General features: G+C 37.0%; 2 protein-coding genes across 2 annotated transcripts; one reads left to right on the top strand and one right to left on the bottom strand.

Annotated features, from left to right (window-relative positions):
• Nucleotides 1-25,653: 25,653 nt before the first annotated feature.
• Nucleotides 25,654-55,559, bottom strand: LOC149783319 (dnaJ homolog subfamily C member 9-like). The gene is made up of 5 exons (XM_089931543.1): nt 55,360-55,559; nt 46,565-46,717; nt 45,577-45,693; nt 40,875-41,086; nt 25,654-27,394 (listed from the first exon to the last, which is right to left on the bottom strand). Exons 1-5 carry the CDS (start codon nt 55,451-55,453, stop codon nt 27,176-27,178), a joined length of 795 nt encoding a protein of 264 aa, XP_089787669.1. The 5' UTR covers nt 55,454-55,559; the 3' UTR covers nt 25,654-27,175.
• LOC149783320 (uncharacterized) lies at nt 33,861-38,269 on the top strand. The gene has a single exon (XM_089931542.1). It carries the CDS (start codon nt 36,728-36,730, stop codon nt 37,592-37,594), a length of 867 nt encoding a protein of 288 aa, XP_089787668.1. The 5' UTR covers nt 33,861-36,727; the 3' UTR covers nt 37,595-38,269.
• Nucleotides 55,560-72,089: the final 16,530 nt, after the last annotated feature.

Here is a 72,089-nt window from a genome sequence, read left to right on the forward strand (position 1 = left end):
CTGGTACACATTGGGTCGCCTACGCGATTAATCCTCGCGAAATTGTTTATTTTGACTCGTACGGACTAGCGCCACCAAAAGAATTTATCGATTACGTGTCAAAGTTAAATATTCCAATTTGGTATTCGACACTTCCGACGCAGACGTTAATGGATCCACCGATATGCGGCCCTGAATCAATTAACGTCCTTGATGCAATTTCAAAATCATCCGGTCCATATCATAGAATCGTATTTGAATATGCCGTAGATAAGTATCATGGTTGATATTTACGGAAGATTCCTCTACAGGAAGAAGGAAGTAGCCGACGTCGATCTATCAAAGTTCGCCACGAGGGATGATATTAATAATCTTCTGTCGCTGTCAGAGATAGATCCTGGCGAAGTTACCATTTTTCAGAATAAAGAAGGAAGATTACAAACAAGCAACGTGAGAATAACCGATATAATCAGGCGGGACGAATATAACGATCGTATTGATCAATTTACTCGCCTATCAGAGTCGGTATCAAAATCCATCGCTGATATCGCCGATTTTGTAGCGAAGTTACCCTTTAAGGCTGATATCGCGGATGTGGAATGAAGAGACAACGAATTATCAGCAACGTTGCTTCTGAAGGCCGATAAAACATCACACGACGATCTTCAGGACAGAGTGACAAAAAGACTTAACAGGCTAAATAACGATCTTAAAAAACTCGACGATGCCTTAGCTAAATTTAGTAAAAAAATTGACGAGGACATAAAAACATCCGGCGATAATTCCTCCGCCGCACACGAGCTAGCAAAGAAAAAAGCTGATCAAGCATCGCACGATGATCTCAGCGAAAAGGTAGGAAAAATCAACAAAGACATCACTAACATTTTCGCCGATATTACCGAAATAAAAACCGTAATGAGTCAGAAAAACGATAAAACATCGCACCATTACCTTGACGAGAAAACAAGAAAAATCAACGAGGATATTATCAAAATTAACGAGGAAATTAACGCGGTACGTGATTTGGCGCGTCAAAAGGTCGATGTATCGTTGTACGACGGAGAAATTCGAGATTTGAACGCGAAACTTCTCGACGCAGCTACAAAAATTAACGATATTAACACAAAAATATCGTCAGTGAATCTTGGAAGATTAGCGCGTATTAATATACCATCCGAGGTAGAAACAGGAAAAATTCCCTGTTATGTACCATTTGTGTTAAAAACACACAAAGGTACATGGACACCCGAGAATAACACATTTAGTTTTACCACGCCAATTACTGGCATATATCGAATATATTTTATCTCCGTGATAAGATTCAAGATAATAACCAAATATTATAGTATCTACGACGAATTTTTAAATATTTTGATACTTGCAAATGACACGGAAACATTTACGCTAGAACCACCAGATAGAACCACGACAGAACCAACCATTTATTTTGCAATTTTCGAATATTTATCCGGAACACACACAATTGGTTAGATAAATTAACTAATAAATGACCGCATCGGATTACCGATACAATCAGGCGCGTTCGTGGCAGGATTCGTTAAAAAAACTCCTCAACGAATATCAGATAAAAATAAAAAAATATCAGCGCAGATTAGTTACCATCGATGTTGCTGTATACGCGGTAAGCGCAATAATCGCCGGCGCAGGGATAATCTTATCCGCGGTAACAACAATCGCGCCAATCGTCTCAACGATAATAATCTCGTCGACAACGACAATTGCGTGTGTTCTCAATATTATCGCAAAAAAATATCCTCATGCACGAGTGAAAAATTATTCCTGTACACGAGTAAACTATCCCAGGTCAACGAAGCGTATTCGAAATTATCATCGCTGCTTTCTGAAAGTCTCAACGATGGAGTTATATCCGATCTAGAATTTTCCATGATGATAAATATCTACTCTGAGATTGAACAAATAAATATCAATAATGTCCGAACTAACTCAAATCGTGACAAACACAACACCACCGATAACAACGCTGATATCGGCAAGCTCAACTAGGCCAGAATTTAGTATCGATTTCCCAATACCAATTAGCGTCAAGGAAATTGCGCTGTCACAGTTACGTGTTTATAACAGCTGGCCCAATGTTAGATCGAAATCATTTGGTAGATTATCATCGAACAATTCGCTTGTTTTTGCCAATAAAAACCGCCCCGATGGAACTCCCGATTGGATCGTCGTTGGCATACCAACAGGCAGTTACGAAATTGAGCAAATCGATAAGGAACTTACTGGTAGGATATCAAACATAACCGGCGATGCTACGTCAGGAATAAAAATATCTGCGCATGAACCAACGCTGTCATCGATAATCGAGGTAAAATCGCCATATGTCGTTGATATTTACCAATCATCGATTAGGACAGTTCTAGGTTGGCCCGAAATCGCACCTCTGGCAAAACCAGAAAAACCAGATTTTATTATTCCAGGTTGGCACGAAGAAGCTCCTCCAGAACTACCGGAGCCAAAAAATCAGATTTTATTACCGATGAAGGATGGTACGGAGATATCAGACATAAACCTATAATCAACAATGCCATCAATCTCATGAACAGCTACAAATTTAACCTGGTAATGTTCGCTTTTACTTTCAGGGACGAAAGAATTCTCTCGTGGTTACCTCTTCCTAAAATTCCCCCAAATGTCGAAATCTTCGATGCTACCAACATTAACAGGATAATAGCCCCCATAGACGGCATCTTGATAAGAAGAACCATCGACGAATTTAATCAAGAACATAAATTACAATTAAATTTATTGCGGGGATCCTTTCATGAATGTATCTTAAATAAATCAGGTTCATGCAGCGAAATTATCGAACGTGTGAAGATTTTAAATCAACTCGCGAATGATATTGAATTTTATCACGATATGTTCATTCGGGCGATAATTGATGATATATCAATTGCCGATTACGTTCTTCCTATTAGCAGCTTCAAGTTGATCAGAAATTCGGGAGAAAAACAAAAATTCATGACAGTATTCGAATTAACCGAGGAAACGCTACCAAATTTCAAATTTCCTGATTATGACGTTGATGAAATGAGAAAATCCGTCACTGATACCATCGATGATTTATTTCCGAAATTACATGCCGCGTGGACTAAAAAAATACAATCAGAATCGATTCTCAAGCACAATAATGATCCAACCGGGCAGGGACGACATATCTCGCCGGGTATCGTTAATATAACGGAGGTTATCGCGATTAATCTTCACGCGGACGTTGTTGAAGGTAGTTATAATGTGGATTCATCTACGTCAGAACAGGCACAGCAGGGATTCATCTTGTATTCGTTTTCACCTAGCGCATCTCCGGGATTTTTGATAATAAAAGAGCCAGTAAATCCGTTTTATCTGCGATGTCACAATCGATTATTGTCGAGGATAAATTTCAAACTGACGGATCAGAATGGAAATTTACTTGATATACGCGAAGAAACGCTGAGTATCAACTTGCTGGTGAGATCGTAAAAATCTGCCCGCCAGAAAAAAATGGCCAAAAAAAATAAATAAAAATCAGGGAAATTTTTCAAAATTAGTAAAATTTTTAATTTTTGTTTTTTTTCTGGCGGGCAGAATCTTCGATTTTTAATTTTTACTTTCATCTACTAGCTTTTTTAGCTGCCTGACGCGTGAGCTAGTAATTTTTCTTGACTCGTACTCGTCTGATAAACTCGACCTTACTTTTTCTACCAGCGTCGATAATTTAACAAAATCCTCGATTTGATCATCGCTGACAATCGCGAGTGATTGATACATCGCAATCTGGATTTTCTTTATGAATTTATATTCGGATGGCAGCGTGTACCTGTATTCGAGTTTTCCTTGGACGATCGTCTCAAATTCGGACCGGATTTTATCTGCGTCCAAATCCGAAGATAAATTTATATTTCTATTTTTCAAATCCTCGATGGCTTCGATGATGTTGTTTACGTTTTCCTCGTTCATTATACAAATTTGTAATATTTAATTAAATTTAGAAAAATCTTGAGATTTTTAATCTGAAATTATCGGAATATAATAAAACTCGATCCACTCGCCAATTTTATAGGAAAACGTCGCGTTGATTATTTTTTCTGTCGCACGTTGCACCGATGCTGGATTAATACTAAAATATCTTGCAGCGGCACTCATCGACGTGAATACAATTTCCTCGCTTGTTTCTCGATTTATCGATTTGACTGCCTTAGCTGATCGTCCGCCGCCGTTACCAAATTTAGAATTTTCCTTCTGAGTCACCGCTCGAAGATTGGACAGTTTGTTGTTAAGTTTATTTCCATCGATGTGGTCAATAACAAGACCGACTTTGATAGTTCCGTGGAAACATTCGTATACGAACCTGTGGCTGAGATAACTCGTGCATCTTCGTTTTTTGTTTTTGTTGATGGTAAACCTAAGATATCCAAATTTATCAACTCTACCGACTTGATTTCTTGTTTTGATATGCCTAACGATACCATCCGATGACGCCTCGTATCCGGTAATCGTAGGATGAGATTTAAACTCGTATGTCATTTTCTCCGGAATTATTCATTCCAGAATCGCTGATTTTTGATTCATATAGAATATTCCTTTTGTCTAAATCGTTATTAGCTTGAAATCGATTAATATAATCTTCTTCGCAGGTTATCACGGTCGAGGATTTTTTTTCATAATATCGCCGCAATTCCCGGTAATTCTTTCCTCCACACGCCAGACACAATCGAGTTTTCCCTCGCGTGCCAACATGACAAACTAGGCATCGTTGTGGTCCTTTACTACCACGCCGAATCGCATGTATGTGAGCGCCGCAATAATCACCTCTGCAGGATTTATCACAGAAATTTGTTGAACCGATTAATAGCCATTTGCAATGCATATTATTTAGATATTTGTCTAAAATATAATCATGGACGCATTTGATCTTGATGAGGCAGAATATATTATTCCTGAGGTTGATCGAGCTAAGAAAGAATTCTTCGACGATGGAGCAGTTCACACTTGGTCGGCCTGGAAAACAAATTCCATCAATGCTACGATGAATCTGGAGCGAGCTAAGAAAATAATCGAGCATATAAAAACCGAACATCCCGGGGAGCGATTTATTTTTGGAATAAAATTTATCGCTCAAATGCCTGACGATACTTGGATTATTCGCGATAAACGAGATCCTGTGCGTGGCGGCAAGAAAAACGTTATTCTCGATAAAAATTCTAAACCAGGATTGTTACTTGGAATCGATGGCCCTTATTATGCTAGATCATATCCATCCAGCGCTGTTGTTTATGGAATTTGTCGGCTAAATAACAATCCGGACATAAAAAACCTACCTGCGATGAAAGAATCGCCGATGATAAACTGCGTGGCTGAGCGCGTAATCGAGCATATGAAAAACGCTCGACGTGGATCTGGTTTGACTCAATCAAGGTTGGATAAAATTAACGCATGGGCTAGGACCGTCGCTGATGGTGCATCGGTGGACGACGTGGCTGCGTTGAGTAAAAAACTAAAATTTCCTATCACGGTAAAAACATTATCGGGAGAAATATTATACTCGTCGCCGTATAGATCCCGAGGAGCACCAATCGAGATCATTGATCATAATTCTCACGCGTGGTCGCATTCGGTAATGATATTTCCGCGGGATCGTATAGTTAAATTTTATCCCACGGATGCTGCGAAGGATAATTCCGATGACATGTTCAGATTTATTAAAAAATTAAGCGCATCTGATCCAATATCGATATGGTTATTCTCGAGCGAGGAAAGATACGATCAGTTTATTCTGCCATGTGGCGATATTTACAGAAATGAAATACTAGACGAGTCGATGAGAAAACTCGCGGTGAAATATTCGTCGAATCCCGATCAGTTACTAACGAATTGTTTTACAATTTCGTCTGTGGCCGCTCATGCCGCTAGAGAGAAAAACTCATGGAGGCCAACAAGAAACGAATATCTTGCTGATATTCAACGTAGCTGTATCGAATATGGCCATGGCGGATTGTGGAATACCAGATACGATTTCGAAGATATGATTTCCATTGACATGAGCGCGTGTTATCCTGGAAGTTTTCTTGGATATGGCGATTGTGCTGAATATTTTGATAAATTCGGCCATCCTACCAGCGAGATGACAAGAGTAGCAATTAATGGACCGTTGCCTGATTTTGTCATGACAGGATTCGCTTGTGTCACGTCGTTCGAATTTGTTGAAAATTTGCATAAAATTTGCTATATTTGGTTTGGCAGGCATTTCTCTCAGCGTCGTTGGGTTCCTACGGTGTTGTTGAGATATATGCTAGATTCGTCGATGTTAGTGTCGTTGACGGTGAGTGAGGCTATTATATCGTATAGGAAACAGACCGATGTGTGGTTGCCGACGGACTGTGATAACGCGAAAGATATCGGAAGAAAGATAATCGGCAAATTTACTCAGGGCGGATCTGTTGATCACAAGCATCGTCACGCTAGATTGTTTATCAATGATGCTGAGATGGATTTTATAATCGCCGATACGGTATCACGAGGAATATTTTGTAGCAGGGAGAATATTATCATTGATGGAGCAAAGTTAGGTACCGTGATTAGCTATCTTGATGGAGAATCAGCGCAATATACGCATTTGCGATCATCGATGCTCGCCTATGTGTGTATAAATTTGCTCTCGATGATAAACAAATTTTCCGATATCGCAGTAAGGGTCGCGACAGATTCGTTCTATATCGATAAAAAATACCAAGATAAGTTGGAAAATTGAATTACCGATGGTAGCTCATGGGGAACTTGGAGAATAAAAAACGAGGATATTCTAGATTATTGTGAAAACGCCGACGTTGAAGATTGCGATGAATTTCACCGAGGTAGATTTGAAGAATTTTTGATTCTGGAAATATCGACAGCCGCATCTGCATTCGACCCAATTTCACGCAGCAAATTCGTTTACCTGAATGGACCTGGCGGTAGCGGTAAAACAACGCGAGTAATAAATTTATTTGCAAATTCTGACATGATCGTGTTGACTCCGACACATAGATTAGCGCGAGAAATAAAGCAGCGCGGCGTTAATTCTTGCACGTATCATAGCTATTTCAAGTACAGCGGTGGATCATGGGACCCGGTGCGTATGGGCGATAAATATATCAATAAGATTATAATCTTCGATGAGATTTGCACGGTGAATTTAGATATATTAAAATCGTTCCTGTCTTGGCTAGGGGGAAAAAATACCGCCGTGATAATGTGCGGCGATCATGGCCAACCTAATCCGATTGATGGTGAATCACCTCACGAATGGTTTAGAAACTTCGTTGATTATTACGAGGAAATTGACGCTGATCATAGATCGACGGATATTTTGTTGACCGAATTCAAAAAATTGATTCGATTGCAACCGAATAAGATTCAATGTGACGTCATGAGGAAAATAATCGATGAGACTCCGATGAGCGATTTTCTAAATTTGTGGCGTCCTGATCATTTGATCGTCGCTAGCAGGAAAATTATTCGTGATATTATCCAGGAAATGTTATTCAAGCTGCATTGTGAGAAATTTCCAACGTTGCAGGTACCATTATGCTATAGGCCCGCTAATACTCGACGACAAAATATTAATGTTACTTTGCCATGCGGAGAGGAAAAAGACTTGGTCTTGAATGATATTATCCTCGTTGATATTAATCTTGTTAATGACGCGCTAAATGCAGAAAAATCGCCATGGAAATTAGGTTACGCAACAACGATACATTCATCACAGGGATTATCCGTAGATGGTCAAGTTTGGATCGTCGATGATAGAATATCCTGGTCAAATTTGGTATATTTGGCCGTGTCAAGAGTAAGAAAATTATCTCAGCTAGGAAGAATTCGAGTAAACTACATTAGTGACGCTGGTGGTAGTTGAGTATCTTCGGGGACTATTTGTAATTCTTCTTTGGTAAATCCGCGTTGTGGCGCTAACGAATCTAGGATATAAATTGCCGGTCTTCCTGATGATCTTGTTACGGCGGATATTTTGTGTGTTGTAACGCTCCAGGTTGGGTCGGTTGCTCTTTTTCTTCCTCCTTCGGCCTCGCCTTCCTTATATAAATATCTAACTGTGACGCTACCTAGTACAGGCTGAATTGTGGAATCTCGCTTTAGTGGTATATTCGATTTTGTGATAGCAATTGCAGGTTTCATCGATATTGTTCGAGTCGTCTCGTTATTTAGCGCGCTGATTACATGAGGCAATCTCGATGCCCAATCGTGAGATCGATTATCCTGAATAAATTCACGCGCGTATTGGTATCCGAATAATCGTTCTGCGAGCGTTTTATTGAATCTTTCGACGATAGCTTGATTGCGATGAACACCTACAATACCGCGACGGATTTTCACATTATTCTTTTTCATCAATGAAGTAACCGCGCCGAGGAATTCTCGACCTGGATCAACCTGGAGAAGATTTGGCCATGTTAATGGGGATCGGGAATAAATTTCGTTAAATGCCTTAGCAATTTCCGTTGCTGTTTTATTCGATAATTGTTCTGCTTCTTTGTACCTGCTAGCGATATCGACGATGGTCAGAACGTACTTGTATGTGACTCTGTCGACGGTATCGTGAGGAAGAAACATCAGATCCGCTTGATGGACCTCATTGGGGACGCTGACGGTGAAACTCGCGTATGGTATTTTTTTAGGCGGAGGGAGATATATTTGCCAAATTGCCTGTTTTGATAGCCACGATTCAGCGATGGATTGTTTTACCGATGCGATCTTGGCGAGTTTGGCAATTGCTGATTTTCCTCGCCAGAATCCTCGCGGAGAATAATATATCTGTTCCATATTATTTACCAGCGCCGAATACTAATTTGCCTTTCATCGCGCCTTTTATCAGCCAGGATGCCAATTGTTCTTTAAAATTTTTGTTGGGAATTGCGTTCAACGCGTGAATTAGCTTTATATCAGCAAGATGCCTTTGTTGTAGATCTCCACTGTAATACGCGAGATCGTGATCGTAGCAAGCTTCATCGATGGCGTTTATCGGATTTTCACCTTGTTTTGGTCGTTTATTTTTATCGAGTCTGATATCGAGTCTCGTTCCAGGTCCGCAGTAATTGTATCCAGGTAGATGCTTCTCTCCGGGATATTTTGCCCAGGGTAAACCAGGTAAATTTTTTAAGGAGGCTGCGATATCTCCTCCGGTTCTACTTTTTTTTTGTAAATCTAAACTTGCGTGTCTTGCAAACTTCGCATTCTCCTGCGATTGCATTCCTGTTGTTACGTGTAACAATTTCGGTTGGATTTATCGTAGCTGTGTGTGTGCGACACTTAACACAATATAGATCCATGTATTTTATTAACATGAATGTAATTGATTTTTCAGCCACGAAACAACGCGAACATGTGAAGCATCATGCGGCATTACCAAATTCGATCAGAATGATAATCATTGGTCCATCGGGATCAGGTAAAACACAATTATTGCTGAATTTGATTATGAGATGGCTGAAATGGGACAGGTTGTACTTGGTTGCACCATCCGTGGACGATCAGCGTTGTTATCAAATTTTAAAGGAATTTAGCGACAATACCGATGAGGGCACAATCGAATTCATCACGGATATCAACGAAGCTCCTTCCGTAGATAATTTGGACGGTGATACTAATAATCTTGTTTTATACGACGATGTTATGCTGGAAAAGCAAACTAACCCGGCTAGAATATTCTCGCGTGGCAGACACAAGAATACCGATGTTATTTACGTGACACAGAGATATACGCAAATTCCAAAGATGATAAGGGACAATTGTAATATTTTATCTGTGTTTAACGGCGTAGATACACACACGTTGAGAAATATCCATCAGACCTGGTGCAACGGTGACATGGATATGAATAAATTTAAAAATCTATTCAGCCGCGCTCAGTCAACGCCGCATGGTTTCATCACGATAAATCTTCATGATCCACGTAGTCGGTATCGTATCGGTCTTGATCAAATTTATTCATGAAAAAAACAGCCCAGCGTGGCAACAAAAAATAATAACACAAAAAAATTATTCCGCCTCGTTTATTCCTGCATTGGGTATCATATTTTTATGACACACTTGGCATACACACCTGATGCACCGAGTCTGGAATGCATGAAAATTAGTTCTCGTGGAAGGCTTTATTTTTGAATTCCGAGGTTTCCACGGAGAAAGTTCGCGTAGGAGCGTTTATTTTGCTTGGAAAAAATGGTCTGTTAATCTTCCCTGCTGCTGTCTGGCATATGCATGCGTACAGATGACTCTTGTATAAGTGATTTTCTGCGCCCCAGGTAAGAAAATTGCATCCAAATACGCATGATTAAGAATTTCCGAGTCCTCTGTTGATAGAGTTGAGAAGGTTCAACACCAGGCAGCAAAATTTATATTTGGTGACTACATAAACCAGAGAAGCAAGATGTGTCACCATAATGTTAACTGACCTGGGTCTACCAACACTCCAAGACAGACGCATTAGGATTCATTTGACATATCTCTATAGAGTAGTCAAGGCGTTAGTGCCAACACTCTCACCATATATATATATTTAAATCCATTAGGACAAAAAACACCAGATTAAAGCAGAATCTGTTCCAAAATGTTGTTAGTATAAGCATTGTTGAAAAAGTAGTATCAAATAATAGATGTTTTGTAGTTGAGAAATGTAGAACAGAACAGTTTAGGAATTCTTTCTTTGTAAAAACAATTGTGGACTGGAATCGTCTGAGTGACAATGTTGTGTTCATGCAATCAGTGAAGGCCTTGAAGACAGCTCTTGGCAAATACTAATAAGTTTCTAGTTGGCTCTCGCTTCCAGTGCAAATTGATGCTGTAACTGGCCCTGCACTGTATATATTCAGTTCAGATTCAGAAATCACATTAAACTGCATAGTGGACAAATACTATTTAAATGCCATGTTTGCCATAGAATGTTTGGCCAGGGGACTGTAGATTTACCCAAACAAACCAAAACAAAGGGAATTACTGGAATAAAAATGAAATTACCGGATCAAAGGAAAACTGATAATAAAAGTTGCAGAATTAAAATGTTTCATAAATGTAATGAAACAAGTTTTGACTTAGAACAAATTGTTGACATTTGTATGGGTTTCTGGGAACACCGAAATACACTTAAAGACATTGAACTGCACTCAGTGTATATATTACTGTACATGCAGAAATTGTGATTTGTAGTTGTTTGAATAATATTTAAAAACAAAATAAATGTTGATTTGATTTTGATAAGAAATCATTACTTTTATCCAATTATAGCATAATGAATGTAATATCACTTGATTGTACTTGATTAGAAAGAACTGATAAAATAGTGTTAAAAAAGCAGTGTATAAAAACATGTTTCACTATTGTTAAATATTTGTAAAGCTCTTAAACAAAACTGAAATTAAATCCGATGAATTATTTTTGTAATTAAATTTGTGTTGCATTAATTCTCTTTGTACCGGTATATCTAGGGACTGCTTAGCCAGTGTTCTAGCTAGAATGTACAATATGAAATAGAATGAGTGAATTTTGAAATGTTTGTGAGCAGGTAGGCTTCTAAATCAGTAGAATTTTTTATTGACATTAAATGTATGCATTTAGGGGGACTGAACAAAACATGAGTACAATTTTTGCCATAATATGCATTCACTTTATAATAAAATAGCAAGTTTTAACAGGAATCAAACTGATGGCAGGGTTAACATAATAATTATTATGAGTCAGAGTATAGCGAGTTAAATGAAGATGTAGTTGTTTGTCAACATTTACTGCAAAGCTTCATGAAATCCACAAGAACTTTTACATTCCATCACATGTATTCACTGATGTTCCATTCATTATCATTTTGAAGTTAAAAACTCAACATGCTCTCAGTAGATTTCTGGTCCAGATTTCAACTGTGTAATATGTGTTGTGCATAAAGAGGTCTCGCTAGGATTTTAAAAATTATTCCCATTTTGGTAAAAATAGGAGTCCCACCATCAAAAGTTGCAGTCCCTTCTTTCCTACAGAATAAACACAGACGTGAGTACATATATTTTTAGATGGAGAGGTTTTCATAATGTAATCACTCACTTTAATATAGCTTCATTACAACAGTCAATTGACAGGATTGCAAAGTTATGGTTTATATATTTGTCTACGTCCTTGTAGTAATTTTAGGCAATTGTTAAATAGTATCTGATTTGCTGTTTTTCCAGTATTTTCGCAAATACGTGTGAAGTCGGAAAACAGCTTAGACCTTAAAGAACATCTCGCAAATTCCACAACATAGCACTGTCCCATACATTTCTGACCTACATAATTTTCATTTTAAAGTTAAATCTTTAATAAAATAATACTTTGACTTTGCTTTCAATGATTTGTATATTTTTTCTGAAAATATTTGCCGGATTTATGAAAACAGACAATCTAATAAACTAGTACATCCCCGACTTAGCGAAGTCCGCCATTATTTCCCGTTCGGCCTACTGGTAGTTGATAGTTGCTACCTTAATCGGAAAAGGGTTAATGGTCAATCAGCTATCAAAACAGATGCTTGTGAATGGGCAAGAGTTTGTTTGTCAACGTAATTGATATCAAAACTAGGCCTAACTACTGATGTCTTGATGAATACATTTCGCTACAACACTACAACTGACTGGGCTAAGGCGAGGGGCATTTTAAAAAAGTATGGTCAGTCAATGTACCTCTTAAATAGCTCTTGTTCGTCCATCAGAGTGATACTGAATTTTGTTAATCCAGGTAAGGACTTATTCCAAACACTAAGCTAGGCATCACACACTTTCTTACACTTAGCTACTGTCCTATCCGAACTATCAATTATAGCAGTTTTAGCACTCTTCTGCATATCGATACAATCTTCGCAAGTTTGCCGTTTAACCCAAAAACACTTCTCCAAATTTACGAATGGCATTTTGCCTAAGTCTCAACATGTCTTGATTCTGAGGTCACGTGCACTACTTATTCCGATACATTCGGAAATGAACACAATAACGAAAGCTAAGGTTGTTTATTTGATTTACATTTATAAATGACCGCATTTACATCTCTGGGTCTTTCTGATTCAATCACTGTAAATATAAGTACATTTTCTCACCCGGCCGCCAGTCAAAGCCTTTGAACTTGCCGACCAGCTATTGCATCATGTTCTTTTTTATGTACTCTTATAAAGGCAAGATGTATGTACATCATGGCGTCTTTCGGTCACTGAATTTTGTCATTGTAAATATCAGCACAGCTAATTAAACAACACATTTTCCCACAGAGCAGGTGGCCGAAGCAGGACTGGCAAGTCTTTGAATTTTTCTGCACACCTATTACATGCATACGGAGGACTCCTGCCTCAGTGATTTTCTGCGTCCCAGATAAAAAATATTGGCGTCCAAATACGCGTAGTTAAGCGTTTCCGATATCTCTGTCAGCATATGTTCTGTAATATTGTATATTTTAAATCCACTATGCATGAAACATAAATGTAAATTGCAGACCTTTGCTACTCACCTGCAAAGATTTAAACTCTGTTTTCTGAGCATCTTTGAACTTGTAATATTTTTTGCTTCATGGATTTTAGCAATGGGAGAACAGTATGCTTTTCAGCATTTTGGCATAAATCTACCTTAGAGAAATAAAAGCTTCTGTAAAACCTTTTATCTCATATAAGCACTATTGCATGCCTCCTCTACATTGCATTATAAGGACTTCTTGATGTCTCCATCTAATTCACATGCATACACATCTGGACAGCTGTGTACCATATGCATAGAAGTGTGTTTAAACAATTACAGTAAAACATCTGCTATTCTAAGCTGGTTTTCCTAGCACCATCTTTGGGAAATACCGCCGTTCCCTCCTCCCCTTTTGCAGGCCTTATATATTTCAATACATGTAGTAGTTTATGTGGAGTTTATGATGAGAATGATGACTGAATTCAGTTGGATAACGACTCCAGTGTCGATGTAGGCAACATTGAATTTGTTAGATCATCCAGTTCAAATGATTCCGGTGATATTGACATGAACAAGAGGTCAAGGAAGGCCATGTTTAGTTAAAATGATTCAGGTGATATTGACATGAAGAAGAGGTCAAGGGAGTTCATGTTTAGTTCAAATGATTCTGGTGATATTGACATGAACAAGAGGTCAACGAACGCCATGTTTAGTTAAAATGATTTAGGTGATATTGACATAAACAAGAGATCAAGGAAGGCCATGTTTCGTTGAGCAGTTTTAATGACATGATGGAGAATGAATTCAAACTTGTACCAGGGACAAAACTGCCAAAGGATTTTGATGTTAATAAAGCATCACTTTTTGATTATGCCACTTTATAATTAAAACCTGATACATTTACAAATATTTCAACATGCACTAACAACTATGCATGTTGAAAAATGGGGCAACATAGGGTAAATCAAACATTATGGGTGGAAACCAAACCTGTGCGAATTGGGGCCTACTTCAGCATAAATGTTTTAATGATAATTTATTACTTGCGTAAGATAACTATGTATCAGTCTGCAAACAATTTGATTAACAATGTAAGCATTTAAAATGTACATACATTTACTTTTAACTGGTTTTAAAAGTGAACCATTTAATGTGTGTGATAAAGAATGAGCCACCCACCCACCCCAGAGATTATCCAGTCTTTGACTGGCCTGTATAGAGTTCAGCTGACCCATGAACACGTCAGCGAGACATTCCCTTACAAATGCAATCTATCCAGAGACGTATTTAATGAAACTATGATAAAGTACTCAGACTGCTCGTCTTTCATTAATATATGCCTGCAAAGTCAGTAAAGAGAGGTATAAAAATTTTGGTGCATTTCAAATCCTAGAAAGTTTTCCCCATCATGCTTTGATGTTTATCTTAGCAAGCACGGTAATAATAACAAAAGTAGACCAACAACTTGCATGACTATAACCATCAGATCTACTTCTTGACTGCATTAATTTGGAAGATCTGCATGCAGGTTATTCGTTGTATGCATGTGACATAGTAATGTTAAATGGCGATGACTTTCCTGAATCTTTACATAAAAAACTCACAGGCAAAAAAGAGATTGCAAAATGTTGTAATAGAAGAGGATGCACATCTAACTGCATCAGTACGGACACAAGAAAAATGTATCCACACCCTGAGCTGACCCAAGAGTAGTTGGCTTAAGGACTGGTTGGCCTCAACATTTTAGACCTACCTCAACTGCATGCAATTTACAACCATGACACATACATGGTAGGGGTGTGTCTTCACGACCAACTCTAGATAAAATTTGTTGTGTGGAGAAATTCTAAAAGATGGTGGAAATACTTCTTTTGGATCATCTTGAATAGAGCAGCCTCCAGGCGCCAAATCAAAGATTGATACTCCCATGTTGACTTCAGATTAGAGTTAGTAATTTGATAGGGGGATAGAGTAAGCAGAAAAGATTAGGGGTAGAAATGGATCGGCTAAGGCTAGTGGTAGTTGAAACCATTATGGATCATATGAATATCTGCATCTCTTGACCTAAATGCTGCTGCCACTATAATCTATAGCAGCGCTAAGAGTGGAGAGAAACTGTATGGGAGCTCATTGTGTAGTATACATGTATCTCAGTGCCGTGATGGATGTCAGCACAGATTTTTTAATAGGAGAACGGTGTGTTTTAAATTTGTGTAAATAACTTTAGCTTTCATGGTGATGAAATCAAAGTTGTTTTGCAGTTTGTTGATATTTACAATTTTAAGACTATGGACTTTTCTGACAATTTCCAACTATGGACTTTCTGAAACTTTCAGACTATGGACTTTTCTGACAAAGCAAACACATGTAAAACAAGCGATCCAGGATAATTTATTTATTACAGCTGGAAAACTAGCTATTTCCTTAAATTCTGCTTAAATAATTTTACTTGTGAAAGATAAAATTGAATAGTGCTCTTTCAACATAGATTCGAAATCTGATTCTCTACTTACAACATGATTGATTTTTTGTGTCGTATATTATTGATGAATAAATTGTAATTCTGTTTGTATAATTTATATTATATCTTTGTCCTCATCTGTTATATATTAGCCATTAATAAAATATGTCTAATTTCTATGTTATCTTTGTCCTCATCTGTTATTTATATTAGCCATTAATAAATTTAAATTCTGCCTGTCTGATATATTTTACAGACATTATTTTTCTGTTTTAAAGCGGAATTACACTTTTCTCCAGACTTGAATCAGATATTTCTTGATACAGTCCATTTTTTATATTATCTAAGATCCGGTTTTTAAAAAACGGTCTGTCTGGTCCTATTCTGCAAGGACCCTTGTAAATTATTTGTTCCATATATTAGTTAGCACATGACTCATGAAGAGTATTCTGAATGGTCAAAGGTTTAAATTCATCCAATGAATCTTCGTGTAATGGAAACTGATGACAATGGAAAGAAGAAGCACACTTGCAAAACATGGCATCCCAAGTTGTTGAGAGAGCGTATGACATGAAAAGTTTAGATAAAGGTTTGAAATACATATGAAAATGGGAATGGCTGGAGCAAAAAGTGACAGAAATTTAGTTGGTCAGTTTATAAGAACACTGAATGCTAGATGACTGACATTTTGTGACCTCTGCAAGAAAGATCTGAATTACAGTAATCACTGTTAGAAGAGTCTGGAACAGCACCTACAAAAGAAGCTGCATGTGGAAAAATCTAAGCTCAGAAGACACCTGGAAAAAGTGCAGTTAGTTACTATAAGAAGAAAGATTTCTTGCATGAGAGAACAGATGTAGCCCTCTGTCAGATTATGCGCACTGTATGTCGCCAATACAAGCACCAGCTTGAAAGGAAAACGGCTTTCATTGAGAAGGAAAAGAAACGATTGCACACTGAGCCAAAAAGGACAGTGTTAACAAAAATTAAGGCTTAAGAAATATTTGCCAAAGCCGTAAAAAGAGCTCATCTGGTATATCAACAGGTTGTGTCCATTGGAGAAAAATACAAGTGAATGTATGGGATTATTTGTGTATTGTTGACGTACTTGGATGTTTATTTGATAGATTTTTTATGAAAAGAGAAGTATAATATATTTGCTACAAAAATTTATAAATTATTGTGACTTAATTACGATGCGAACACTGGCATGTACATGAAATAAATAATATTGGAGAACAAATTCATGTGACTATAAATATTGTGAAATTATGGAAGTAAAGTTGGACATTTTTGGTAAATTTATTAGTTTTTCAAATGATTATGTGGTTTATTTTATCATTACAAATTGCACCAGGGGCAGTTTTTTATGAGTTTAAAATGCATTCAAGGATCATAACATCCAAAACGGAATTAACAAGACAAAAGCCATATACAGTTCTATGAGACAATATTCACACCAAAATTCATCAGTAGTTTTTAAATTTCAGGTCCTATAAGGCTTTCAGTGTGGAATGGAAAAATGAAAATATGACAAAACCTGTTTTTTAATGGTATTTGTTTTCATTCCTGCACTATGCCAACGTGTGTGTGTGATTTGGATTTTTAATGGAGCTTTTAAAAAAATTCAGTCATATTGCAATGTCTGCAGTGTGGCAGTTTATAGTGATGTCAAGCACCGAGGCATTATGTCGCAGACTTGTAGTATCATGTTCCACGAACACTAACCTCTTAATGCGTGTCCTTAGTCATTGACATAGCTGTTTAATGCATGAAATCCTAATATATTCAAGGAAATCAAAATTAGTGTCAGAAGCAATGGTTTAAAACTGTCAATTTAGGAGTGATTTCCCTTGTACCCACTTAGCCGTAGTCTTTATTTGCATGAGGAAAGTGTCACTTTAAGAATTAATGTGTATGCGTGAAATAAACTGCTAAGTACACCAATAGATGGACTTTTTAATTAATGATGTACATACCTCTTAATCTTAGAATGGTTGTTGTTGTTGTTGTGTGTAGCGCCAGTTTTCAGCTGCCAGTACAAACGGTGGAGGAGGAACCCTTGAAAACCCAGGAAAGAAACACCAACCCACTAGAAGCTACTAACAAGCCTTCTCACATACCCATATAGGCCGAATTCGAGACTCGAACCCACGCAGACAGAGGTGAGATGACAGTGATCTGTAACGGTGTGCGCTTCAGACCATTTAGCCACTCAGAGCCCAGATCTAGAATGGTAGCATCTACCTACAAGCCATTTATATCATTAACATATATTTTGTTTTAAGGATAAGTAAACAAATCAAGAGCTAGAGAGGCTGTGTGTGTGATTTGGATTTTTAACGTAGCTTTAACAATATTCCAGTCATATATCTAAGATTTCTGTAGTGTAACAGTTTATAGTGATGTCTAGCACTGGGGCATCGTGCCACAGACATGTAGCATGATGTCCACCCCAGTCACTTTATCCTAACACCAGGCCCACTAGTCCTAACATTAACCTCTTAATGCTGAGCGCCAGGCAAGACAGCTGCTAGTACCATTGTTTCAAGTCTTTGGTATGACTCCACCGAAGTCGACCTCCCACATCTGAGGCAATGCTCCAACCACTTAGGGCACTGGAGTGGTACTGCTAGGCCAGTCTCCAACCACATCGCGTATGAAGATATGAGGTGTACTTTCAGTGACTATAATTTTATCTGCACCGAAGTTCAGACAAAGCCCATAAAAGGCACATGTAAGTTTCCAAGACAATGTCCACACCAAATTGCATCAGAATATGTTAAAGGGTTCCTGAGCTATGTGAATTGAACAATCTGCTTTAGTGGATATTTAAAATTATTGAAAATTTAGCAATACAGTCATTAAAATGGGACTTGAACGGACACAAACTTTAAAAGTCATATCTATGTGTAATAAGAAATTCACCTGCCAAATGGCAACCAATTAGGCACAAGGGTTGCATAATAGGGCCTAACCGGAAATCGCCTCGGACATTCGCCTTGGCCGAATATCCCGTTTTTCGGTACTATTCGGAAGTATTCGCCTCGGCAAATAATACGGCGGCACAAACGGTTAGAAGTAAAATAATTCAATAAATATCGAACTTTTAAAATAAATTATAATTACACAAACAGTTAACATTCCATTGGACTTCATGAATCATGATTGATGATAATTTATTTAACTCAATTTCCTTTAGTAATTTCACTAGCATTCTCGAGGTGGCGTAACTTTTCTGTTCCGGTAAATATTTGAGTGTAGAGACGCCATTTGTAAAAAAATCTTAACAAAATTTAATTATCACGTATTCAAAATAAAATTAATAAATAATAAATATATATATATTAAAATACTCATCGAAAAATGTCTACTCCGAAATTAAGTAGCAAGATTTGGAACTTTTTCACTATAAATGCTGTGGACGAATCGAAGGCAAATTGTGATGTCTGCAATGAAAGGCTAACACGAGGCGGCAAAAATGCTCGTTCGTATGGAACTTCAGCTCTAATAAATCACCTTCGATCCTTCCATCACTTTGAGCATGACGAATACACCAGATCCACAAAAGAAAGAGAGATGATGCAGAAGACTTAAAAAGGAAGCACTCAAAGCAAGGTAACCTCGATCACTTTATAGAGAAAATAACACTATTCGGACAAAATGATCCACGCAAGCATGCAATAACTAAATCAATAGGAGAAATGATAGCAGTTTATATGCAACCGTTTTATTTGGTTGAAGATACTGGCTTCACTCGACTCATGAAGGTGCTGGAACCACGATATAAGCTCCCTTCGGCCATGCACTTTTCTCGTACTATAATACCCGACATGTACTTTAAAGTGAAAGCCATCATTCAAGAAAGGGTTGACAAAGCATTATATGTAAGCTTCACAAGCGATGCATGGACTAGTAATAATAATTTACATGCATTTTTAAGTCTAACTGCTCACTGGATAGACAGCAAATGGGAGAGACAATATGCATTTTTGCAGCTTCGTTTGTTAGAAGGGTCGCATACAGGAGAAATGCTTGCTGATGAACTTTTGTCCATTATGGAAGAGTGGAAAGTAGTTTGCACGTGGCATTGTCGGTCATTTTAGACACTCTAGTAAAGCAACAGACCATTTGAAAAGAATTCAGGAATTATTAAATTCCAATAGGACCGATAACGCACTTCACGTTACAGATCAACTTCTTCCTGCTCATCGACTCGTACAGGACGTATCGACCAGGTGAAATAGTACCCACTATATGCTAGAGAGGTTGCTGGAACAAAAGCGCACGATTGGTGTATACAGCCAGGAAGCAGACATCAAATCTTTAACCGTCAATCAGTGGAGCCTTGTGGAGAAGGTTTTAGACACTCTCAAACCATTTGAAGAGCAGACTAAGCAAGCCAGTTAGGCTTCATCGCATGCCAGAACGATTATTCCAGGTGTTCGCCTACTGGAACGATATCTACAAAGAACAAAAATTCCTGGCGATGATACTGGGATTCAAACTATGCGTACGGAGATATACACTGATCTGCATGCTCGATTCCAGCACCTTATGACCAGTAAAACTTGTGTTGTTGCCACAGTGCTGGATGCAACTTACAAACTGAGATTTTTTTGACAATGATGAGAAAGCAAAAGTCAGGCAGATTCTGCTCGAAGTAGTTCTGAAAGAGATTCGCACATGCCGATCTGCAACTGCAACAGTGACTTAAGCAACACAATGTACTTCAGAGCAGTCGGATTCTGAGGTAGTTGCTGCTGATTCGGATATGAAACATGGTGCTTCTTCCGTTATCGATGATTATTGGGAAGATTTTGATGACAAGCAGCAAAAGCACACTGCAGGTTTTGATTCGACAACGGATGAAGCTGTCTGCCTCAAGGAGCTGTATGCTTATTTGGCTGAACCAGTTCAGCCACGCGTTACTCCTCCGTTATGGAAAAGTTTAAGCTTCGCATACGATAATGAAACAAAATTACTCTCCGGAGTCGCAACTACTACTTGGTTCGTGCCTGGATCTGGCAAATAGTACATCCAAATACTCGGATTCGGTACTCGGTGAAAATTATCTACTCGGTTAGGCCCTATTGCATAATTTGTGACTAGATGTACAGACAGGAAAGAAGACTCTTATTGAGCTCATTCATCACAATGTGGGACTCTAATGATCAGAAGTTATTACTTTAAAGTAAAACAGTAATGATAATGTAATGTTGGAAAAATATTCATTTTTATGGATGCAGGATGATGTTAAACAATAAAGAACCAAAATGAAGATTGTGTTCCAATGTACCACTTACCTAAGCCCTACAGTAGGAAATATAAAAAATATTTAAACTGTATGCAAATAATATTCTGTATTGTATCGATTTCATGTGCCTTTTAGTTTGTACCATTACTGCATTCATTTTATGTCTGTAATTTCAACCAGAACTCCTACATGATGTGTTTTTTTTAAAACAGCTTTATAATCATCAAAATTTCCATAGGAGTAAAAAAATATTGGTTTAGGAAAATAAATTATGCATGTACATTTAGAAAGGATATTTTTTATTAAAAAAATAAAGTGAAATAAGAAATCTCTGTTCAGTTTTAATAAGCATATGGTTGGTCATGGATTTCAGAGACACTATGGTTTCAAATAGGATATCCATAATTGGCACAGAAACACAAATACACACATCTCTGCTGAACAAGCTCTCCCGGACAGTTATCACATATATCATGTGATAAAAGTCATAGAACATTCCATGTTTTAATTTAGTGTGAAATCATTCAGAATGATTGTGACTAATCAGATTTCTGACACTAACTTCCTTATATATCGCATATCATTTTAAAACCGTTTGCAGAGATTTACAAATCCACTTGCCCAACTCCAGGAACAAGCTGAAATTTAGTTCAAGCAAGCTTAAGTTTCCAAAGTATTTGCCTGTGGGCAAGCCAAATAATTTGAGATAGAGGGACAAGAGATCATGTTCTGTTCATAATATTTCATGTTCTGCAAGTTTTATACCCTGCGATCTCACATATTACATATATCAACACCTATATTTAGTATGCATGTGTCCTGAATTCTTATATTATACAACTGGTCAATGTTTCTTTCATCAACTCTATGTCAGTTCCATATTGTAATCCATGTTAAGATCTTGCTTTTTCTGACACTAATTAAATAATCTGAATATTTATATTTCAAAGCCAGCTTTGACAAACAACACCATGTAACGATTTGTTTTTGTTCCTGGGTAGTAAGTGTTATTTTCTAATTGCTTATGCCTCAAAAGTACAGAAAATGGCTATTATTCCCAAGTTCATTCTTTGACAGGTCTTATTGGAAATAAAAGGCATTCCTCTATAGTGATTAACTGCCAGTAGAATTATGTTCAAAGCGTGATCGAAGTATCGAAAATGTAGCAACAAGTGGTGTTTCATACATGTTGAAATTAGGTAATAATTACAAGAGATATATTCTTACTTCTTAGCAAATTAAATAGATAAAAATGTGTTATCAGACTAAAAAGCTTGTCAATAATTTTGATGCATATCACCAATTTCAAGGTGACTAATTGATAATTGATAAGAAATGCAAGAAACAAGTGGTCATAACCTTCTGTTGTGAATATTAATAAATCATTATTGTTCATGTAGCTGATGAGGTGAGTCTGCTATGTTATGTTGGCAAAAAAATAAAACTTTGTGAACTTTCTAGCTCTAGAACAGGTTGTTTTTTAAATACAAGTTTTATAAGTCAAATTGCCTCAGGGCAAGACATCCAAAATTGAACTGCGTTTTTGCTCTTGCAACTTTATTTGCATTCTAACCCTTTCTTATCTAAATATTTATCTACATGTATTATTTGCATGTCAACTTTTTCATAAATTTTACTATCTGCTGGTGGTTCTAAGGTATCAACAAAGATAAAAAGCAAAGATTGAAATAAATATGTGAATTTTTGAAAATATCTAATATTTTATATATTTTACTCAGTTTGGAATATTGTTTGAAAAAAAAATTATTTTTCAAAGGCAAGTTCAATTTCTGGTCAGCTTGCACTGGGTATTCTGCCTTCTATAGTTTGTAAATACCTGCATTTGTCATGAAATTTTGACTATATACTCAAAATTAATGCTAATTTTTATAGAGATAATGTAAAATTATGAAACCACAAAAGCAAGAAAAATAGGTCATTGTGACCTAGATTTGCCTGTGATGAGTAGAATGCACCAAAATCAATTTCATTTTACATCACAGGTGAAACGGAGCTAAATGCAAAAAAACTTAACAGAATAACTTCGGGCACAAAAAGTAGGTCATCGAGCTCCATAACCAAATATAAGAATGTTGGAGTTAAATGCAAATTTAAAGTTGTTCATTACAATGGAGCATACAAATTAGATCACTGTAACTTACTTTTGCCTGTGGTAAGTAGAACCCTCCAAAATAAATACAATCTTTAAGTACATGATTGTATATATGATAGTGTCTAAATGCAAAAACGTAGCTTTGACATCTACTCAATGATGAAGATCAAGACAATGACAATATCATCAGAAAAATAATCCCTATCTTTCCCAGGTTTCACAAAGAGTAATCATTTTGTTGTGCTGTCTGTCAAACAGGATATTAACTTGCATTTAATCATGGCAGTATTAGTGGAATGTACAAGCAATCATTGCCATTCACCCAATGAATGCTCGAAAGTAGTCTTCATTCATTATGGGTGAATTTTCAAGGCATATATATATACCAATCACTGATGAAGGAAAATTAACTTTCGTCAGTAAATAAATGGAAAATAGGTACTTTATTAGTGCCAGAGTGAATTTTTATCAGTAACAAATGTAAAATAAGTATTTTATTCACTCCAGTGACACGTTTCTGAGCATTACTATCAGTTGTATTGTATTACCTCCCTTGACTCTGACATCATAGTCACGCACTGCACTTAACACTAGCTTAAGTGACAGTAGTCATGCTGAACTGGCATTATTTGAATTCTTAAGTCCCTGATGCCAAAATTTCACCTTTTAAATTTAGTCTGATCATCATGAGCAGTATGAAAGATGTTTAGTTTTTTTTTTCTTCTATTTTTAACAGCAGTGACCACATCTGATGGTGGATTGGCATAGGGATTGTGACAAGAAACTTTATAAGATTTTATCCGATTCTGCTGAGCATGAAAATACGTCAACTAAAGGATTTTTCTATTTTTAGTTACAAGTTATGCTTGAGGATGAATCAGCATTTTTTCTATAAATTTTAAAGCTTTTAATATGAGAAATGCATTCTGTCAAATTGGACAGATGAGCAGTTTTTGAAAAGGAGTCATTTAAGTTCTTTTAATATAATTTTAGTGATGGCAGCCATGCTTGGAAGTTGACCATCTGAACAAATTTGGAAAGACTTTCATGATGAGATGCTTTCAAAAGTAGTAAAATTCTGTTGAGCAGTTATTAGAGTTTATTTTTAAAATATTTTCTATTTAAAGCAAGGATAGCCATTGTGGATTACAAATCAGCATCATTTGAATAGAATAAATTCAAACAAATTCAAAAGGCCTTAATGCCAGATTGCCCTTCATGAACAATTTGGTAAAGATGCTTTTGAAAAGTTGCATGCATCTCTTATGAATTTATTACAAATGATGAAGCGCAACACAATAAGTTCAACTTATGAAATGCTTTTATATTTTTAATTTGGCAGCCACATTTGATGGCAAATTGGCATCATCTGTATAAAATTGAAAGTTCTTCAAGACAGAATGCTTTCAGTAATATTTTGTTGAATTCTCTTTAGTGGCTTTTGAGAAGTTGTTATAAGGATTCTCTGTTCTTAGTCATGGTGGTCATATCTGAGGAAGAATTGGCATCAGTTGCATACAATTGAAAGCCGCTAATACCAGAATGAATTCTGTCAAATTTAGTTAAATTCTGCTATCAATTTTGAAAAATAAAAATAAAAATTATTTCTATATTTTTAGTCATGGCAACCTTTATGCCAGGATGCTCTCAAATTTGATCAAATTATGCTGAGGTCTCTGAGAATTCATTATAGGTTTTCTATTTTTCATCAACAGTGACCATCACCAAGGTAGATCAGCTTAATTTATATAAATACTGAAATTTTGCTATAACAATATTTTCTGTTAAATTTTGTAAGCAGTTTTAAAAAAGGTAATTTAGAGGTTTTTATTTTATTTATAGTAATGGTGGCTAATTTTGATGATGCATGGAACAAATCTTAAAGACCAGGATGCTGTCAGATTTCTCAAAACTCTATTGAATCAGATTTAAGGATTTGTTTTATGTTCCTGTATCCATTAAAAAATACATGGGACCCAGGGAAGGCACTTTTAAAGTGAGGTACTCACCGAAAGATGCAATTTAAAATTTCTTATAATTTTAATATGAAATCAAAGTACCCTGTCATATATTTTTAAAAACACTGCAAATTGGTCAAGCAGTTTAGGAGATGAAGTTTGCAAATAACAAATGTGAACTTATTACAGATCAGACAAAGTATGATGCATGATGATCAAAGGATACAACATTAGCTCACCTGACGTTATAGCCAGGTGAAGTGGACATAGTATGATGCATGATGGTCAAAGGATATAACATTAGATCACCTGACCTTATAGCCAGGTGAAGTGGACATAGTATGATGCATGATGGTCAAAGGATATAACATTAACCCACCTGACCTTACAGCCAGGTGGGCTAAAAATGAGAAAGATTTATAACATTACAGTAAGAGTTTATTTGGTTCAACAAGTTTCAGTTACAACTGTAAAATAATACAGGTATGTGCCAAGGATACTTGCAATAAAATAACAGCAAAGATTTTTATGAATGCCATATTTTATATAGCAAATACGTAAATGATGAAAATGCTCAATGTAAAAATGCAACAAAAAAATAAAAATGTATTGAATTAAAGAACAATGTATTTTATTTCACCTAAAGTCTAAGAGAGAAAGGCTTGCAGACATTTGTAATTACCAAGGGATGCTTAAGGTAGATAATTTGTCAAATCAGTGCAAAATCCATGCTTTGAAATCATGTGATAATTATGTATTGATGTCATCAATCCGATATCATTTTTTACCTACCACTCAGGTGCCCTAGTGGTTAGAGCATCTGCCTCAAATACAAGAGGTTGTGGGTTCTAACCCCTGGCCAAGTCATACCAAGGCTTACAAAAATGGTACTAATAGCTGACTCGCTTGGTGCTCAGCATTAAGAGGTTAGTGTTAGGACTGCTACATGTCTGCGATATGATGCCCCAGTGCCAGGCATCACTATAAACTGCCACACTGCAGACATCATAGCAATATGCCTGAAAAATTGTGAAAGCTATGTTAAAAATCCAAATCACACACACACTCACTTTTTACCTGGATGTACCATATCACTACAAATGTTGGGAGATACAGGACGTAACATCACATGACTGTGACTTCTGTCTTATGCAATTTTAATAATCACAATAATCGACCTGTGAGAAAAGAATGACAAAGTAAACAAAAAATATACAAGATCTTACAGAATCTTCAGTAATGTAAGAAACTGCTGCAAATCGACTGCGGGCTTTCTATGAGACAAAACCAAAGTGATCTCTAAAATAGTATCACATCCAAAAGATTCACTCACCTAGATACCTTTTCTATCTGTAACTGATGCTTATTTTTAATGTGAGTTGCAATAATAAAATTAATCATAATAGTTTTTTTCAAGCTTATATATTTGTACTTATAAGCAAAATTAACATGCTACATAAAGCAGCTTTGAGAAAGAAAAGATAACACAAAATAGGAATTACAAAATCAGAACAGGTTTTGCAGATGAAGTGAAATGTGTCAATTACTTAATTATGAACAGAACAATCATCAAAGGAACAAATTTTATATCTTAGACAATTTTGTTTTACACATATATATGCACTTACTGTTACTCCACAAATACAGGAAGCCCTTTGTTTGCTTATTTATGTATATAAACTAATATAGGAAGTCCCTTCTGTGCTTACCTTCTGCATACTTTTGCAAATGCATGTTTTCTCCAGTACAAAGTATCTGATAGTTATGAGTATATTTCATTGGCTGTTATAAGTTGCACTGACATTTATATAACTCCTATTACTTTAATAATTATTGCAAGTGAAATCCTAGCAATTATTCAAAACATCCTTGGCAGAAAGACAGTTTCTGCTAACAGGTACCATCATTATTGAAAGGCATTTGGTTAAAAAATGCATTTTATTTCCTGCTTTTCTTTGCAGCTGAAGATTTTGTCTTTTTGTTGGACTTTGGTGCTTTCTGTGGTTCAGCATACTTTTTCTCCAGTGAGGCAAAGAAGGCATCTGCTTCCTTTTCACGACTCTTTTGCCGCTTTTGTATAAGTTGTTTCAGTGAGTCATTAGTTCCAATGCCAAGCTCCTTTTTCAGCTGTTCAGCCTCTACGGCCTCCTCTTCTGCCTAGATCAGAGGTAAAACAAAACATATAAGTCAGGACAAAACACACAATGAACATTTGCATTTGTCTCTGATCGTAATTCCTGTCAGAAATATCTACAGTAAAATGCTGCAAATATTCAAATATGTGATTTCATCATGTTCCATGTACATTTAATGTGGGCATAACCAAACTATATCTTGTGAGATTTCTTTCCAAAATTTTGCTAATGTTTTAAAATGGGAATATAAACATTTTGCATTGTAAGATAATGGCGGTGGTTTTAGGTATCTTGCTAGCTCTGTTGATGCAACAGTAAAACTAGAATTAATATCCTTGCATATTCAAAGACATATCTTTAAAACAGGCCTAAAGACAGCTTTAAAATAGCCCTAAAGACATATCTTTAAAACAGCCCTAAAGACATATCTTTAAAACAGGTCTAAAGACATATCTTTAAAATATGTCTAAAGATATATCTTTAAAATAGGCCTAAGAACATATCTTTAAAACAGGTCTAAAGACATATCTTTAAAATAGGCCTAAAGACATATCTTTAAAACAGGTCTAAAGACATATCTTTAGAATAGCCCTAAAGACATATCTTTAAAATAGCCCTAAAGACATATCTTTAAAATAGCCCTAAAGACATATCTTTAAAACAGGCCTAAAGACAGCTTTGAAACAGGCCTAACGACATAGGTTTAAAATAGGCTTATCTCCTCACTGCTGCAATATTATTAAGAAAATTACAAATGAGAACAGTTGATGTGTTGAAACACATAACAGTGTAGGATTGTGCCATGAATTTTATCAACAGAACTAGTAAAATTGGTAAAACCACTACTATCATGGAAAGAGGACTAACTGCCACACTGATGAAGAAATGAAAATCTGCCTGTCTGGCAGTCTGCCATGTGAAGATGGACAGTGGGTTTTTATTATCATTAAAACAGAGGAAAAACAAAATGTGTTAACAAGTCAGTTAGACATGAAGCCATGCTCCTCCCATGTACTTTTGTAAATTCTAAAAAATGGATATCTCAAACAGATATAAAGAATGTTTATAACCTTTCACAGAGTACTGGTATTTATAATATTATATTCAGTGAACATAATATCCAAATTATTCATTTGTTTTTCAGAATGTTAATGTACATACTCAATGACATTAATGTCAGAAATATTTATTTATACTCACATGTATAAAAACATTTTTGAACACTAAACAAGGCTTTGCCTCATGGGGAGACAAATAACATAACCCCATGACTGGAATTTCCTTGTCTCTGAGCAAAACCCTCTATAAATTCTATTAGTGTCACATTTCTTCCAGGGGTAGTAACATTTTATGAAGAATGTACTTCATTATAAGGTCATCTCACTATACTGTGGCATACTCTTACTCTACGGTTCCCAAAAGCAGTAATATAATTGGGGAGCACTGTACTTTTTTTGTATGCATTTTCTACTATGACTCCTAAGGTTTTAAACTAAACAACAGAAAAGTGTGTAAACCAACAAGTTTTCTAAAATTAAACAAATAATTTATTTCCCCAGAATACAAAGAATTTAAAATAACTTACAGTACTGGAAATTTTATCCCAAATAGTCCGAAAAGTTCTATTACATGTCCAGTGTATATAGTTTGGAATGAATTGCAGCTGTGTTCCAAATGGATTCCTATAGTGAATGTACTGATGTACCAATAGTTTGAACAGCTCCGGTGGCCTAGTGGTTAGAGCATCTGCCTCGGATGTAGGAGATTGCAGGTTCAAAACCTGGCTAAGCCATACCAGAAACATAAAAATGGTACTAACATCTGCCCTACTAGACACTCTACATTAAGTGGTTAATGTCAGGACTGGTCAGCCTGGTGTCAGGATAATGTGACTGGGTGGGACATCATGCTATATGTCTGCAGCATGATGCCCCAGTGCTCGACATTACTATAAGCTGCCACACTGCAGACATCATAGCGATATGACTGAAAAACTGTTAAAGCTATGTTAAAAATCCAAATCACATACACACACACCAATAGCCTGGGAGGTGGTGATGTGCTGACAATCTTAATGTATCATAATGATATGATCAAAAATGTCCTTGAATTAATTGACAGTAATACAGTCCAAGAAGTATTATTGAGCATTAGAATTTCAGTTAATAACTGAACCAAATAAATTGTTTTAACTAAAAACTGTACACAAAAAAATAAGACTGATTCCACTTTGGATGGTAAGGTAGGGATTAGTAATTCTGATGGGCTTTATATACCATTCCACTTGACCTATGTCACAAATACCATTTTCTGAAAATTCTGTCATCTTGATAGAAATTTACTCTAACCTTTAAACAAAATTAATTCCTGGAACCTTCTAGTTCAAAAGGCGACATAGGGTCATTGCAGGTTTCTTGTTGTTGTTGTTGTTGTAGGGCTTAACGCCATTTTTCAGCACACGATATGCTATACACAGCAGCCAGTATTAATGGTGGAAGAAAAACCTGGGAAAACACCGGAAAGAACCACTGACCCACAAGAAGCTACTGGCAAGCTTTCTCACATACCCACACTGGCTGAATCCAAGACTCGAACTCAAGCAGACAGAGGTGAGATAATAATAATAATAATAATAATGAGGACTTTGTATAGCGCCTAATCTTTAGAAGCTCTAAGCGCTTTACAACATTAGACAATACCTATAAGATAAGAAACATAATAATATTATTACAAAAACAAACAACATGAAATTAGAAAAACATTAAAAAATAAAAAACATGCTGAGAATATTTCAGGTAGGAAACATTATTAGGTCTTTAAGCTTGTTCTTGCTGTTGAAATAAGTGAGTTTTGAGAGCCCTCTTGAATGTGATCACTGTCTCTTTGTGTCTAAGTTCAGTGGGCAATTCATTCCACGTTGCTGGGCCCCGGTATGCAAAAGAACGCTGTCCATATGACTTTGTTTTCAAAGTGGGAATAATGAGTATACGATTGTCAGAAGAGGAGCGTAAGTATCTTGCTGGCGTGTGCGTATGGGTGAGGTCAGATAGGTATGTTGGACTAGAGTCCGACAGTGAAATGTAGCATAGAGAACAAATTTTGTGTTTGATTCTGGATCGAATGGATAGCCAGTGTAGGGTACAGAGCAGCGGTGAGGTGTGCTCTGATCGTGGTACTCTAAGTATGATCCGAGCAGCTGTGTTTTGAACTTTTTGATGTTTCTGGAGTAGATATTGAGATGAACCAGACAGAACTGAGTTACAATGGTAATGATCCATAAGAGAGCACTTTAGACCACTTGGCCACCCCAATGCAGGTTTAGAAAATTCTTTTCCGGATGTCTTGCACAGGAAGAAATGTTTAATACTGCAGATCTATTGATTAAATCTAATAACTAATTTATTTATGACATTAACTGTATACAAGACTTATGTGGGATCCTCCAGGCCCATTGTGGCCCCTCCTTGTGGTAGATCAACTGTTCTCTACAACTAAAGAGTTGCTATCAGTAAAGGAACATATTAGTGGATTAGTGTTGAAACACTTACCAAATTTTCCAATATAAGTTTCCATTTAATGAATGCAGATAGAATTCAGTGTTACTATAGCTATAAAATCTATATTTTCTTCTCAGGCACACACATATACACACACACACACACGAAGCAGCAATGAAAATACTATAAATTCAGTCATCTAAGTCTAATTAGATGACATTCTAAGGGTCTTGAATAGTCTTTTGTCTGGGAATCAGACTAACAGACCTTTAATAAATGTAGGTCTTGCTGTCCCAGTTCATTTGTTTATATTCAAATTCAGTATGAAAAGAAATTATCATTTAATGCAGTAAACTGATCAAAGGTAAGTAACTCCTCATAACATTTGTATTTAACTGCAAGAGCTATCTCCAAAACCCTTCTCTGAAGTGATTTATTTACAATGAAAATTGCACAAATTGGCATTCAGCTTAACACGACTTGAGTGCAAAACACTGAAAACAATTCTTTCACACAATCAAAGACTCAATTATTGCTTAATCTTAACATAAAAAAATCCCACTTACATTGAATTGCAAGACTGCAATTATTTAGTGCCACTGGTCACATATTCCCAATTAGTTTACATTGCTGAATGTAAGCACAGTTATCAAAAGACGATTGCTATAGTGGTCATCGTGGATTGTCCATGACGTGGCTAGTATTGGATGCATTAAGTTTTATTTGCCCTAGTTCAAACTGCACCGCTCAGGTGGCCTAGTGGTTAGAGCGTCCACCTCGGATGCTATAGGTCATGGGTTCAATCCTTGGCTGAGAAATACCAAAGACGTACAAGAATATTACTAACAGCTGCCTCACTAGGCACTCAGAATTAATAGGTTAGTGTTAGGACATGTCGACCTGGTGTCAGGATAATGTGACTGGATGGGATTTCATGCTACATGTCTGTGGCATGATGCCCCAGTGCTAGACATCACTATAAACTGTCACACTGCAGACATCGTAGCGATATGAATGAAAAATTATTAAATCTACGTTAAAAAATTCAAATCACACAACACACAAATTGCAGCAATATAATAATGTATTACCGGACATCCACTACATTGCGTGGAATAAAGTTCAATAACAGTAATTCGTATGAAAGAGAGGGCAAGATGCAAGAATTATCAAGTTTCATTCTGTTATAAAAAAATTTAAAAATGCAAGAAATCCTGACGTTTATTTTTCCATTCTCACAGTTACTTTTAAACTACTTGCTTAATATGTTCCCATGCAATGAAATATGCATAGCAATATAAAAAAAATACAACCGCTATTAATTCATCCTGTTTAGTACTTGTGACTCAAATAGACATTGCAACACATTTTCTCACAAACTAGACACGTGTTTACTTTTACCGTAGACCTACTGTCAGCCATGTAATGCAGTATTCTATAACCATTAGCATAACACATATACATAGAATTACTGGTTTGGTCGTCTTATGAGTTAACTGGGACCAAACAGACAGATGAATCTGATGAAAAAGTTTAATCACTTAAATATTCCAGTAAATGCAGATGCAATTTATTTGGCAAAGTACATTGTTTTAATCCAAATGACAAATAGTGCAAACTGTACCTGAACGTCATGCTAATACTGTTTATCAGTCTAATGACTAATTTGTAACACTTCAACCCAAGTACCCTCTTTAAGAAGTTGACATTAATACAAATAAAACATCACCAAAGAACATGGATCCAGTGTATTTACACAGAGTGGGGCCAGTTAATATTTGCAGTTAGGGAAAAATAAACTTCTCCAGTACATTCATTATATCATCTTACTAATATACAAACTTAGATGTGACATGTTTAGCTGCTGTACAATAAAAATAGCCTTAAGGATTTGTAAATTGGTTTGGTTTAAGTTTTATATAAGTGGCTTTTCTTGTTCATATTTATCACCCCATTTCCTTGCATTGTTCAACTTTGGTAATATACATCAGCTGAACACATCTATTAATAGTTCCATGTAGATCGCTCAAAATGGCTAAGCTAATATTTGCCATGGCTATAAAATCTATCTCTAATTGCACTCATTGCTATTAACATGTGACTTCATATTTTTCATGGCTTTAAAAAGTATTAGGTTTTGGCTTCAAAGGCTGTAAGTCCCTATTACAGTCCAGCCCACTTATATCAACATCACTTAGGATGACAAGCTGCCTATGTGAATGAAAATACAAATTCCCAGTCCTGTGGTATATTATTACTACCAAATCTGTCATGCTAAATACAAAACAAATCTGTCATGCTTCTGTTGATGTAGAGATAAAAAGTAACAGTAAATGTCAAAAGAGGCCCTTGGTCCAAACTTCAACAAATTCTTTGTTTTCTTATTGTTAGTGTTGACAAGTTGCCAGTGCTGACTTATACTTTGCTCTAGAATTATTTGACGTTGCTTCCTGAATTTAATGCTGCTGTTGCATTAGCAATAGGGTACATGTTTGGTCATTGGAAATTTCTTTTTGCAGAAACTTCAATAGTAAGAGCTCCCTTCCTCAAAAGAAGCCAGCTACAATCTATTATAAAATCAATGCAACCTTCATCAAATGAAGTCGTCACCAAACAATGAAATCTTAATGGTGATTGATAATTTCAACATGGCATCATCCTTGGCATTCAACCAATCAAACACCACTATCTGACTCATCTGATTAGGTGATTAACACAGTTTTTATCATATTATCCTTTGTCTTGGCAACAAAGAAAATAAACCCTTCTATCATGCTGTCTTGTTTTAAAACTATTTATAACCAATAATATCTGAAATGTATTCAAAAGAGTTTCCAAGAAACATTTAAGGGAATTTTATGTCAAAATTAGACATTTGTAAGGCAAGATGAAGGATAAGACCTGAGGTAACCAAATGGAAGCAGGCATTAAGCCTATTGTATCCCATTTATAGAAATTATCACACAGGTCGTATGTTGGAAAATTCCTGTATCAGTTATATCCAGTTAGAAAATTTATATGGTGTCTAAGCCCATCTATTAAAAAAAAAGTCTCATTTTATGTACTGTGTATTCCATTGTCAACCAACATATGTCACTAAACAACTGATATTGTGCCCAGCATGAATTGTCTGTTTAGTTGTTATTTATATTCTACGTGTACTTCATGTGGCCTAGACTTTGGGCTGACTCAGTGGGGAATGAAAACCTGCCATCAAATTTTGTATTAATGAAGCACAAATACAACTTTTAAGTTCTGTAAAAAAAAAAACTCACAATGTCCAGATTAGTGAATTTCATACTTGTCTGTTTAGTTGTTAAAGTATTTATATTCTACGTGTACTTCATGTGGCCTAGACTTTGGGCTGCCAAAGTGCCTGAGATGAAAAACATAAACTTCTTAATGAGGCTATAAAGGGAGGTTACTCATCGTGGAATGAATATCTGCAACAAAATTTTTGTATTAATGAGGCATAAGTACAACTTTATGTTTTGTAAAACACTCACCATTTCCAGAATAGGGCAATGCATATAATTAACAAGCTCTGTAAAATTCAACAAATAATTTACTTCTCTGCAACACAAAGTGAAAATGAGAAGAGAAAAGAACTTACAGTATTGCAAATTAAATCCCAAAATATCCCAAGAATTACAGACATAAGTCCTAATAATATCAAGCCCTGAATAAAATTCAGCAGATGTCCAGATTAAATCCAAAAACTGAAGGCAATGACGTGTCTATGGTAACTTGCAGAGTGTTGACTTGTCAACAGTCTTTTGTTGAACCACAGTAATATAATTCCATGTTTGAATTCACTGTAAATTCCAGTGAATGTCTCTGTCCATGATTTTTATCAGAAAATAGATTTCAGCTGGGCATAACATATAATACAACTTGAGAGTGCAAGAACCTAAAGCATGATTTAACACTCCTCTCAGGTCACAATTAGCATTTTCTAAATAAAAAACTATTACCTAATGGAAAATAACCTTCTAGAATAATCTGGATTTTTACAAAATAAAAAATAAAATAATGGTGCAACTTCTTTTCATTTGATACATTAGATGCTACAGCAGTGTATCCCCCAGGGGTGTAAGGGTTAAAAAAAAAAACCTTGGTGTCAGAACTGGGGGTCAAATAAAAAATATGGTGGTCAAAAATGTATTGACAAATTTTCATATGACTCGTACTTTTTCAGCTTGAAATAGGATATTGAAACTTGCACAACATACTCTCTCTCTCTCTTTCTTTCTCTCTCTCTCTAAACATACAAATAAATCAACATGTACAATTAAAAAACAAATGCATTGTCCATTCAAAAAAAATTGTATTAGTTCATTTTTTTTTAAAGTCTTAACAGTTTCCTTATAATCAATATGAAGCAATATTATAGCCCAACACAGTACATACAAGCCAGTACAAAAAGCCAAATAAATCTTTTTAACAAAATGGCAGTCAAATTACTGCCTTTCATAAAATGTGTACTATCATCAGTTTCATTGTACTTCGTCCTAGAACATATTTATCCAAATATCAAGGAAGATAATGATTCCTCTTTCAAATAAGTTACACTTGAACTTTAAGATCTATCTTTTATTGCAGCAACGTTAAAAACCAACAAAATATGCAATGACCCGCTGTCTTTGTAATCCAAATAACACATTTGTCTCTGCAAGTTTACTGATTTCTTTGTTGTGAATTAATGTCTTGGGTTATAATGTATTCTCCAGATATCTTGTGGCGAACAAGGGCAGATTTTTAAAAATTCTAAAACCATGTCAAGAAAGGATTATTCACATTTGCAATCTTCACAATCATGTGATCATAAGTCACACCGGTAATCCTAATGTATGAATACCGTATTCCAGTCAAGGGCATTATTTTCTCCATTGTTAATTAAAGTTAGATCCACAGTTACTCTTTTGTGTTCTGCTTCTTTCACTTTCTTCACTAATTATTTTTAGTGCATGTCGTTTTAATCTGGAGATCACTTTCTAGTGCAACAAGCAATGAGATTAAACATCTAGATGACGACTTGCTGAGCTCGATGGAAATCACGTGAGATCTCACGAGATATGGGGAAGCTACTCCGTCATAACATTGCCTATGCTAGTCTGGTTCATTGTTTCGACTGTTCCCTGCATTGTACTCTGCTATACGAATAGAGGAGCGCAAGGCAAGGAACAAACAAAGCGGGGAACCAGTCAATGCCTATTTTCAAAGTATACATGATGCCATCCATCGTCCAATGCATTGAGTATTAAATAAATCCTTACCACATTATGAAAATCCTTTGCGTAAAAAAAAAAATGCACGGCAACAAAATGTGTGCGTCAATTTTCTCCAGCGTGCATCCCTGACGCACAAATGTGCGTAAAGGGAAACACTGCTACAGTTGGAAACAGTGGTTCAAATCTTTCTGGCAAAGACTGCAAAATGCTAATCCTCTGGTATTTAGTTTACTTACAAAATTGACCCCTTGATTTTTCATTCAAGCCATTCCAATTTCCACACATATTTTTCAAACCTATATCTTTTTTATGTCTATGTGTTCAATGAAAATTCAAGATGCCATGTTTGGCAAGCATGCTTATCCCATCAGTTTCTATTGCAAAAAGGTTGATTGGTCAAGTAGAAACTAAAGCCGTCGGTCCGTCCGACATGACCGACAAATTTTTACCCGGACCGACAGTTTGTTAGTCGGCATCGGACCGACTGTCCGGCAGTTTTCTCACTCTGCACCGCTCGAGTAGTCGTTCTTGAATCTAGTTTGTTATACAGATTTTCATTGGTTACAAGCTTTTGAGCGATCCAATCGCTACGCCTGTTATAAACAGTTATGCGGCTCACCTGTCATCATGGCATCGTTGAAATATTACGACGGAGCGAAACCAGGGAAAAAAAGAAAACTATCTTATGAAGAATTGAAAGAAAAGAAAAAGGATTATGAAAAACATAGGGTTGAAAGAACCTTTAATGATAAATGGAAAGAAAACAGAGACTGGTTAATATTTGATGAAATAAAGCAAGTTATGCAGTGTGCCATGTGTCTCAGTTTCTACGGCGAGAAAGCGAGGTCTGATGAAAATTTGCGAAACACAAATGCGTTTATCGTCGGATGTACAAATTTTAGAATGTCAACAATAAATGATCATGAACTTTCCAAGTCCCACAAAAAAGCATCAGAGTTTGTTTCAGGCAGACAGAAAACTGCTCAGGAAAAACTAGGGTCAAAAGCCGGCAAAGCACTTAGGCAATTAAAGGCAGCTGAAAAAAGTAGATTAGTGCATTTGTTCAGAAATGCACACGCAGTAGCCAAAAATAATCGTCCACTATCAGATTATACATGGCTGTGTGAAATTGACAAAGCTAAACAATTAAACATAGGCAGTACATATATTAATGACAAAGCAGCTGCAGATTTCATACACAGTATAGCACAGACAGAGAAGCAAAAAACTGTCAATCTTATAGAGTATAATCTATTTTTTGCCTTTATGATGGATGGAAGTACAGATATCTCAGGAGATGAACAGGAGACCATATACATAAGAACTGCAATGAAAGGTATTGTTAAAGAAAGCTTCCTGAACATCAGCACTCCAAACTCAACAAAGTCTCTGGATCTCTTTGAGAATGTTTTGCAGGTCTTCAAGGAGAACAACATCAATGAAAGTATGATTCATTATAAAAGTTTAACAAATTCTGTAAATTTGATTAAATAAGATCAGATTTTTTTTGGAAGTTGGCCTCTGGCGGGAAGCTCAGAATTTAAAGGTCTATTTTTGCTGCAGTTGAAAATTTCTACAGTTGACAATGTCTTGCACAGTTTGTATAGCTGTTCAGATTTGTTGTTACTTGCATGTGTTTGCCTTTCTACAGTTGGCAGTGTCTTGCACAGATGGTTTATAGCTGTTCAGTTTTGTTGTTTTTTGCATGTGTTTGCCTTTGATGCTGCTTTATTGGTTGTCACCGTTGTGACAAAATTCAGTTTGTGTTTGCATTTTTGCTTGTTTTATTTTTGTTTCTGTTTCATTTTGTCACACAACTGACAGATTTAAGAACATGATCATGTTATGAAGAACTGCTCTACACTATCACAACAACATGGTTCTTTTGTGTTAACCACTTATTGAAATGGAGTGAAGGAATGTACAGGTATAAAATGTGTGGGTTCACATATGTAAGAACTGTTTTTTTGTTTTTTTCTTTTAAAGATTATGGAAATGAAGATGTGAAACTGGTTTACCACCATTTCCAAAAGAGCCTGTCACAAGTGGTTCCTGGCATTTCTGCAGACAGTTTGGTCAATGAATGGAACCTTCTAAAGAAACTGGTTAAAGTAAGTAATGCTGTTCTAAGTATAATTAAGGTTTGTAATAACAATAATTCATCCTTATCGTTTTGAATCAAGGAAGCTGAGTTAAAAGAATAAGATGGTTTTTCTCATTTATTAGTTTATCAGGCTTACATAATATTTAGATGTTGAATTTTCCACTTTATCAATCAGTGTTTATTTATCTTTTAATTACTCTTTGTATTACAGTGATAAAAGGTTTGTTTCAACTATTCCAGGTTTGGTGATATTACATCTCTTTCATGGAGTACTCTGTTCAGGCAGACTACAGATCTCAGCGAGATAATGCTGCTAATTGACCTGATGCTGACTGTACCATCAACCAGTGTAACCTGCGAGACAGCATTTTCTCAGCTGAAGCTGTTAAAAACTTGTAGACAATCTCGTTTGGGAACTTCCCTATTGAGTGACCTGATGATACTCATGTTCCTAATGGTTCTGTAAATTTCAACAATTTCAGGCAGAGTCTGTGATGGAAAGAAAACTTACATACAAGAGAAAGAACAAGAAGGAAACAGTCTCAGAACCTCAAACATCACAGGAAGTTATCACACTGTCTGACACTGAACAAGTCTCTGAGGCTACTGATGATTCCATCAGGGAACCAGTTGATACACAACCATCGATATCACATGTAACAGTTGTTGTTGAAACATCAGTTCCCTCTGGGTCTGTCATGGAAGACAAAGACTTAACCCAGCCTCAAATTGCCAAAGTGGCTGAAACGGTTTCAGCTATTGATAGTGTATATATGTCATTCGAGATGGAAATAAATAAGCTATGCGATGATGATGATATTAACTTGGACATTGAGGAAGAATGTTTAGACTATCGAGATGAACTTGACAATTTTGATAAACTGATCATGTTTACAACAGACTATCAGTGAATTTGACTTAACTTTACTTGATTAACATGTGTTATTTACACTCAGAAAATAGAAAACAAAACACGTTACAAAATACCTCAATTTTGTTATATTTTGTCGGTCTGACAGATTTTTTTTCCGTCTGACAGATTTTCAGGTTTTGTCAGACCAAATGTCTGACACTTTTTTTTAGCTTTCGGGAAGTCTGATCTGACTGCTCATTGGTCAAGTAGAAATTATTGACCAATCTGACTTCTCATTGGTCAAGTAGACACTATTGACCAATCTGACTGCTCATTGGTCAAGTAGAAACGATTGACCAATCTGACTGCTCATTGGTCAAGTAGACACTATTGACCAATCTGACTGCTCATTTGTCAAGTAGAAAATATTGACCAATCTGACTGCTCATTGGTCAAGTAGAAAATATTGACCAATCTGACTGCTCATTACAGCAACTATCTTTTTTAATAACAAATAAAGGAATACTATTAGAAGGATCATTTTTAAACAGTTAACTTTTTGTACTATTGTAGAATGGGGATGGACAAACCATTATTCAAAAACTGGATCAGATTTAATAGAAAAAATTGACTATATCGAGTCTAGCGTTCTGGAAGCAGTGCTCTATAGTAATATAGACTTCACATCGCTGATTCAGCAACCTAGAGACCAGAAATAAGGCTGATATATTGGATGCTAGATGTAGGTCTGACAAGTGAGTCAGTTGTAGTATGTATGCTGTGAAATAAACATGTCTGTAGAAACAAGTCTTTTCCTCTCTCATTACAAAACCCAAACATTACATTGAGGAAAATCATATTCAGACCAGTAGAGAATTAGAACTCAGCTTTAAAACAAACGAAAAATCATCACTAAATGGGTGTACATTTCAAAGCCTGTATGTCTGAAAATTTGAGAGATATCCACATTATAAAGGATACATAAGTGGCCAAACATTTTAGCATGAGATATAATTTACCTGCAGATATTGATTCAACAACATTTACTGAATATCTAATAATGGATACAATTCAAATAACAGATATTGAATGTCAAATAACAAATACTGAATATCAAATAACAGATATTAAATCTCAAATAACAAATACTGAATCTCAAATAACAGATATTAAACATCACAGATAATGAATCAAATGATTAAAATTGTATCACCTTTACCCTTATAAAGATTTGAATACAAACATCCATCAAAATTGGAAATTATGTTGGATATTCTGCTCATTCCAACTTGTAGAGATTAACATTCTTGCCTTGTCTGTTATACAGTCACTATATTTATGAATATTCAATCTGTCTAACCAGCTGATGCTTTGGATTATCAAGATAAGAAACTTCCAAAGTTGGGTGGATAATAGGACTAAATCAAGATTTTAACACCACAAGTGATGGGGCTGAAATTGTTTAAATCTTATTTTAAAGCAGTTACCATAAATATGTTGTTGTAATGAAACACAAGAAACAGGCCATGACCTGCAAGTTCAGCTGACCTCAAAACTATATTCCAAATCCAAAGTGGGTGGGTATAAAATGTTAAATGGCATATATATAAAACTTTAACATTGGGGTTAATAGAGGATGGGGATGGAAGTAATGACAGATGCCATAGTAATCACAACACCAAATGATTCCTAAAATGGGCTGGACAAAAATACCACACTGTCAATTACAATTAAATTTACATAAAATCATCCAGGCCTGTGAACATTATGCATCAGTTCAAAGAGACATGACAGTACTTCCCAATGGATGCTTTTACCTCTCTTTTCCTTTTCTCTGCCTTGCTTTTACTTTCATGGCTGAACTTGGAAAAGTTTGGCACCTCTTTCTTTTTTATCCAGTCTTTTATGATCTTTTTAAATCGTGGTTCATCGTCAATGGTGGAACACATAACATTATCCAGGATCAGATCCATATCGCCCTTAAATGACAGATAGGCGGTCTTCAGATCTTCCAACTCTTCTTTTGAACCTGAAGGAGGAAAACAGAACAGTGTATATATGACACGGAGTCAATGCTAATATACTGAACACAGCTTGATAAAATTCAAAATTAAACGGTCATATCTCTATCAGATTTTCACAAAGAAAATGGTTGAAAATCCCACTTGACCTAAGTCTTCTTAAAATGAAACTTCACAGAAAACTGATTTATTTTAAATCCATGAAGTGCTTCAGAAGCTACTGTGCAGCAAACAAAAATGAAGACTGAAATGAAGTGACAGATATAGGTAACACTGTTAAAATCTTGTGTATTATCCAGTAGATGATTCTCAGATATTAGAAACACCATGCTTCCTCGACAAAGAATTGCAGGATTCTAACTTGGTTATGATGTGCACAGGCTGTTTGCTACTTTCAGCAATGACTACATCTAATTCATTGAACTCAGCCCAAGTATCACTAAAACTCTTACGTTGTTTTCCATAACTTAATATAAACACAGTCAATGTTCATTTGGCAGCAGATAGAAAATAGAACCGCTGGATACAATGAAGATATCATAACCTTCATTAGGATGTGGAATGAGAGATGTAGTCAAGATGCTTGTACCCTGATTTTATTGTCAAGGTTTTATACTCTGACTGATGATCACTTATATTTATTTCAAATAATTAATACAAGCTGTATCATATAATTCCAAAACATAGATGTAATTTTTAAATGAAAAAATCAAATGTTTCTGAAAGAGTCATAAAATTCTTTATGTAATTATTACTCAGATCTGTGTGATCCGCTCTCTGGAAATGTCACTCCTGTCACAAGACCACTGTCCTGCAGCAGAATGGGTGGCCTTATAACCAGTGACCACTCTAGAATGTCTTGCATTTTTAATTATGATGGAATTTTAAGAAACTGTTCTTGAATAGCATTAATCTAATGACTTTAATGCCAAGTTGTCACTTGCCAAAATTACAGTACGTTTTGTTGAATTTTAATGATAACGGGTGAAATTACATTATTTTTGTTGAATTTTATTGTTACATGTCTTAACAATATCAATTTTTGTTGAAATTTAATGATGCCAGATAAAATGAAAGTATTTTTGGTGAATTTTAACAAAAGTAGCATGCATACATACTTTATACTAAAACAATTTTGATAAATTTTTGTTCAGCAGTTTTGGAGACACAGACTTTAAAAAAAGTGTGCGTATCAATTAATCATAGTTTTATTTCAAAACAGATTGGCAAACAATGAAACAGATTGTCATCCTTTGTATAAACTTAAAAAACCTTTATGTCTTATGCTGAGATGCTATGACAAGACTCACTGAAACTTAATACAGTGGTTCCTCTCTTATATAGTCATACCTTCTGCACCAGGAAAAATGGCTGTATAAGAATGTTGCCCTTTCCAGGGGGGACAATATTAATGCTTGTGCGTGTGATCTGGATTTTTAACATAGCTTTAAAAGTTTTCGGCCATATTGCTATGATGTCTGCAGTGTAAGTTTACAGTGATGTCAAGCACTGGGGCATCATGCCACAGACATGTAGCATCATGTCCCACAGAGTCACATTATTCTGACAGCAGGCTGACCAGTCCTAACAATAACCGCATAATGCTGAGCGCCTAGAGAGGCAGATGTTAGTACCATTCTTATAAGTCTTTGGTATGACTCGGCCGGGGACATAAACCTCCCACATTCAAGGGGAAACTCTAACAACCAGGCAACTGGAGTGGTTGACAGTATCGATCTTTTAAGTAAAACTTAAGTTACTACATTTCCATAATATACGTAATTAATCATTACTTGTTGTCTCATTTGCATGGACTGCCTTCTTTGATGCATTCGTATTACTGTGTTTTGCTAGGTGCACCACAAATTTTAAATAAAACTGAAGTTACTACATTTCAATAAAATACATATGTGTGTTGCACAATTAAAAGAGAAGCCATTCATTATTATTTAAGCTCAGTCCTACAACGTACGGTCATGAACTTGATCATTTCATGGAAAATAAAGATAAATTTGTCACTTTCACTGAAAATACCAATATTTAGAAGCTGTCACACAGCTTTTATCATGTTTTAAATGGCGTTCAATGTTAAATTAATACTTGAAAATGCATGATTTAAACCCTGTGTCATACATAGCACATTATCAATCACTGTGTCATAGCACTTCATCAAACACTGTCAAAAGATTTTTCATTAAACAGAGATCATATTATCAATGCTGGAATTCTGACGGCATGTAAAAGAAAGAGTACCCAGCTTTCAAAAAAAACAAATCTGAAATACATGCTGAGTGCAAGTGACTCTACAACTATCACTTGCCCTGACTCAAATTCAACTTGCCCCAATGGGCCAAGTGTTTTTACTTTTATTCTGACTCAACATTGAAAATGACAATTTAAAGAAAAAAGAAATCTAAAAATGTAATAAACTGAAGGCAAAAACTAAACTTCAGAAAATAATATTTTCTGTAACCCTATCTACTAAAATTTTGAATTTTATGTAGTTCTCATTTAGACAATGTTTTCTCCAAGTCTTTTTTTAAAGCACTACTCAGTGCCAACACAGTTTATGCCTTACAGTGTTTACAAACAATATTTATGTCTCATATTGATTCAATTTCACTTAAAGCACTGATCTCCTTCACCATCGAGTGATATATCATTAACCTTCATACTGACTGAATCAGCAGACTTTATATTCATAAAAATTTTAAACCAGTGTAATTTCTATGTACATGTTTGCAAAGGAATATTTTAAACATGTCTCATTTTAAAAACGTTTATCATCATACTTTTCATATTGTTCTTTAGATTGAACCAGTACCCTAAAAATCTGACAGCATTAATTCTTCTTAACAAATGAAGCCAAATATATGTGTGTAATTTGGATTTTTAATGTCTCTTTAAAAAAAATTAAGTCATCTCGCTATGATGTTTGCAGTCTGGCAGTTCGTAATGATGTCTAGCACTGGGGCATCATGCCGCAGACATATAGCATCATGTCCCAACCAGTCACATTATCCTGACACTAGACCAACCAGTCCTAATACTAACCTCTTAATGCTGAGCGACAAGCAAGGCAGCTGCTAGCATGATTTTTATAAGTCTGTGGTATGACTCAGCTGGGGTTCGAACCCCCAACCTCCTACATTCAAGGCAGGCACTCTAACTTCTAGGCCACCAGAGCAGTCCAAAGCAATGATCTCCTTCATCGTCAAGTGATCTATCATTATCCTTCATACAAATGAAGCAGAATATGTGTGTGTGATCTGGATTTTTAATGTAGCTTTAAGAAACAATGTCAGTCATATCGCTATTCTGTCTGCAATGTGGCAGTTAGTAGTGATGTCTAGCAGTGGGCATCATACCGCAGACATATATCATCATTTTCACCCAGTCACATTATTCTCCCACTAGGATGACCAGTCCTAGCACTAACCTCTTAATGCTGAGCACCAAGCAAGGCAGCTAATAGTACCATTTTTATAAGTCTTTGGTGTGACTCAGCTGGGGATAGAATCCGCAACCGCCTGCATCCAAAGCAGGCACTCTAACTGCTAGGCCACCAGAGCGGTCCGAAGCAGAATATAAATAGTATTATTCCCTGCCCAAAGGGCATATCCTTTCCTCTGTACAAGTTGATAGCTTGCATTACAATGAAGCAAACATTCTTCATAAGGTGTAGATACCTACATATAAAACTCCAGCAGAGGAGGAATATTAATATTTTACAAGTGTATTTGAAGAATTTCAAAATGAAAACATAAATTGCTGCATTTCAGTGGCATACTCAAGTTTCTGTCAGGCAAATTAGACTTAACCTTTATTTCCTGACAAGCCCATGGGCAATAAACTTGGAATATCGGACGGGTCTTACATAGATTTCAATGAGCCCTGGGTATTGTGCTATCTGACTTTTATAGTACAATTGCTGCAATTAGCACGATGTCTGTCCAAGTTTAACAGTACTCTGTGAAGGCACTAGTAAGGCATGGTTGACTCTGGAAAGTACTGACCAGTGGCTCTCAATGACCGGTATCTTTGATGAAGGTATGCAGTGTCTAACTCGTGTTAATGTGAAGAAAACTATAGACTCTGAGGAGAAAGGTAATGTAAGCCATATTTGTTGTTAGAAATTTTGTTTAGCAGTTTTGAAGATGTAGTCTTAAAAAAAAAAAGTGTATCATTTTAGTAATCATAGCTATACATGTATTTCAAAACAGACTGGCAAACAATGAAACAGATTTTCATCCTTTCTACAAACTTAAAAATCCTTTATGTTTATGCTGAGAAATGGCTGTATAAGTGTTGCCCTTTCCATCTAACTTCCAAACAGACAACATAACTATTTCTTTAGCTGAAATAATGGGGAAAATGGTAGTCTTGACAGTGCTGATGTTGCCACTACCATAAAAAGTGATACCTGTGTAACACTATCTGGCAATGCAGATGAGAAAATAAGTGCAATGGGAGTAGTATTTGGATGTATTTTTAATACCCTTGAATGTCTTTTCAAAGTCTTTGATGTCTTCTATGGATACTTTTCGAAAAAGCAGCCTCCAGTAAGCTGTCCAGTCTCGGTCTTGAGGGACATCATTCTCCTCATCCACTTCACCTGTTGAAAACAACAACTAAATTCAGCAATAGAGAATTATTCTTATTGAAATCCACCCTTCAAGCCTTTTTTTACACTGAAGCTTGTTTTTTTACTTTTCTGTTCACTATACACGCTTGCAGATCTACTTGAATCATGAAAATCTAATTAATAGATAAGCTCTAAAGTGTGTAAATCAAAGAATCTATATTCATTTTAATATATTTTTAACTGATTGCAGAATTTCTACCATTAAGTAATTTAATATATTTTTAACCTAAGTGATTTCATAATTTAGGTCATCAAGCAATGCAGCACTGACTATTGAATCTGTTCATTGATAACAGGTATCATCTGATGAGTCGGCTTTCTATACAATTTTGTTTTATTTGAGAAGGTATATGGCATACTTGCCAATTTCAGGCAACATTATGGGTAAATCAAAGAATCAATATTCATTTTAATATATGGTTTCATCATGTTTTCAATAGCAGATGTTCTAAGTCCTTACACCCAACATAACTTTCAAATATCTAACATGGTGTGGGAAACGTCAGAAGAAATTCTTACAAGTTTACCAATACAAGAGACCAGTTACCAACTTTATATTGCATACAGCATAATTTTCATCCCATTCAACCTGCAAAATCAGTGGATGGTCCTGGCCCTGTCAAAACCATTTCAGTGAAAATGATAATGGACTAAAAAAAAAATTAGTCAAGAGCAGCAATATATACTAGGGCTTGTCAAACCTTGGAAACACGGCTTTTCTTCTTCTAGGCCAGATTAATCTTCGTTAGGGAATAAAATATCAATGTAAAATCATGTTTAGAAAGAATTATTTCATGCTGTATATATCTTCAAAAAATTGTTTTAACATGACAGCCCAAACCTGTTTCATCATATATTTTTCTGGTCTCAGAGTCAGACAAGATACTGTATACTTTTCCCAAAGTCTGGAACTTTTGTGTAGATAATTCTTTCTCTGATGCCTCCACTCGATCTGGATGGACTTTGAGGGACAACTTGTGATAGGCCTTCTTCACTGAAATTGGAATTGATATCTTAAATGTACATATTTCTTAACTAAAAATACATGCAGGTGCTTCAGAAAACACAGATTGTGGTGACTGAATGAAACATAACATGTATTAAATGGGTGACTGCTAATCTTTTCACAGCTGAGCTTTCCATAAATGGTAGGTCACAGCATAAAACCAGAGTTCCTCAAAGGGACTAATGCTCTGCTCACCAAAAAAAGTCTCCAAGAAATCTATAAAAGACCATTCTTTCCTGCTGAGTGTTAAAACCATCTCTGTTATTCTTCAGTAATAACTGGATCATTAAATTTGCTGCTTTGGATGTCAGATTGGCATAGATTTCTATTAGGACCAACACGATATTATTTAGGACCAGCAAAACATCAAAAGAAGACTTCTGGTGGAAATCCAACATCGATATGTCATTCCTTCTTCGTGATGTAGCAATAACAAGTTTTTCAAGATGGCTGCCATGGTTTGCCATTCTGTGTTCCAGACTCACACCATTCCATTTTGGACCAACTAGACATCATAAAAGGTCTTTTGGTTAAATAAAGCACAATGCTTATATCACCAGACAACTAGAATTAGTTATAACAAAATTTTCAAGCTGGCCTCTGAGATGGTCATATTGGAAGTCAAATCAGCACCATTTTCATTTAGGAATAGCTAGATACCATAAAAGTGCATCAAGATGACAATCCCATATGAATTTATATTCCAGAGAAGTCAGAGGTCTCACTAGGATTTTAAAACTAGGAGTCCAGGACTCCCATTTTGGTAAAAATAGGAGTCCCATCATCAAAAGTTGCAGTCCCTTCATTCCTACAGAATCAACACAGACGTGAGTGCATCTATTTTTAGATGGAGAGGTTTTCATAATGTAATCACTCACTTTAATATAGTTTTATTACAAGAGTCCATTGACAGGATTGTAAATTTATGGTTTATTTATTTGTCAACGTCCTTGTAGTAATTTTAGGCAATTGTTAAATAGTATCTTATTTGCTGTTTTTTCCCATATTTTCACAAATATGTGTCAGGTCGGAAAACAGCTTAGACCTTAAAGAACATCTCGCGAATTCCACAACATAGCACTGTCCCATACGTTTCTAACCTACTTAATTTGCATTTTAAAATTAAATCTTTAATAAAAAATACCTTGGCTTTGCTTTCAATGATTTGAATATTTTTCTGAAAATATTTGCCCGATGGTTTACGAAAACAGACAATCTAATAAACTGGTACATCCCAGGCTTAGTGAAGTCGGCCATTATTTCCCGTTAGGCCTACTGGTTCACTTAGAGTTTCATATTAATTTTATGACGAAATAGTGTACACGAGGCAGCTAATAATCACCGATTCTAATCTTAAAACACAAGTTTGTATGTTTCATCATTAAAGGGTATTATGCATGAAATTGATAGTTGCTACCTTACTCAGAAAAGGGTTAATGGTCAATCAGCTATCAAAACATGTGCTTGTGAATGGGCAAGAATTTGTTTGTCAACGTAATTGATATCAAAACTAAGCCTAGGTACTGATATAAATACATTTTGCTACAACACTAGAACTAACCGAGCTAAGGCGAGCTGCATTAAAAAAAAAGTATGGTCAGTCAATGTACCTCTTAAATATCACTTGTTCGTCCATCAGAGTGATACTGAATTTTGTCAATCCAAGTCAGGACTTATTCCAAACACTAAGCTAGGTATCACACACTTTCTTACACTTAGCTACTGTCCTATCCGAACTATCAATTCTAGCAGCTTTAGCACTCTTCTGAATCTCGTTACAATCTTTGTTAAGTTTGCCGTTTAACCCCAAAATACGTATCCAAATTTATGAATGGCATTTTGTCTAAGTCTCAACATGTCTTGATTGTCGTGCACTACTTATTCCGATACATTCAGAAATGAACACAGTAACGAAAGCTAAAGTTGTTTATTTGATGTACTTTTATAAATGACCACATGTACATCTCTGGGTCTTTCTGAATTCAATCACTGTAAATATCAGTACATTTTTGCATCTGGCCACCAGTCAAAGCCTTTGATCTTGCCGCCCAGCTACTGCATCATGTTCTTTTTGATGTACTCTTATAATGGCAACATGTATGTACATTAAGGGGTCTTTCAGTCACTCAATTTTGTCATTGTAAATATCAGCACAGCTAACTGATCAACACATTTTCCCACAAAGCAGGTGGCTGAAGCAGGACTGGCAAGTCTTTGAAATTTGCCACACACCTATAACACGCGTACGGAGGACTCCGGTCTCAGTGATTTTCTGCGTCCCAGATCAAAATTGGCATCCAAATAATAATAATAATAATGAGGACTTTGTATAGCGCCTAATCTTTAGAAGTTCTAAGCGCTTTACAACATTAGGCAACACCTATAAGATAAGAAACATAATCATATTATTACAAAAACAAACAACACAAAATTAGAAAAACATTAAAAAATAAAAAACATGCTGAGAATATTTCAGGTAGGAAACATTATTAGGTCTTTAATTTGTTCTTGCAGTCGAAATAAGTGAGTTTTGAGAGCCCTCTTGAATGTGATCACTGTGTCTTTGTGTCTTAAGTTCAGTGGGCAATTCATTCCATGTTGCTGGGCCCTGGTATGCAAAAGAACGCTCTCCATATGACTTTGTTTTCATAGTAGGAATAATGATTATACGATTGTCAGAAGAGGAGTGTAAGTATCTTGCTGGTGTGTACACACGGGTGAGGTCAGATAGGTATGTTGGACTAGAGTCTGACAGTGAAATGTAACACAAAGAACAAATTTTGCGTTTGATTCTGGATTGAATGGATAACCAGTGTAGGGTACAGAGCAGTGGGGAGGTGTGCTCTGATTGTGGTACTCTAAGTATGATCCGAGCAGCTGTGTTTTGAACTTATTGAAGTTTCTGGAGTAGACATTGAGATGAACCAGACAGAATTGAGTTACAATAGTCCAGTCCTGAAAGTACTAATGAACACACAAGTGTTTTAGTGGCATCAACTGAAAGATATTTGCAAATTGAGCTGATGCGTCTCAGCTCAAGATATGCAGCCTTGCATATGTTCATGACATGTTGGTGCAATGTGAGAGTACTGTCCAGAGTAACACCTAGTTTTTGTACTGATTGTGTGAATTTAATGTTGGCGTTGTTTGAGGTAAAGGATGTGACTAAGAAAGTCTTTGTGTTGTGATCAGAATGGCCTCAGTTTTATCATCATTCATCTGCAGCTTATTAGAAGTCATCCATGATTTCACATCAGAAATGCACCTCTCTACACCTTGGATGGTAGCATCAACTTCAGTTGGGTGGCTAGATTTGTATATTTGGGTGTCATCAGCTTACAATTGGTGAGACACTGGATGATGATCTATAACACTTGAGAGCGACTGAGTGTACAGAATGAAGAGAACAGGTCCAAGAACAGACCCATGTGGAACACCACAACATAGATCAACTGGGCTGGAGTGTATTCCATTTGCAGATATAATTTGTGTCCTGTTGACCAAGTAGGACTTGAACCACAGTAAGGCAGTATCATGAATGTCAAATACATGCTGGAGACGGTGAAGTAATATATCATGGTCTATTGTGTCAAATGCTGCAGACAAATCAAGGAAGGTGAGGACTAATCATTCCGCTATCCAACGCAGACAGAATGTCATTAAATAATTTCAGAAGAGTAGTTTCAGTGCTGTGGCATGGGCGATATGCAGATTGTACATTGCTAAAAAGACTATTTGAATTTAGATGATATACAAGCTGGGATAGAACAACCTTTTCTATGATTTTTGAAATGAATGGGAGATTAGAAACTGGGCGGTAGTTCTTTAAATCGTTATGGTCTAGTGTTGGTTTCTTCAGCAGAGGCTTTACAATGGCAGTTTTGAAAAATGATGGGAATTTCCCAGAATAGAGAGAGGTATTAATAACATCAGTTAGTGAAGGCAATACTGGATCTAAGCACTCAAGCAGCAGTGATGTTGGAATTGGATCAAGTTCACATGACTTTGGTGCACTCTTCATCACGACTGTATGTACAAAATTCATAGAGACAGGTTCAAATGCTGCTAATGGTTGCCGCTCAAATTTTGTATCCCAACTGTATGGTGATGACGAGTCAGTTGAAATTGTGGTGTCAAGCTTAACTCTAATGGTTTGTACTTTTTCAAGGAAGAAATTTGCAAACATGTCCGGAAGGTCAACTGGAGAGAAGGTAGTTGGAAGTGGTATACATTTGATCCTTGACATTAGCTTGTCAGTAATCTCAAAGAGCTCTTTGCAGCTGGAACTTTCCATGATCTTAGTAGTGTAGTGGGCTGATTTCGCTGCATGGACTATATTTGTGACATTCTTCTTAGCGACTTCATAGATTTGCTTATGAATAGTGAGTCTGGTGGAAAGCCAGAGCCTCTCATTTACAGCGGTCTCTTAGCAGTGCGAAGCTGGTTCCTAACACTGCTATACCATGGAGAACACTTTTAAATTGATACTCTGCACTTGGTAGCTGAGGCATGTTTGTCAAGTAATGAACACAGACAGTTATTGAGTTATTCTGCAGTAGGAGGTAAGCAAGTTGTTAGGTTAGCTTGGATGTCGTGCATTAGTTTGATTCTATTTATCATATGGAGGTTTCTCTTAGTAGCAGATAAAGGTAGAGGGTTAGGGACTGATACATCAAGATGGCATATAATGCAGAGGTGATCTGATGCAAGGTCATGGGATACCAGGGAGGACCGTAGAATGTCATCATCAGGTCTATGAAGAATCCAGTGTAAAATGTGACCATGTTTATGGATGGGTTGGTTAAATGACTGTTTGAGGTTGAAAACATTAATGGAATCTATGAGTTTTGATGTATTTGAGTTTCTGGGACAGTCAAAGTGAAAGTTGAAATCTCCAAGAATAATCAGGTTGCCACCTATCAAATTTCCATAGTCCAGGAGATTCGGAAACTGCTCCAAAAAGAGAGAGTCAGCCAGCTTGTTTTTTCTACTAAGAGGAGGGCGGTATAGGCAGAAAAAATTGATTGACCTTTGTTCCAGTGTAACTGTGGTTTGGACTAGTTCAAATGATGTGTGGTCGAAATTGAATGTTGTGGTATAGTTAAGATGTTTTATCATGGAGTTCTTTGTGATGACAGCAATTCCACCTCCGCGAGAATTACGGGGGAACGACTTGATGGAGTAACCAGTGGGTGTTCGATCCACACACTTGGGTTCATCGCCTGATGTTTTTAGCCATGTTTCTGTCACAAAAAATATGTCATGATGAATGTAGTCCCAGTTCGTTTAGTCTAGAGCACAATGTAGTGTGGAGAGCCAAGGAGTGTTCATTTAAAGCAATTAATGAGGGTCCATCACAGGATAAACAGGATGACTGGCGAGTATCACGTGATGGCAGTTTGTTCAAAAACATTGGAGCAAGACAGCTGAGAAAAAGTCCAATTATTCTCGTTTCCAAAACAAGGAGATGAAGAAACATATACGAATCCAACAGCCAATACATAATGAACACAATAACGAAGAAGAAAACAGGCAACAAGCACAAATATAATGAAAACGGCACTAAAAAACGGAACAGCTGCTTAAAGCCAGTTAAGCGATAGCTTTATACCAAAGCATCGACAGCAGCAGGTCCAGAAGTAGGCCTAGGCCGAGGCAAAGTGATAAGGCATTCAACGCTCATTACTTCCAGTTCCTGAGTTTGGTGTTTAAAAAAAAACGAACACCAAACGGTCCTTTTCAGGGAGACCCATCTCTCTCAAAAAGAGAGCAGCTGCTTCAAGCCGGTTAAGTGATAGTGGCCATCTTGTTCTATTCATGAAATTGTTTCGTGTCTTCGCTGTAATCGAATTCCAAACCGGATCATCCTATTACAACATGGCACACGAGTACAAATCAAACCGTGCTTTGAAACTAAGCAATGGTGGGAAAAATCATCTACATAAGAGCTCGACTGTGATGTAATTAAACGTTTCCGAATCTCTGGAAGTAGTCTAAGATGTTGAAGATGGCTGTCATATTGCACATTAGAACAGCATGAATTTCAATTAGGACCAATTAGTCATCATAAGAAATATTTTTGTGAAAAGCACATGATGATATGACAATCCATACCTATGACAATACGTACGTAAATTTATATGTATATACAACAACATCTCCAACAAAAAGTAGATCTCAACCGTACAAGGCCAGAATTAGTTATTGTAAGAAACATTAACAGCTGCTGAAAATTTTGATTAAGTAAAAAATTAAAATGTTGCTCAGAAAGTTCTCATGTAATTAGCTTATAGACTCATGACTGTAAATGGGGGTACTAGGGAGGCCATATGGTCTAAAGCACTAGCCTTTACAAATCACTGCCCTCTCACCCTGTTTGAGTAGGTATGAATCTTGGGTTCAGCCAATGGGTGTAGGTGAGAAAGCTTGCCAGTAGCTTTGTGTAGGTTGATAGTTCTTACCCGCAGTGCTCACAAAATATGATAGCCTGATGCCCCTCTCATTTTAGATTAAGCCCGTCCTATATTCTAATTAAGGTGACCACTGGGTTTGTCAACAACAACAAAAATTGCCTGAAGAAAATTTGATCATTCTGATGAAATGTGTAAATATATTTTCTAAATCAAATCAATAATGAAATTGAGATCAGATTTTAATCAGATTGAATCATGATAAAGAAACCACTCCATGCTATGCTGATGACAGAATATTTGAGATGATGCATGCTAGGCTAAGAACAAATTGTAGGAACTTAAATTATGATGTATATGCAAATCATGTAGCTAGTAATAAATGTGATGTGATGTCATGTGATTTGGATTTTTAACGTAGCTTTAACAATTTTTCAGTCATATCGCTACGATGTCTGCAATGTGGCAGTTTATAGTGATGTCTAGCACTGGGGCATCATGCCGCAGACATGTAGCATGATGTCCCACCCAGTCACATTATCCTGACACCGGGCCGACCAGTCCTAACACTAACCTCTTAATGCTTAGCGCCAAGCGAGGCAGCTGTTAGTACCGTTTTTTGTAAGTCTTTGGTATGACTCGGCCAGGGAAGCTAGTAATAAATATTGCACCTGTGGTGAAATTGAGAATGCAAAACACTTTCTTCTAGACTGTTCCAAATATCTAAATCTTCTAGATAAAATTCTGTTCACACTCCCTCTCACTCATGTGATTGAAACATTATTATTCGGCAACCCAATGTTAACTGTAGAAAACACAAACAAATTTTCAACTGTGCAACATTATATTAGGATGACTAAGAAATTAACTTAATTGACTGAAATTACAACCATTTGAATTACAATTAATTAGTTCTTATTCATTATTATGCTTTGTACACAATTAAATGCACATTTTCTGTAAAACCATTGTTACTAACATCGAGATCCTTGATGTTATATTTTCTTTCTTGTAACTGTTGGGAAGACAGTGCTAATAAGCTTATGCTTTCTAATGAATCACTCAAATTATATGTTTGGAATTCAATTTCACAAAATTTCTCCAATAATTATGGTTTAAACTATATTGAGGCATTGCGTGTCATGCGAAAAATAGGATGTTAAATAACATCAGAACACACTATACAGTACCGTTACTTGGGCAGTAAGACCCAGACTCCCAAAACAAATATGAGCATCATGGTATTACATGTAAGACTAACATGCCCTAGTATAATGTATGTGTGTGGCCAAAAAGGTATGGAATTTTTTTTATTTTAAGGTATTCTGTCACACACTCAATGTCTTACCATCCAAATCACAGGCTTGTATAATGTGTTCTTATGTTGGTTGACATCAGAATGAGTAATGAAAAGTTTCAGGAATATCTCACACACTTGGCAGCCCATATCAACACTCTTCCACAAATTAATATGTAATAAATATGCTTACAGTGCTGTTTTTATTCTGGTGGAATCAAAAAATGATGCTAGCAAATAGACGCATTTTCATGTTCCGCTGACATACATTCGAATTTGTTCAAATGTGACGGTACTCAAGGTATGCCGAAGTATGTTCAAGTAGGTCCATGTGGGGGATATGTTACTTGAACAAAATGAAATGTTGCTTACAGTTCCAATAGGCATAATATATTTTATTGTTTCGTTAAGGAATAATATTTCAAATGAACCTGATTTAAATATTACCGACTTTCATCGCTTTCCAGCTAAATGAAATGTAACTTGTAAGCCAAAGAAACTTGAAAACAGATCCATTTCTTTTGTGAGAATTTGAATTTATTTGACAAAAGACATCAGAGTAAGTAAAGTATAACTAAAACATTATGACTTTATTTTGTAGAAAAGCGTCATGATTTTAGTTGCCAGTTGTGTGAGATATTCTTGAAAATTTTACCTTCGTTATGATGCTAGTCGGCATCAAAACACGCTACACAGCGCCGTTAATTAGGCAGTAAGACCCTGACGCCCAAAATATAAATATCAGCGGCCAGGTCTTACATGTAGAACTGAAATGCAAAATGTTGCATGATCGTTAAGTTAATGAAATGCGACATCACTGCTACATCAATTCTTAGCCATTCCGTCACAATCAAAGTATATCTCCAACTTTAAAACAAGTTATGAATTGTGTATTAACAACCGCCATCGTTTTCCGTATTCACCTTCATTGTCAGTCGCTGTTTTCTTGATTTTCAAAACTGCATACAGGTTATCCGTCTCAAACAACTCTCTGCATGACTCAAAGAGACTTGACATTATGATTAGCTTTTAGCACCAATGTATTCAGCTACCATGTATAAATTTTAAAAAATCTGCCAGTTTCGATAAAATTCCAATATTGTTTCTCTTATTGGTGAAGAGCCAGAATGACCAATACGTTGAACAGACGCACACTTCGTGACCGGATCAGTCGTACATAACGGATTAATAGGTGAATGATGGGAATGACAGCAGCAGCAATACTACTACTACTACTACTAATAATAATAATAATAATAATAAGACAAACCCAGTTGCGAGCGAAGCTTGCTGGATATACTGTCAGTTAGATCACCATCGTTTTTATCCGACTCAAGGTAATTATTCTCAACTCTTTATGTGAAGAACGAAATATAGGCGGTGTAAAAAGCAGGCATTTCAGCCAACAATGAGCTAGCCGCACTTTTAATTAATACTACCAATCATGTAACCTGCTCAAAGAAAGTAATACATAAATCATTCAGTTACAGTAGTCTTGAAGTATAGTATCATTGAGTCGTTGTGAAGTTATTATGATGTATAACATTAGCAACCAAGAGCATGAGGGCAGTTGCACTATTTATATACAATTCTGTTTGAGTGGGAGGAGTTGGGGGGGGGGGGTTAGCATATATAACGAGACTGATAAATGTGTAAATGTGTATGCTTTTAGGGGATGCACTGACACTCTAACGAAACACTTTGTTGCACAGCGCATAAATATTCAAATTGTTCAAATATCCCTACAGTATGGAATATTCCATGGAAGGTTATTATATACTTCCTTCAAAAATATACATATCGATGGCAAAATCAAATTTCAAGTACCTGCTTCTATATGGAACCTAATGGCGTGATCCAGTAAAATACAGAATTGAATGTTGCGTGTTGTGATGTTGCATTTAAAATTTGCGTGTGTTGAAAAATTTGTACGCTCTGTTATTTGTCGATTTTAACCGACGTCCTCTTTCCTTGTCCCAGATTAGTACATTGTCACCAGCGTAAAAGTCCAAAAAGATCGATAGCTTTCGTTCACTGAGTTGCCGGTGAGCGCTGCTGACAATCTTGAAGATGATGAAATACCCATTGAAGGCAGTGAAGTGTTCAATGAAGACAGCGAAGACGGTGGAGAGCACCGAGACAGTGAAGACAGTGAAGTACTCTATGATCAAAGTGAAGAATAAAATAATTAGAAAGATGCGTTCGGAATATTTTATATAGAAACACCAACGGCATTCTTTGCAGAAAAAAAGAACGCTAGAAAATGATACTCAAACCGAAGAAATGGCAGTATTTCAGTGCAAAGTTATTACGATGCAAAGACACCCAACACATAGGAGTAATATTCATGAACGGCACGGTAAACGTAGGAAGCTTCAAGTTCAAGGATACGTTAGCCAACACGTTCGGCAACACGTTTGAAATTCTTGGATAAGAGCATGCAAGGGACGGTCATTTTCGAGTTAGCGTGGTATGCTATTATGATGCTAAGTTTTCAGTATAGGGAAATACATTATTTGTAGAATTTTACAAACTTCTTTTCTTGTTCTTAGTTTCAGACCATATAGACAGGGGCCTTGAGTGGCCGAGTGGTCTAAAGCGCTCTCCGTTACGGATCACTGCCATCTCACCATCTGTCTGCGTGGGTTCGAGTCTCGGATTCGGCTAATGTGGGTATGTGAGAAAGCTTGCCAGTAGCTTCTCGTGGGTCGGTGGTTCTTTCCGGGGTTTTTCCGGGTTCTTCCTCCACCATTAATACTGGCAACCAGGTATAGCCTATCGTGTGCTGCAAATGGCGTTAAACCCTACAACAACAACAACAATCAGACCATATAATCGGATAAAAGACAAATGGCAAGCCTTGTCCGGTCGTGGAAACATCGCATTGGTGTATTTTTACACCAAGGTGACTTTGTCCCGGCTGGATACCAAGCGATGAATTTTCTCTGACAAAATTATCACTTACGCGTAAGATTAAAAAATAGATCCTGGTTATTGTTTTCGCGGGAAAGGCTTGCGATTCTTCTCGCACGAATGATATACAATGAGGTTGTGCTGCTTGCTCCTCCACGGGCGCAAAATGGTAACGTGTTGTCTGTCGCGGAATATTAATCAGGTTCGAAATCGTGAGTGAATCAACGGACCAACCGGTTTAGTAGCACAACATTGTCCACGTTCGAGCTCTCCCAGGGCATACAGGTATCGAACCAGATGGTCCTCGGCAAAGTCTAACGCGGGTGGTTGAGGAGGTAAAGCACCCTGTGTGACCGCGACAGTAGTATAAGGGGATACTTCAGCGCCAACAGAAAATACATTACACACACACACACACACACACCCTTGGGATCGTTTAGCATCAAGACTATTTAGCACATCTGGAAATGTTTAGCGACAATGGGAATTGAAAATGGAGAATATTGGGACTGTATAGCGACAAGGGAAAGTTGTGTTGTTGTAGAGGGTATCGAGGAGAGGGTGACGGGTAAGTTCAGCTAGTTCATAAACTATACCAATAAAACAAATCTTGGCGGGGCGGGGCATAGCACTTCTTTATAGACATAGACATATAAAACATATACAACACCTAATCCATAAAATCGACTTTAAAAAAATGTTTTAGGCAAGAAAGCAAACATTCTACGAGGCATATGAGTGGCCCCGAAAAGGGCCTTGGCATCTTTGTCAACACTATTCCGTTAACATAGAGGGCATCGCATAGGTCTTCTTCTCTTCCTCAAACTTGTTCTGACTTCTGGACTATCTTCAGACAGCCTTGTTTCCACATAGACCCTTGTCCAAACGTTCGTATTGGTGATCTTGATGATTGTCCATGATGATTGGACATAAGTTGATATACATGGGTAAGTCCATGCCGAACAGCATCGATGATACGAGAGTAGATGATTTAAAGTTAGTCCACATCTTGTGACGAGAACAGGTGAAGGGAATGAAGTGAACCGGGATTATTCATATTGAAAGAGCGGATCGAAACGGATTTTCACCAATCCTAACACGCGTTGCAAAACTCAGTTATAGTGCTGAGTTTTTCTTCCAATCCGATGAGAGGTGCATGTGACGTCACATTCCCTAAATAGATGTGCTAGCGTCTGTGCGCAGTGAATCAATGCGACATAGTTTTCAAATCTGACGGAAACTAAGAAGACGATTAACTGGGATAAACCGGCTGTGGAGACGAGAATCGATGGTATAGCAGCGGCTACCAAAGTCAGCACAGTCCTACTTCCAGAAGAGACCGATCTTATTTGGGATTTTGTAGATTTTCTCTCTTCTTCCCAAGAATTTGTTCCGGTACCATTACCTTCACCACCTTCTCCTTCCTTACCACAGGTCGAGGACTTTAAACAGAGACAGAAAGAAGAATTGGAGAAATTTTTACAGCAGCAGAAATAAGCTGAACAAGACTTTCTCGTTAAAAATAAACAACGAGAAGACGAAGAGGCAAGAAGGAAACGACAGGAAGAAGAATCAGCAGCAGAACAGAAACAAGGTCTATGATAGAAGGAGGACAGTGAAAGTCAAACGATGACGGTACTGTTAGACATTTTGGCAGAGTTAAGGAGTCTGAAACAAATGTATCAGACTTCTTTATTACGACCCAGGAGAAAACGACCTTCCCGTGCCAAACAGTCCAAGCCTGTTACTACACCTGAGATACCAACCCTAGTGATTTCTACCAAATCATCATCGACAGGAGGCAGTCGAGAAGTAGGCCTTGGTCGTGGAAAAGACTTAAGGCAGGTAAAGCTGATTACGTTCCGTTCCTGAGTTGTTGTTGTTTTATAACAAAAATCAAACGCCCAACGGTCTTTTTAAGGGCCACCCACTTCTCTCGAAAAGAGATAATATTCATTTTGCCAAACCAATTAAAACTCAAAATCCATGTTTTGCCACATGATGGACGTACGTGTGTCTGTGTAAGTGAGTGCCTGAGAGTAGGTTCTTAGTGTGATAATAAAATTCAAAACCAAGAGACACTTACGTTTTCTGTCTGGTCTATTCTGGTACAATTTTTACAATCCGATTCACAGCACAACACTTTGAAAAACTCATTGGTTTCTTCTGTGACTTTGAACACTGTTTTTATTTTTAATTTCTTCACTTTCACAGGCTTTTCCTCTTCTTCTTCTTCTTCTTCTTCTTCTTCACTTTCTTCTCGTCTTCTTTTCTTCTCTTTTTCTCTTTTTGGACTGTCTGGGCTCTTCCTTTGGGGAGGGGACATCTTCCTCTTGTTCTGAACCCCTCTCCTCCTCTTGTTCCTGCTGTTTCTTCGGGCAATTTGAAGACCAATATCATTTCTCTTGACAATGATAACAGGTATCTTGACTGTTGTTTCTTTTGATAAATGTCTTTCTTTTTGACGGTCTGGTCATTATGTAGCCCAATGCCCTTTCTTCGTACAGATATAGCAAGTATCTTGACATTTATCTCGAAAGGAAGGGGAGTAGTCCGTCGGCTTGTCTCAAGAAAACTTTCGTATGACACCTCGCAAAGCTCTGATCAGAAGTTTGATATGTGGGCTCTTCCATCGTTCTGGTCGGTTTCAGAGTGAAATGAATACTGGAAGGTAAGACACTGACCCTTTATATATACACTTATCTGACATTGATAGAAAGGGACCCATGGCGTCTAAAATGTAGTCATTTGACCTTTTGCAGTCAAGATGAAACGATTTCATCATTTCGTGGAGAAAGGAGAAGAAAGTAAGAGGCAGAAACGTGATTTATCACCTATCACAGTAACTTGGCTCAAATTCATGGCAGCGATTTTGAAGATGACAGGAGTGAGCCATAATCCAGACCCAGAGAGTCTACACCAAGCCAATGTCCACCACCACCACCACAAGCAAACTCCCAAAAGTACTACCACATTCGAGAGACGGAAAAGCACTCCTCTAGAAAATTTAGAACCACGGCTAATACCTACATGGTAAAGTTTAAAGATTTCAAGTCCGAAGTGCCGTTGGAGAAAGCAGAGGGGTTCATCACCGAGGTGGGGAATTCTTTGTTAATCACACTGAAACGGCAATGTCAAGCCAAAAAAGATAATCGCTTGAGACTATCCATTTATACGCCTATTTGTAATCTCACGTTTGGATTGAGGTTAGCAGCCCAGCAGATTGGACTCCTTCCAAAGTCATCGATAAGTTTCAACACGTGCAACAATCCAACAACCAGTTTTACATCACCGATGGAAAAGCGACACTGTTCATGACCCACGTTTCTCTTTCCCAAGGCACCGGACGCAAAAAGGTGATTTTGCCTTACGACCTTCGCAGCACATAAATGAGCCTTGTCCAATCCCTCAAGACAAGACGTGTTTAGCCCGTACTATCGTCGTAAGACGAACATATGCCGACAAGACCGACACTTTGGAATGGAGAAGAGCCTGGAAATTTATTCAACAATTCCACATTGATCGTTTTGATTTCATTTTATCCATGTACTTCAACATTTGGCTTTTATGTATTTTTGTCTTTCGTATTGTTCCATTTTAACTTGAAATAAACGTTCCTGCAAAAAGTATTAAAGCTCTTGTAGTATGCCAGGCACCTCCTGCATGAACTGACTACAGAGGCAATTGCATAAAGTGCGACAATAGAAGAGGAGGAGGAGAAGAAAAAGAAGAAAGAGAAGGAAGAAAGAATCCCGTCTCACCTCATGCTGAGACCTCTGTGTGATGTAAATCCTGTGGTGATGACACCTCCCCCATTACAAACAGCACGACAACCAGCGCCACAACCACAACAACGTCAGCTACAGCTACCAGTACCAGTGCCGGAGATAAGGAGACCTCATCATCCCAGACTGCAAAAAGAAAATAGAAAACAGTATGAAGTCTTCACTATCCCACAAAGTGAATACTGGGATGATGAGGCCACTCAACCCGCCTTTGTGCTCCCAAGAACAAGTGTAAATTGGGAGCAGGACTGGAGTAGACTTTGCGAGTGTGGGTCAAGGCCTGGGTGATGCCACCTTTAGCCACGTGTATTTGAAGCTTTTTAAAAAAAACAGCCCTTCTCAGGTCTAACCAAATCTCTAAATAATAGACTACTCAAGTTGCCAATTTAAATGCGTGTGGAGTATGGTGATTATAAACACTCACTCCTTTACAGATGTCATTGTGTGTGTGTGTGTGTGTGTGTGTGTGTGTGTGTGTGTGTGTGTGCGTGTGTGTGTGTGTGTGTGTGTGTTTGCATGCGTTCGCGTACGTTTGTGTGGATAGTAGATATTGTGGTTTTTTCTCCTTCCCGTGTGTGGATAGTATATAATGGGGTTTTCGATCGTATAGTTTGGGTTTGCATGAATTCGCGTACGTTTATGTGGATAGTGGATATTGTGCTTTTTTCTCCGTCACGTGTGCGGATAGTAGATATTGGGATTTTTTATAGAATATTTTGGGTTTGAATGCGTTCAAGCCCGTTTGTGAATAGTAAATATTGGGATTTTTGACAGTATATCTTTTTTACCCTTCCCCTCTGTGTGGATAGTAAATTGTGTTTATATGTGTTAGCGTATGCTGTGTGGATAGTATATTTTGAGGTTTGTATGAAATCTCGTACGTTTGTGTGGATGGTATATTTGGGGTTTGTATGAATTCTCTCACATTTTATTGGATTTTTTTGCCGTCGGGTTTTTTCTTCTTCCCCTGTGTGTGTGATATTATATTTGTTATTGTTTTTTCTTCTTCCCTCTTTGTGGATAATATATTTTGGATTTGTTTGTGGGGTTTTTGTGAGTTTTTTTTCTTCTTCCCGTGTGTAGATAGTATATTTGGGGAGGGAGGGCGAGGGCTCCTCTCCTCCTCCCGTGTTTGAATAACATATTTTGGTTTGTTATGAAAGTAGGAGAAAGAATAAGAAGTTGGTGGAGAAAGAGAAGAAATTAAAAGAACAAAAGGAAGAAAACCAAAGGCCCTTTGCCGGGCCACTCATATGCCTCGAAAAGATATTTATTCTCTTTGCCTAAAAAGGTCCGGGTCTCGTTCATAGGGACTTTCCTTGAAGGACAGGGCGGGTGGCAAGTGGCGGGTAAATTTATAGTGACAGGGGAATCTTCGGGGTCCCGTAGGGACTTTCATCGCTGGACAGTTCAGCCTTCCTGTTTGCGGTACAATGGGTTTCATTCTTTGGGATTGTATTCTCCTAAATACGAGTCAATGCATATAGTTTATTTATTCCGTCATTTTGGGCAAGCAGAAACAGAATATACTGCGTCAGGTTCAGTCAAGAATAATCAAAATTGGTATAGTTTATCAACTAGTTGAACTTACCCGCCACCCCGCTACCCGCTGACCTAGCTGAACGTACCCCGCCACCCGTTACCCTATACAACAAACCAACTTTCCTTTGTCGGTATACAAGTCCAATCTTCCCCATTTTCTTTTCCGATTGACGCTAAACCTGCCCAGCGAACTTACCCGCTACCCTATACAACAACCCAATTTTCCCTTGTCCCTATACGTTCCCAGTATTCCCCATATTCAATTTCCATTGTCGTTAATCGTTCCCAGGGTATGCTAAAAAGTCTTGACACTAAACGTTCCCAAGGGGTGTGTGTCTGTAATGTATTTCCATTGGCGAAAGTTTTCCCTTATACTACACGCGAATATTTTCTTCTGAATAGCATTTGTGGGTCTCAACCCAATCGCGTGTAATTTTATTGTCCAAGTAAAGGACTAATCACGTTCAAGTCATAAATGAGATCCACGTCGACGTGTTGACGCGCGTGAATATCGCTGAATTTCGTTTATACACGAGATGATGTCGGCATCATGCAGCTTCGTTCTCGGTTTGCAGTTTGTTGGCCTGTCTTCGGTCGGTCATTGTATCCTGTCACATACCCCATTTGTATTCCATGCTCTCAATAGTTGTCACTTGGTCTTGTAGATATACACGTATGAGTTTTTCATCAGGATGTTTACTCCACAATACCCTAGCAAATTTCCACGTGTCACTTAATATCATCGCCATGTCTTCCTTTAGCTTTACTGATGGACCTGGGTGTTCCAAAGAACGGGAACTTCTTTGCTTTACAGCGGACGCAATTTATAGCGATTCCAGCTAGACCATTACGTGCTTGAACCTGAATTGGATTGGCGTTGCAAATAATATGAAAGTACGATCATTCGTGTACAACAGTTGGCATTCAACATGGCATCCCGAACGAAGAAACATTTCACTGTCACTGACATCTCCGCTCAGGCAAAACCATTCAGGCACAACAATGGAATTAGTTCCGTGTTTTAAAACTTTGTCCGCGCATTATTGTCCCAACTCGACCTGAAATAAAGCTAAACTGTTGCTGGATCTGAGTATGCGATGGTTAATATGGAATCGGTTGTACGTAACTTCACCATCCATCGACGATCAACGTTAAAAAGTACTCGGAGATTTCGTGAACATACCAATGTTTTATCATCATACGGAGAACTTGCCGTCCTGTTCTTTTCCACGATCGACGAAGTCCCTGTGACTGATGACCTCGACCAGAAGCACAACAATTGTGTCGTGTACGACGATCTGAACCTTGTAGGGGTGATCTATGTGACACAACGATACGCACGCAAGCCCAAAGTGATACGGGACAAGCGTAATATGTTGATGATATTTCGTGGGGTTGACGCGCACAGCCTCGAAAATTTCATTGGACATGATCATCTGATGCCCATGAGTTTCGGAATATGTTCTATAGCAGGTCACCTGCGAGCCATACAGTTCCCTCACGATTGATTTAATCATTAGCTTACGGAGCGATCTCACCAACGAGGAAAATATTGTGCCGTTCTGGACACCAACGTGTCCCACATGACTGCGACTTGCACAAATGCGTCTGATAAAGCAATTTAATAGTGACAATAAATCGATAAAATGACGAGACATTTTCGTAAGTACTAACCGATATCGACACGGATATAGTCAATGATGTAAGACTTTGCAACCTTGTCCTACTATTTTGAAGTTAGGACTAATGGTGACTTTAAAATAATAACACTTTTATCACATGGTTCATAAATGCAGTACACCATAATCTGTTAGCAGCTGATACTTGTTAATGATCTATGTAGGCCACCTTTCCAGATTCTTTTAATAGGCAAACATAGGTAGTTTTGATGCACATTCTAATTCGTCACTTGCGTTTCACAAGTTTAGTGGGACTACGTCATAATAACACACACTGCCAAGATACGTTGGCTTCCCTCGTGCTTTTGATCATTGGCCCGATTTGTGTCTTGACCCATTACGGGGAGAGAATTTCTTTACATGTATGTTGCACTGACTGCAATTATTTGTTACGCGGTGTTAAGGATTCGTTTTAAGCTTCATTATACTGGTGCTTGTAGCCGATAAGAACAATGTTTTGGACGATTTTTTTCGGGGTGGGTGGGTGGTGTTATTGTTTTAGTTGCTGGTATTTGTGTACGTAGTTTGTACGTGGTTTTACTTCTATTCTGCAAATTTGACTTTCTGTGCGGTAGTAGAAAATAATATATGACAGATATATCTTAGTAATTTTGTTCCTAAACAGAAAAAAGACAATACTATATTAAATTGTTCACGACTTGTCACACTGGTACATAGTCCCATCCTCGCATGCTAATGTGTATGTATGTACGACACTATATTATTGTGAAATCTAAGCTCTGCAACATCAACAAAAAAAAGTTTAATGTCGTCAACAAGAAACGATATCCTCCATATTTAAGTCAGAAGGGTTCTCAGTAATCATTTACAGACTCTGTGTTTGTTGTATGTAGCAGGAGAGGGGGCGAACAGACCACTTGTCTGAAACCTAATTTGCTTAAAATATAAGCTTCTTCCGAAATAAAAAAATGAGGTCACTATTAACCTGAACGAGAGTTGTGTTTACATACCAGAAGTCCCCGCCCCCTCTCTGCTATCAATTAAAAAATTATCATACTAATAATGCCACCAGCTAGGGAATCTCACACTGCTAGATTAGCTCGAGAGAGACTAAAAGCAATCAAAACATTTCTTCCTGTTCGTGATTCTGTTAGACAAAAATTTCAAGGACATCAAGAAGCCCAAGTTGAATTTACAGAAGGCACAGAACTGTTATTTAAACCCATTACAACAATTACTAAAAGAGCTGTATGGGGAGATTTTAAGGATGATGAGGATGATGAGGATGACGACGACGAGGAGAAGAAAAAGAAGAAAGGTATTCTTCAAGTATTAACACAAACCGCTGCGCAGACTAAAAAAATAGCAGAAAGAACCAAGAAAACAAAAAAGATTTTACGAGATCTTCCAACTGAAATAGCTGCAGCTCAACCTCTACCTGATGAACAAATACTTGAGGGTATTGGTAAAGTTCGTACTGAAATCGCCGACGTGAAAAAAGAACTTGCGTTTAAACCAATAACAGAAAACGTTAAAATAATCAACAAATTTAATGAAAAATTTATCAGAGAAATTAGAAATACTGAACAAGATGATTTACCTGAAAAAATAATAATTAGTATATTTGATAAATCCAGTATTTTAAAACCCGGTCATGAAAAAGCATACGATAATGATCTTATTAAGTGGATATATCGTATATATTACAACATAAAACAGGTAAAGAATAATGATCATAAAAATAATACACTTCTTGAGAAAATAAAAAGACTTAGAGAGGAGAGGCTGGAACAGATAGAACAACAACAATCTTCGTCACCGCAGCAAAAACCTTCACCCCTGCAGCGATTATATACCCGACGACGTATTACACTGGGGGAGCCAATTGAGAAGTTTAAAAGAGAAAGGGAACAGATGTTGGCAGGAAAGGATGATGATGATGCACCAGGTGCCACTGGAAGCGGTTTTCCTTTGGTTACTCAGGGGAGTGGTCTTATTACCTGTCCTAACAGTGTTCTTTCTGACGTAGAACGACTAGAAATACTGATTGGAGGAAAACGAGCTGGGAATACTTCTTCAGAAATTGTTAATGAAATATCTGATATTTGTCGAAGATTATTTCAAGGCGGTATTATGGATCGCAGTATTTATCGTTCTCTTATTGAAGAAATTGTTGATGATTATCACAGCGACTAAACAATTAATTAATCAGTATATAAAAATGATTATACACACTGCTCAACGTGGACCAATCATGGTCAGGGTAGTAAACTCACGATTGCCAAATTACAAAACAATTTACGGAGATGGACTTCGTGATGTTGTTCAGGGTCTATTTAGAAGGATGGCTCCAAAAGCAATACCGATTGCAAAACAATTAGGGATGAAGGATATTGAGGTTCTTCGTGATAAAATTCCTGGCGCTATTGGTAATCTTGCCAGTAAAGCGTTCTCGACTGTCAAGGACAGACTAGCTCGATTAGTACGAAGAAAACCGCAGCAACCGGTGAAACTGGCCACCACCGAAGTTATGCCCGCAAATGTCAGTAAAATAATAAATCAAGCCACAAATCAAAAACTAGCGGAATTATCTGAAGAAGCAGAAAGAAATATAACTGCAAATTTAATGGCGGGAAGTGGTCTTCGGCGATAATTTAGATCACCATTTGAAAAATTGATAATTATAATAAAATGTTCAAGAGTATGTCCGACCCAGCATTTGACATGGATGCACCGGTCCTCAAAGATGAATCAGTACGTGATTATCAATTTTATTCCTATGACGCAAGACAACCAAATCAGCGGGGGAGAATCGAATTACAGGTTCAGGATACAAGTAAATATTTCTTGCCCGCTGAGGCGTTTATTGAAGTAGAAGGTGAACTTGTAAAGGCGGATAATACGCCATATGATACCAATTTGCGAGTTGGTTTTGTCAACAATGGGATTATGGCACTGTTTAGCAGCGCCACATACATGATTGATGGAAAAAATATTGAATCAATTCAGAATGATGTTGATGTTGCTACAACAATAATTGGTCTAGCGAGATATTCTGATGATTACACAAGATCAACCGGTCCAACAATGATGTTTGCCAAGGATATTACCAATCACGCTGATCATGTTCAGTATATTAAGTTACAAACACCACGAGGTACTGCATCTGATCCACAACCAGTTGCTGATGGTCCTGAATATGCAGATAGACCAGGTGCTGCTTTTGATATTATAAAAAGTGTTAATGCAACTTACAACTTAGGATTTCTAACACGCCGAGCAGCGTTGTCAGGAAATAATAGAAATTTTTCATGTGCGATTCCATTGTCTCACATCTTTGGATTTTGCAGAAATGTTAGAAAGGTCATCTTTGGAGCTAAACACACAGTTGTGCTCGCAAGAAAAGTTGATGATAATGATGCAATCTGGCGAGGTGTTGGTGTTGCTGATGCTGGTAAAGTAAATATAACGAAACTTTCATTGTGGATGCCAGTAATGATTCCATCTATTGATGAAGAACAAAAATTATTCTCTTTTACGGATCAAGGCGGTAAATCATTGCTATCATGGTTAACAGTAACCACAGATGCTACTCAAAGTTCTGTTAATGGTTTATTTACATTGAATATAGCATCACAGCAAGGTGTTTCTGCGCCACTACATATTTTTATTGCGTTGCAAAATAATAATCGGACGAATAGTCAGGAACGTTCACATATGATATTTGACAGACTTAGAGTTGATGAAGTTTCCTTGCGGATAAATGGACATCAAAAACCAGCTGAAGATATATTGTTAAATTTTGGTCAAAATCACGTAGCGCGTGCATATCATCGTTTGATGTCATTTATGGGACATGATCAAAACGTGGATACTGGGCTGCAAATATCACAGTTAGATTTTACAAATCTGTATCCGATGTATTACTTTTCGCTGGAGCATCTTGATTTATCCAAGCAATCTGTTGTTAATATACACTTTCGAGCTCGTGTTACTGACCCTCCTCCTGATATAGCTGGTCCACCCCTTATTCGCGGCACCTACAGAGCAATCGCGGTCATACTTAGTGATAAGGCAATGTTACTTGAAGGTGGTAGTGGTCGATAGAGGGTTATTGAAGCACCAGTGGAAAATCTTTAATCATGTTATTTAAAAACACGAGCATTATCATAAAATGCCATATCATCACGTTAGTGTCAGTCTGACTCCTGGTCAGATTAAAAACCTTCAATCAAATTCAGCAAAAAACTGCGGAATGAAATTATCACTAAAGCGAGATCAGATCACGGGTGGTCAAAATAAATTATCATTATGAGAACGTCAACTTAAGCATTTCAACAGCGCTAAACAATCAAAAACAGGCGTCAAACTTAATCTCTCTGCGGGTGCTGTTAAAGACTCAATTAAACAGGCGGTATTTTTCCACTTCTCGCGGCTATTCCAGTATTAATTGCCGCAGCGGCACCTGCCGCAGCAAAAGCAGCCGCATTAGGTGCTGTTGGAACCGCTGCTGGATTTACATTAAAGAAAGCAACAGGGCGAGGATTAAAAAAAAGAGGGACCGGATTAAGACTACCGGGATCTCGTTGGAGAAGAGGTCTGAGGCTTCCAGGATCACTTCGTTAATTATTCCAGCATCAAATTTTGATTTACTTGATGCTGTTAAACAGCTAAAAATAAAAAACTTCAGAGGTGTTTTTATGCGAGATCAATTACCGAACCAACCAAACAGCGCTGAAACAGGTATTATTAATCTCGATGATAATTCAGGACCTGGTACTCATTGGACCGCATACGCAATTGATCCACATGGAATCGTTTATTTTGATTCGTACGGGTTAGCTCCACCTCGTGAGTTTATCAGGTATGTCGCGCCACTTCACGCAGCGGCTTGGTATTCAACGCTACCAACATAAACAATGACGGATCCGCCAATATGCGCCCGTGAAGTAATTAATGTACTTGACGCTATATCAAAGTCCTCCGCGGAACCTCATAAAATCGTGCATGATTATACAAGTAACCGCTTCGTTTTGAACAGATCTTAAATTATAATGGTTGATATTTACGGATGATCTTCTTTTACCAGTAAAAAAAAAGACATCCGACATTGATTTGTCGAAGTTCGCGACTAAAGATGAACTCGCTGATATTATGAACCTGGCTGGAGTTGACCCAGATGAGGTTGTTATTTTTCAGGACCGATACGGAAAACTAAAAACGAGCAACATCAAATGGAATGATATAATTCGACGAGTACTCGGTGCGGTCACGGATAAAATTCCTGTGTTTACTGACAGCGGTAGAATCAAGGATTCAAGTATGTCGCTTATAACCATCAGAGGTGAAATTGCAAAAAGTGTTGCTAATCGTGTAAGAAACACCGGCGACACAGTGACAGGTGAACTCAGCATGAACGGAAACAAGATAGTAGTGTTAGGAGATCCAACATCCGACGTAGATGCCGCGACGAAAAAAATACGTCGACGCCAACTACAATACCGTAGATGGTAAATTATCTACGTTGCGGGCCGAGCACAATACCGTAGATGGTAAATTATCTACGTTGCGGGCCGAGCACAATACCGTAGATGGTAAATTATCTACGTTGCGGGCCGAGTACAATACCGTAGATAGTAAATTATCTACGTTGCGGGCCGAGTATGATGTGCACGTAGACGCTTTTGGAAGATTTCGAAGAAATTTTCAAAAAACCGATCAAGCCATCGATAAATTCTTCGGCACTCCGCACGCCGTTGACATACAACTTTGTGATATCAAAACTAACCTAGACGCAACTAAAAAAACATTAGAAGATGTCGTGAGTGGAATTCCTGATATCGTTAACAAAATTAGTCTGATTAAAATTGCAACCGGAATAACTCCCAGGCATATTACCAATATCGTATGCACGGTGTCATCTGGATTCGCAACATGGTCACAGCAAAATAAAACTATCAAATATACCGCATCAGTCATTGGCGTGTACAGGCTGTCTGTGTTCAGTGCTGCAAAATTCGAGATTTTTACAATGTACCCATGGCGTCATTCCGCCGACAAGTTTTCTGGAGTTGTGTCTATCATATTAAATAGCGGAAACGAAGAAATATTTATCCTGGAAGCAGCTGATAAGAAATTAACCGCAGCATCTTTCTGGTGGTGTCTAGAATTTGTAGCTGAAACACCTCAATTGCTTACTCTGTAAAATATAATGAGTACCTCAGCATCGTACAGGTACAATCAAGCACGTGAATGGCAAACGAACTTAAAAGATCGAGTCGAACAATATGCGGTAAAAATAAAGAAATATCGACGACGACGACTAGTTATCGTCGACGTAATCGTTTATTCAGTATCCGCTGCTATTGTGTCCACCAGCATATTATTATCAACGATAACAATGATGGCGCCAGTAGCCGTAACAATCTGTATTTCAGCTACAACATCAATTGCAGGTGTGCTCAATATCATTGCAAAAAAGATAAGTACTTGCACGAATAAAAAATTATCCGATTACATGATAAAGTTGCACACGGCGACGGTAGCATACTCGAAGTTATCTTCGCTGTTATCAACAGGTCTTAATGATGGAATTATATCTGAGTTTGAGTTTACAGAAATGATTAAAATATACAACTGTGCTGGTATTAAAGGCACAAATTTATTAAATAATGACAATGACATCACTGGAGCGACTACAGAAGATCGTGACAAACACAACTCCGCACAAGACCACGATGATCTCAGTTAGCTCGATTAATCCTGAATTTAACGTTAGTTTTCCAACTGCGATTCCAGTAAAAGAAATTGCACTAGCACAATTACGAGTATATCACAGTTGGCCAAATATCAGATCGAAATTATTTAATGATACACCAGCAAATAATTCGTTTGCATTTGCTAATTAAAATAAAGATGATGGAACACCTAACTAGGTCGTTGTTGGAATACCAACTGGCAGTTATGAGATTGAAGAGATTAATGAAGAATTTGCGCGTAGAATAAAATCAATAACGGGAAAAGAAGCAAAAATATCAATTAACGTTCATGAGCCGACGCTATCAGCAACGACTGAAATACATTCACCTGATTACGCCGTTGATATTTATCAATCATCGATAAGATCAGTACTAGGTTGGCCTGGAATCAAGCCAAAATATCATGGACCACCAAAACCACGTCGGGATGATTTTATTACAGATGAAAAGAAATTTATAACAACTCCTAAATACCGAGATTTTCATCCGTGGAACGGAAACCGTGAATATAAAGTTTATACTTTCAGAGGTGAAATAAGATATTTGGAGGTTTATGAAATGTATTTCGGCCCTATTAATTCTGAGGTCAAACAATCAATCGATAATACACAAAATTTGTTTTTGTCGTTATCGCAACATTATAATGATGATATAAAACAACAGATCATTGAGTCAATAAAACATCTAAATCAATTGGAATCAAATTATAATTATGTTAATGAATCTTTCATTAGGGAAGTACTTAATCATGCAGGAGTAGAGAGAGCTGCTCGTAATTTTCCTTACCCCCGCCCTAGAAAGTCATTTATCAATTATTACAGAATAACAGAAAAAGAATATGAAGAAAAAGATTTTACATTTGTGGTACCAAAATTTAAAAAAGACGAACTAAAAAAATTATTGATACAAATGTTCCTAAAATCATCGAATCATGGAGAAAAATAGCACCACCTCCGATTGTTCTCAAACATGATAACAATCCATACGGCGGCGGCAGACATGTTTCACTGGGAGT

The sequence above is a fragment of the Sinohyriopsis cumingii genome, chromosome 14, assembly GCF_028554795.1.
Source record: "Sinohyriopsis cumingii isolate HCF-2022 chromosome 14, ASM2855479v2, whole genome shotgun sequence".
NCBI classification, from domain to species: domain Eukaryota; kingdom Metazoa; phylum Mollusca; class Bivalvia; order Unionida; family Unionidae; genus Sinohyriopsis; species Sinohyriopsis cumingii.

Excerpts from the sequence above, each read along its gene's own strand:
- LOC149783319 (XM_089931543.1), bottom strand. The coding sequence starts at position 55,453 with ATGTCAAGTCTCTTTGAGTCATGCAGAGAGTTGTTTGAGACGGATAAC. Across the intron at positions 46,718-55,359 it reads AACAGCGACTGACAATGAAG|TGAAGAAGGCCTATCACAAG; the intron begins GTGAATACGGAA and ends TTCCAATTTCAG. Across the intron at positions 27,395-40,874 it reads CAGAGAAAAGGAAAAGAGAG|GCAGAAGAGGAGGCCGTAGA; the intron begins GTAAAAGCATCC and ends CCTCTGATCTAG.
- LOC149783320 (XM_089931542.1), top strand. The coding sequence starts at position 36,728 with ATGGCATCGTTGAAATATTACGACGGAGCGAAACCAGGGAAAAAAAGA.